This window comes from Corticium candelabrum, chromosome 5 (assembly GCF_963422355.1).
Source record: "Corticium candelabrum chromosome 5, ooCorCand1.1, whole genome shotgun sequence".
NCBI lineage: Eukaryota > Metazoa > Porifera > Homoscleromorpha > Homosclerophorida > Plakinidae > Corticium > Corticium candelabrum.
In genome coordinates this window covers 1321118-1392857 of record NC_085089.1, presented here as the reverse complement: position 1 = coordinate 1392857, position 71740 = coordinate 1321118, and the positions used below count along the sequence as shown (strand labels likewise).

Below are 71740 nucleotides of genomic sequence, written 5' to 3'. Positions count from 1 at the left end.
TCGAAGAGAGATCGCAAAGCAGCTGCGAGTTCCCGTGACATCGTGAATACGGTAAGTTGCAAATTGATTTTGTAGAAATGCATGAACAGGCAACAGCGATTATTCAGGAAATGGGCCGGATATGGTAGCTATGAAATATATTGTGTGTTTTTGTAACTTAGTTCTCCGTTGTTGTTTTCTGGAAAAACTATTGAACGGCTACCGTATTTTATAATATGCTAAATTCTTATAATAAAAGTATTTAAATTATAAATAAAAAGTTATGATAAAGAAGAAAAAGCTGAAAAATAAAAATTAACTAGCTAGTACAAAACAGAATGTTGTCTTTCAACACATGGCGTAACTGTCTTCATTGCAGACATTGATCATAATCTGCATTATGAAAGTGACAATGAACTAGAAAAACGCAAGTTCTGTTGTGCCATCAGATATTGATCTCCACAATGCATGCACATCACTGATCATACAAATGCATACTTTATGGCATTACCATCTGTATATTAGACTAGCTGTTACTGTAGCTTGCAGGGATGTAAAATGTTCTGTCATCTTAGTGAATTCAGAGTATGACAATGACATCATTCAACAAACACCACCAGAACATAGCAGAAGTGAATACATTTGTGGCATGCGCTCTAATATCGCTGCGAATGTGTGACTAATATTTGCATGCATGTCTATGAGTTATAACTTAATTTGTATTTGACGTTCATAATAACAAGCAAACTGAATGTGCCATGACTCTAAGAAACACATGTGTGCTAACTTAATTAATTGTATGGTGGTGTGACACGTGGTGGAATGATTATACAGTGAATATTGATAACGTTAACTCCATTGTTTTAGCACAAACAAAGAAGACTCTAACAAGACTTAGCAATCAATCCTCAGGTGGTGTAAAATAGCACTTACCATACATCTTGTATTTTATAATGTACAGTAGCTCGTGGTGATATACATATATCTTTTTTATGTCGATAACGTCAGATGATGAGCTGCAACAGCTATTGCCACCTACACCACCAGATGGTTTTGATACTTTTCTGAAATCCACACATAGCCAAAGTGAGAATTATTTAGATGAGACTTTTTCAAATGTGTACCTAAGTACTCAGTTAGGCTATATATTAAAAGTGTTTGTAGACTCCTTCAGGTACTGGTTTGTGATGTGATGTATACGAGGTGTGAGTGATACTTACAGTTATTGGCATGGTGTCGTTCCAATCTCAAATCTTAATTAATTGTTTGTAGGATTGGCAGAACGTCTACTATACAAGCACCCATCTTCTCATGAGAGAAAGCAAATGGTTTCTAAGTGTAAAGATTGCGACAGGCTACAAGAAAAGGGAACATGCAGTTGGCTAAAGACTGTCAGTGATGGAGAACACAACAGAATTCAAAATTCCTAGTCTTCTCCAGGATTAATCAATCATGATCGAGACGCAGGGACATATACAACCATGATACATATGTTGCTTTTATGTTTTGGGGCGTGGCTGCACAATCTGGTTTTGCGCTATTTATACTGTAATATCTATCTAGCTATCTCAGGGGCGTACGCAGGATTTCTCTAGAGGGGGTTCGTAACTAAGTTGCCGAAAAGTTAAGTGCTGTACTACTTTATAGATTTATATTATTTTTTACAGATAATTTCAATGTATCCAAAATCGGGAGTCTCGTTGTGTCTTCTGCTGTCCCCATATGTAATGGTGCTGTGTAGTTGCGCTCATGCGGCATTGCCTAATTCGAATTCCGCCATTACCTACCGCCTAGAGGGGGTTCGTCCGAACCCCCTCGAACCCCCTCTGCGTACGCCCCTGTATCTAGCTATCTATATGTATATATATTAGATTTATTACACACACACACACACACACACACACACACACACACACACACACACACACACACACACACACACACACACACACACACACACACACACACACACACACACACACACACACACACACTTATTTGGCAAGCTTTCAATATACTCAGCTGCAGCGCGTGTTAGAACGTACAATACACGCGTCTTATTGCTTTAGTCAAGTTATAATCTGACTGCAGCGAGCGCATCTTGCAGTGACAGCAAGCACTCTAGTGTACAGGATGGCGTGACGGGCGAGCCCACATCACATCGCCCCGCCTTATGGGCGGTAGCAATTTATCTTCGCGCGTTTACAATAGTAAGCATTTAACTTTAGTTAATTAATCTGCATGAGATCGCCTACGAAATTTACGAAAGTTAGATGCTTACGAAATTTTGTTGATTTACAGTACTCTATGCATCTTACACACTCCAGAGATAACAGCGCAGTTTGGATTCCCCATCTCAGACTCTTCCCACATAAAACGTCATGAGCTATTCGTGGAGAATAACGCCACTTCCGCAATGAAGACGCACCTTCCATGACATATATATATATATAAAGGAGAGCCGTCTGATGTGTGTGTGTGTGTGTGTGTGTGTGTGTGTGTGTGTGTGTGTGCGTGTGTGTGCGTGCGTGTGTGTGGTGTGTGTGTGCGCGTGCGTGCGTGCGTGCGTGCGAGCGTGTGTGTGTGTGTGTGTGTGTGTGTGTGTGTGTGTGTGTGTGTGTGTGTGTGTGTGTGTGTGTGTGTGTGTGTGTGTGTATCTGTGTGAAATCAGGATAAAAGAAGGGCGAGTCAGCGATCACCGCCGAATTTGGCTCGCGCACGCCGAATCCATAGAGGTCGAAAGTGAAGCTGTCGTCGTCTACGGCAGTTGTCCCGCGACGGAGCGATTTCCAGCCGACGGAACACGCCTCCTCTCGCGTGCAAATATCTCCGTAACGGCGTTTCGGATCTGCACCGAATTTAAACTGGCCGTTCCCGACGTCAGACGGTACGTGCGGAGCGTGTTATTTCTTGCGCATGACGTCAGGAAAGAAAAATATCCGGGTCCTGAAAAAACGCCCACAGTCGTTTGCCCGTCTACGCCCGTCGAAGAGCTGCCGCGTTCGATACACCTGTTCTCCGCAACGCCAGCAACGTCTTCGAAGTGACGACGTTCAGCGAGACCGTGGAAATGACGAGAGTCTGCACGAGTCGTGACTTTGTTATGTACGGGGAACGGATTATCCGGGCGATTGCTGCACGTGACTTTTAGTTCTGCTGCTCGAATATATTTCCGAACGGGATCCGATTCGTGTCGAATAGATGCCAAGTTCGATACACCTGTTCCTCGCAACGGCAGCAATGTCTTTGAAGTAACGCGGCTTCCAAGTCGAAATGGCTTCAACTAATCAATAATCCAATCAACGGGATTTTTGGAAACGGGACACTTCGTTACATTTTCTTTGTCTTCAACGGGATACTAGCTATATAACAATCAGAACGGGATACTATTGCCCGGGATAGAACTCTGATCGAAATTCTTCATGAGAATTCTGTCAGGCTGATAATTCTTCAGAGATACACTTCATAATAAATTAGAACGGGATACTTATGTGCAACAACATATAAATTTGTATACATTGGGATACTCAATTCTTGCTCATTTCTCAGAACATGATATAATTGAACTGGATATCACTCTAATGAGAATTCTATCTGACTGCTAATTTTTCAGAACGGAGTAAAAACTCGTGTGAACTCATGCAACAACAGAAATTTGCATACAACGTTATTCGTCACACTAGTTAACTTTATGAGAATTCTGTCAGGGGCTGCTAATTCTGTGATCATTCACAAAACAATGTGCCTGATTCCAGAAACTTACTATCCACTAGTACTAATATTTAGTCCGCCCGTGCGAAGAACGGGACAGTGAGCTTAAAAACTGTAACTAAAATTATATACACTAGCGAATCTAGAGGGGGTTCCCACGCCCCCCCTAAAATTTTATGTGACGTCATCACGCGGCGATGATCGCGTACCAGCAGTCGGACAGTACGAGTGAGTCGTAGGATACTCCTCTTTTTGTAGCCTACTAGGCGCGAACATCGGACACAATGCGTCCGTTCAGCACATGGAAGAGCGTGCTGAACGGCCTCACATCGTCAGTTGACATCTTTGTTTGGCTGCCCTAGAAAGCCGCCGCTTGAAAGAAGCTAGCCCTTTCAGACTTCAAGTTGCCAAGACATTCAAAAAACGTTGCGAAGGCTTCTTTCTGTAAGATCAAGACATTTCAGACTTGCAGCCAGGAAAAAAGGTGTGGCGGATACGGCTATGTGTGAGCCGCGCCCCCACATCTTCCGGGACGTGAAGGCTGAAAGGGCTAGTTGAAATCAAACCGTAGCTTTTTGGTCCAGCTCGAACACCACCACTTCGTTACTTCCTTGCAATGATAATGTTTCAAAGTAGTTATTTTCCATCTCATAAAAATATATTTTGATGGTCACAACATTCACAATTTCATGAAACCATATATGTATAAGCTTTTTTCGAAAGAAAAGAAAGAGCGGTAACATTTGTCTGTCTAGCGAAAGACATGTAGGCTTGCAAAATCAATTCAAATTGTCCGGTACTGTAGATTCATTAATTAACGCATACTTCCGTTCTATGCTAGAGATGATTAAATAGCTAATTTATATCTGGAGGCGTAGCTGATCCTTAACCTTTGTGACATCACGGAACCTCCATCCAAAAATCCTGAATCCGCCCCTGATATGTACGATTATGTAACTTTCATGGTAATTCCTCCTAAGTTAAATGCGTCTGGGCGAAGCCGAGCAATGTAGCTAGTACATCTATCTTTACATGGTAGCTACAAGAGCTGGCTAGAGTTTAGGACTAGACCGCGGCCCCGTTACTCGGACACCATCATATTCCGGACACGAGTTCTCACTCATCCATTTTTGAACGCAGTCCCTACCACGTCATAAATGTAGGTATCCAAGTTGTGATTGTGCACACGAAAAGAGATCATTGTACCTCTTCTCTGCTTAGAGTGAGATTGAAAACTGTGCGGAGCCTTGCATACCCCGTTCATCGGACAAACGCATCGTCACCGGACAAACGCATCGTTCACCGAAACAGTAGAGTTTAAATTGCACACACGCATCCTTCAGCCTAGTGCAAAATTGCAGAATTGCCGTTGCGTTTTCATGGGGAAGGTCGTGTCTGATGAATGATGGTGGTGTCCGATGAACGGGGTCGCAGAGAAGGATCACGTTTACCCTAGCCTAGCCGTTTCAAGCCTTTGGAAGTCCCACGTGTGGAATCACAGTCTTTACTAATCCTTGTTACTGTGGGCTCTAACAAAGCTCAGTCTTACTTCGTTTACTTCTTGTACGGCTGTCCGATATTGGATGGTGTCCGATAACAGGGATGCCGCTCTAGCATGGACCCGTAGCGACAGACGATGCACCGGTAGCGGTGTTTCTTCTACAGAAATTCAACAACTGCAAGTCAGATGTATGCGTTGGTACACTGATAAGCTAGTCTACAACTTCATACATGGTAGATGCAGCGCCGAATCCAGGAATTTTTGAAAGAGGGGGTTCACCGTTAGCAGTTATTTATAGCATTACTAATTTTCTCTTTTCTAATGAAATTATATGAAATTATTGAACCAGGCCTATTGGAAAAGAGGGGTTTAAACCCCCTTAACTCCCTCTTGATCCGGCCCTGTAGATGTCTGTCTGGATGCAATCGCGCTAGTGCGCGCTCTGTGCTCCACCCATTTTTAGGTTACGTGCAACAAGGAAAAACCCCAAATCGCTTTGTCGTTCAACAGCAGGCTATTTCAAATTGGTAAATGGATAAATGTATGCATAAACGCACGATTTCAAGTTTGCGTGGGTTTGTCTGCGCGTGCGTGGTGAATCGTGAACGGACACCTCTAACCTAGGCTACATACGCTTCTGCGTTGAACCTGGTACGATTCACTGATGGCGCCCAAGCGCGTCCAACAAGGAAGAAGCAGAAGATTCTAATTGCGACAAAGTCATGCAGGTCAACTTTCAAGACAAAGCTCTAGCCTCGCTTTATATCAACAGGTTAGTACCAGACTGCTATGTATGGTGTGGTGTGATGTTGTCCGCCGAAGTACAGGCAGACGAGCCTGTGTAGTTCAGGAGGAAATCTCTAAGTTCCGCCAGTAACGAAATGAACACGGTCAGTCTGGTCAGTGTGCACTCTAGACTAGGAGTCGCGACTCGGTCGAGCGCGACTTCCGGTGAGACGACCTACTAGCTAGAGAACCTTCGCTACACCTAGGGTTAATAAACAAGAGGAACGACTCAAGAACGGCAATACTGTGATGTTATCAGTACTGTATTATACGTTCAGCTTACGCTCACTAGACTCTGGTACTGAAGACTACTAATCAACAGCTGTTCTAGACACATACAAGCCTAATTGTATTATCTAATTAACCAGACACACCTGTGTCTGTTACATCTCCCTCCTTCAAATTTTTAGCAACATTGTCTTAAACATAGTTATCCAGTTTCTTTGGCCTTCTAACTTCTCGCCCGCTGGAGGTCCTGTAGGTTTCCAGGGTTGGTTGTTCTCCCTTGTCGTCGATTGTGCTAGGTCTCCGTTTGTCAGTTTGGCTGCTTGTGTTCACTCTGGGTAAATAATCGTTCAACGCTGGTTCCTGACTTTGATTGAGTGGTGCTCCCGGTGTCGGATGAATATTTCGGCGATTTCTTCTGAGGCTGCGCCCGTTTTGAGTGACAATGTATGATCTGGGTGCAGTGTGCTTCTGAGTTACCACAACGGGTTCCCACTGCTTGTAGCGTTGTATATGAACTACCTCTCCTGCTTCCAGCTCACGCATCGGCTGCGCTTGTCTATCGTAGTAATACTTTTGACGATGTTGTCGTGCCCTTAGATTCTCGGAGATGTTGGTGATATTTCAGGTTGCGACCCATATGAAGTTGGGCTGGAGTCGCTTTTAACTCAGGTATTGGTGTAATCCGGTAATTGAGCAGTGCTAAATATGGGTCCGACCCTTCGTAGTGACATTTGCGCACGAGCTGCTTTTTGGTCTGCACATTCCTTTCCGCTAAACCATTGGTCTGGGGATACTCCGGGCTGGAGGTGGTTATCTTGAAACCCCACTCTTTGAAAAACAAATGTACCTGACGGCTGGCAAATGGCATGTTGTCACAAATGAGTCTGTCCGGTATACCGTGTTGAGCAAATATAGATTTTAGCGCCGTGATGACTGATTTTGCTGTTTTATCAGGTAGGAGTGGTACCTCCACGTTCTTGGAGTAGTAGTCCACTACCATGAGATAATCTCGCCGTTTGAATGTCATAATGTCCGCAGCTATCATTTGCCACGGTCTCTCTGTCAGGTCGTGTTGCTTGAGTGGTTCTTTAGTATTCGACCGCCTAAATCGCAGACAGGTGGTGCACTTGCTGACGTAATCCTCAATCTCCTTGTTCATGTTCGGCCAGTACATTACTGCTCGTGCCCGTTCTTTAGATTTCTTTGCCCCTTGATGACCTTCGAGAATTCTCCTGAGCATTTCTGATCGAAAGATGGTTGGGATTATAACTTTTGTTCCTTTGAATAACATCTGGTCAGCCTCGTGCAACTTTTCTCTGATGGTCCAAAACTGTCTGACTATAGATGGGACTGCCTTGATATTATCCGGCCATCCTAAAAAGATAACGTTTCTGAGAGCTTGCAATTCTTCATCTTGAGCTGTTGCTCTTTGTAGTTCATCTCTTTGAGTTTCACTCATTGGAAGTGAGCTAGTGATTGCGTGAACCATGAATTCTATGTCTGAATTCATCCTGTCATCCGCGTCCGCAGTTGTCGGGAGTTGTGCTCGAGACTGTGCATCTGCTACTGGTATTGCCGTTCCCGATGTATAGCGCACGTCAAACTCATATCGCTGCAGCTGCAGCATCATGCGCTGAAGGCGACCCAAGAGGTTTCTTCATTATTGACTCCAGGGGCTTGTGGTCCGATTCTACCTGAGTCAACTTCCCATAAATGTAGGGATGAAATTTCCTACAAGCAAATGTAATAGCAAGCATTTCCTTTTCTATCTGTGCATAAGCACGTTCAGCTGATTTTAGAGTTCTTGACGCATAGGCTATAGGCTTGTCATTCTGGATGAGGCATGCTCCCAGACCGGACTGTGATGCGTGTGCTTGAATCTTGATCGGCTGAGCCACATTATAGTACGCTAGTAACGGCTGATTGGTAAGAATTGTCTTTACCTTGTCCAGTGCTTTGTTATGCTGCTCTGACCATTGCCAAATGACGTCTTCCTTGAGCAGCTCTCTTAGAGATGCAGTGATATTCGACTCTCCGGGAATGTATGGCGCCAGATACTTGATCATGCCCAGTAGTCGTTGCACACCTTTGCGTTCTTTTGGGGTAGGCATTGCGTTGATAGCTTCCATCTTTGCCGGATCCGGTTGTTGCCCATTTTCTCCAATGAGGTGCCCATATATTTTACTTGCTTGATCTTGTACTGCAGCTTGTCCCGACTGAACTTTACGTTCTTGACTCTTGCCCTCTCCATGACTGCTAGAAGAGCCGTGTCGTGTTCTTGCTCATCTTTTCCTGCAATAATCAAATCATCTGCGATGACGTGGACATTGTCAATATCCCCAAATGTATCGTCATTTCGTTGCTGCAATATCTCGCTGGCCAAAGACAGGCTAAACGGCATGCGTAGAAAGCGCTTCCGCCCCCATGGGGTGCTAAATGTACACAGGTAGCTTGATGGTTCTGACAACTTAACATGCCAGAACGCGTCTCCCATATCCACCACAGTAAATATCTTCTTGCCTGCCAGCTGTGCTTGCACATCTCCAGCTGTGTGGATCGCGTGATGCTCACGTTTGATTGCCTTATTAAGTGGTCTTGGATCTAGACACAGCCTTAATGAGCCATTCTTCCTTTCTGTGACAACTACATTGTGTACCCATTCTGTCGGTCCCTCTACGTCTGCTATTACGCCTTGACTTAGCAATCGACGTATGGCTTGTTCCAGTCTCTGTCTCTTTGCGTAGGGATACTTCCTGGCTGGCTGTATCACGGGTACTGCGTCCTCCTTCAGTTGAATGTGGTAAGATCTTTTGTAGGATCCTAACCCCTTGAAAACATCGTGGTACCTGTTGATCAGACCCTCCTTGCTGCTTGTGCTAGGGTCTTCTTTCTGTCCGTGTGCTGGCTTGAGGCTGCCTATCTTTTTCACTAAGTTCATTTCCTGACACGCCTGACTGCCAACAACAGCGATATTTTCGTCTGTTACGTAGAAAGAAAGACAGTTCGTAGCCTGGATTTGTCGTGACTTGACGGTACACTTTATTGTAGTGATTCCTCTAGGACGAGTCTTGCCACCTCCTATACCCACTAACACTCTCTTTGTCGGTGTCAGCGGTTTCTTAATTGCCTTTGAGCCGCCTGTCGTTCGCAGGATTCTCTGGTAACTTCGATAAGGCAGAACATTTGCCTTGGCTCCGGTATCTAACTTGAAGTTTATTGTAGTCGGCCGTAGTGACAGCTTCTCCGTCCAGTCGTCGTTGACCGCGACTGTCCCAATGGATAAAACATCCATAAGCAAACTGTCATCCGAATCGTCAGTGTCAATTTGGGTATCCGCAGCTTCGCTCAAGCTGTTGACCGCTTTTGACCGCTTGTAGCTGGATTTGGCCCCCTGCTGGCAAACCTTTGACAAGTGATTGCGCTTATGACAATTAGCACAAGTCTTACCATATGCCGGACATTGTCGAGGCGCGTGATAGCCGCCACAGTACTTGCATGGTGCGGTCTTTTTCGCCTTCCATGCCTTTTCTGCTGCTTTGGCAGATATTGGCCGACTAGTACGTTGCGAACTTCTTGACATAGAGTTGATCTCTACTTGCGTGGCGTCTTTAGTCATCATTTTGGCTTGGTAAGTGCTTGTCTCTGCGGCCCTGCAGATGTCCAATGCAGACTGCAACGTCAGATTTGCTTCTCTTAAAAGTCGTTCCTTGACTTGACCGTCTCTGACTCCAAATACAATCTTGTCGCGACTAAGCTCATCCTTCTGGTCACCGAAACCGCATGTGGCCGCCTTTGTGCGAAGTTCGGTGAGCCACTGATCTACCGTCTCGTCTTCATGCTGATCTCAGCTCCAGAACTGGTGTCGCTCGAATACCTCGTTCTTGCGCTGATTGCAGTAGTCGTCGAATTTGTTCAAGACATCTCCGACCGCCGGTCTTTCGTCGCCTGCTGTGAAGACGAACGCATCATAGATTTCCTGCGCTTCGGTTCCTGCCACGTTAAGTAGGATTGCGACTTGTGTCGCTTTAGCCTTCTTCGAGAGTTCAGCCGCTTGAAAGTATATCTCAATTGCTTACTCTATTTTCTCCACTTGTGTGCGAGATTGGCTGCTTCGAAGGAAATAGCTTGAGGCGCGCGTAGTTTCTCCATCCCACTCCTGACACCATGTGATGTTATCAGTACTATATTATACGTTTAGCTTACGCTCACTAGACTCTGCTACTGAAGACTACTAATCAACAACTGTTCTAGTCACGTATACAAGCCTAATTGTATTATCTAATTAGCCAGACACGCCTGTGTCTGTTACAAATACTAAACTCCTTTGGTGATCCATGCAGAGAATTGTCACGATGCTGCATGTTGGCGTGAAGCAGACTTTTTCTGTCAATTCCCGTAAGTGTGAACTCGAAAGTGAGTAATAAAGTAGAGGTCACACCAGGTGTGCTCATTAGAGCACTAAAAAATGCTCCAGTTGGACCATGTTACACCAATTATCTTAAATGGTTCCAGTTGCTGATCCGTTGGGAGGGAGGAGGTGAGGGAGGAGAGGAGGAAAAAGGGGGAGGGAAAAGGGGAGGGAGGAGGGGAGGGAGGAGGGGAGGGAGGAGGGGAGGGAGGAGGGGAGGGAGGAGGGGAGGGAGGAGGGGAGGGAGGAGGGGAGGGAGGAGGGGAGGGAGGAGGGGAGGGAGGAGGGGAGGGAGGAGGGGAGGGAGGAGGGGAGGGAGGAGGGGAGGGAGGAGGGGAGGGAGGAGGGGAGGGAGGAGGGGAGGGAGGAGGGGAGGGAGGAGGGGAGGGAGGAGGGGAGGGAGGAGGAGGAGGGAGGAGGGGGAGGGAGGAGGAGGAGGGAGAAGGGGAGGGAGAAGGGGGAGGGAGGAGGGGAAAGGGAGGAGGGGAGAGGGAGGAATCAACTGGATATACTAATACCATATAACTTATATAACTTATTATATATATATATATATATATATATATATATATATATATATCTTATACTATAATACGCCAACCCAAGCTTCCATCTGTCTGGATGGATGGCTGTCTGTAACGCGCCGATCGACACGAGGCCGGTCTCCCGATCGACGCGAAACGCGGCAGCCCCTTCAAGTTCGGCCGTCGGAGACGAACAGTCGAGTCGGATTTCGCTTACACTGCCTCCGATGGCCAGAAACGAGATTTTGGCGGCCTAAATGAGATGCGCCGGAGTTTGTTTGTTTAATTAATTAATTAACCGAGTATGCGGATGGGACGTGAGCTCGCCATTGTACGCCATCCTCTAATTCCCAGAGTGCAACCGCTGCAGTCGAAGTGAGCCGGCTCACCGGGCCACTTTTGCGTGCTTACATCCGTCCGTGTGTCACGGAAGGTGCGTCTTCTTCGCGGAAGTGGCGTACAACGATAGATTGTCACCGCCCATAGGGCGGGATAGTACTATAGTACACACACACACACACACACACACACACACACACACACACACACACACACACACACACACACACACACACACACACACACACACACACACACAGACACACACACACACACACACACACACACACACACACACACACACACACACACACACACACACACACACACACACAAACACACACAAACACACACACACACACACACACACACACACACACACACACACACACACACACACACACACACACTGCCAAAGACGAACAGATAATTGTTCTAACAAATTACTTTAACGTTTGACTAAATGAAAGTCTATGTCATCGTTTTAGAGGCAATTGTTCTTAGTGTAGCTAAACTAGCAGGTGTCCGAAAACCAACGTTTCAACTATCAAAGAGTAGAAACATCCACCTGCAGCTTCCACGTCTGCCTAGTGATGAGCATGTTTTTCTTCTCCTCCAGCAAATGCAGCATCTCCAGCCAAAGTTGAAGATGGTCTAATGTATACGAAGGGTGCATGGTATTCCAAATGGAAACATCAAAATAAGCAGGCTTGCGTTTGTGAAATTGGAATGATAGACATCCCTGGAAGATTGAAAGAAGCTTGTGCCACTGCAACACTCCTCAAGGCATGAACCAGCATCATCAACAAGTATCGTGTGATAGATGATGTCTCAAAGAGTATTATGACGTATGGATCGTAGAGAACCGTGATCACATCCAAGGAGATGATCTCCAAATGAATCAATTGTATGTCCATACTTACAACGTACAGCCTTTGGGAAAATCTGGAAAGATAGGAATTTTCAGCCAGAGTTTGACTGCAATCACAAATTCATGCGAAGCCATAGCGAAGCCTAACTTTGGGTTCGGAATTGCCCGCGACCAGGCTGCGGCATGAATCGATGATACGGTGTGTTTAGGTAAGAATTATTATCTCGAAGGCTGCGAGATTCCTTGAGATTAGCGAAGATGGAACACTCTATCTGTGACTGTAGAGACTTCTGAGACATAGATGACAAGTCTGTAGTAACCATCTTATGAAAATCAGCAAAACTGTTCTTAAAATGATTGTGAGCTCTATCTTCTCTAGGTATGTATCCAGAATTAAAGTGAGGCATCAGATGTTGTTGTGGTTGTAAAGTAGGTCGATCGTACTAAATGTCTGAACATAGTTGGAGTAACAAAAATGAAATTGTCGGGTAGAATTGCAACTGGGAATGAAAGCTGCTGGTGCAGTTGTTTTTGCTTGTCTGAACAAGACCTCTCAAACGCATGGGTAAAATCGCCTGTTGCCATGCATGATTAGAGGTAAAGAAACATGTATCAATATTTCCAGAGAATGACGAAGGCCTGCATCAAATGCAGTAAAACGAGACACGGTATTGTTAGGATGGACAGTTCGAAGAATGTGGTTGATCTCGCACAGACCAAGACACGATCGAAGAAGATGGAACTCAATTTGTGAATTGTTGAGATCAGGGAAACGACTTTGCATTTGAAGAACGCTGTTCACACGTTTGCTAATAAATTCATCAAAAAAAGTGATCAGACCCAATTATTGGAGAACTAAGAAGTTCTGCTCCACTTTCGATCAAACAGATTCGAGGTATAGCAGTTGGAAGTTCTGAGAAAATTTGGTCACCTGTTGGCCAAAATATTTCACATTTGTCTAAATTGAGCTTGAGACCAAATGAAGGGCCTTTCTCCAACATCGAGTTCAATAACTGGCAAACCGCGTGACGAGAGCCAACGAGAGCTCCGTCATCAAGGTACCATAGATTCAATTGAATACCAGGGAGATGACCAATATCATCCAAGAGTTGCAGTATAACCAAAGAAAACAGAGGCGGACCCAGAGGGTCACTTTGTTGAACCCCTGCTGTAGACAATATACGATATCATTATATGTGAACCAAATCTGAGTTCCCCTGCAGATGCATAACATCATTGTACTCACGGCACTAGATCAGGCATTTCTTTTTGAAAACGGTTGAGAAATGAAGAGCGGCCACAATTATTAAATGCATTTGCCATGTTACCTTTCACACAACATGGATCTTCGTTATTACCATTTTCTTCAATAAAAGTTTGTAAAGTGTGTATAACAGCTTTCATGCCCCCCCTTTATTCCCACTCCAACTTGTCCATATGGCAAAAAATGATCTGGCAAACGTGATTTTGCAGTTTCACAACAGATACGACTTGCCAAACGCCGTGAAACTCCCCCACCGCAATTGGCCTGTAATTAACCTCCATTCTTCTTGCATAAAGCAGTGAGGGGTGCTCCGATAAGGCATGGAGCAATAAGAGAATTCAAGCTTCCTGAAAGTGTCACACACATGAACTTTGTAAGTTGATCTAGGCAAGTCTGCGAGGCTGGATCTACAGATCCGGCTACTGCATCCAACAAGTGCTGTGCTCTAAGTTGTGAACCCCCCTGGGCTGCATGGTACCTCTGGGAAAAGCCTTCAAAGCATTGAGAACTGAGGTCGAATCACATGCCAAACTTGGAGGCATGTCGTCAGAAACATGGGAGGTCACGTTCTCTAAGAATGCATTTTGAAAAGATAAACGATCTCTCAAAGCCCCAAAATCCATCCGAATATCTATGCTCGAGTTCAATGGTCAGTACTTGGGCAAGTAACGGTCTTACAGATCGAGGAACATGAACAATTGAATACACTGGCAGAGTAACAGCTTCTTTCATCTTCATCACCATCCAGGCAGACAAGTGAAGCAGCTGCATGAATTCCAGTCAATACTAAATCATCTGACAAAGTTGATTCCAATTTGGCATTTGAAGAGTATGGTTTTGACATGACGACAAATCAGTTTTTGATATTTCAGAAAATTTAAGAAATCGTGGGGTTACCTCATTCTGTACATTAGCAATATTATTATCACTTGAGTTAAATGAGCTGGAGTAACAAGAAGCACTGTTAGTCTTGTCTGGTTCAGGAAATCCGTGAGACGAAACAGTCATGTTAGGAAACCACTTGGATTCACTTGGTTCGACCCCTCCATCTGGGCTTTCCTGTTCCTTGCGTACGACGACAGTATTTCCAATGGCGAGAATATATACAAAGCCATACCTAGAGCAGACATTTCGTTTGTGGGCGTGAAGAAAACTGGCATCTGGAAACGACTGTCTTGTAATATGTTCCACATTTATATGTTGCCAAAGAGAAGAATCACTGCTGACTACTTTGTCACAAATAGGACACTTACATGTACTGGATCTGGATCTGACAGGATTCGAAAAGCCGAAGTTCTCGTCATCGTCGTCGTCATCTGAGCACTCGCAGTCGCCATGAGCGGTTGTTGACTGAGACACATGACAGCCATCATAGTTACTGAGACCAAACGATCGGTAACCACTCGATCACTCGTATATAGTCGACGACTCGACGTAACGGTCGTAGAGATTCAAGAATATTATTCCCGCGAAACGTCTAGAACTGCTACAAACAGTAAAGGACATGAAAGGACTAGAGGCAGAGGAAGCGAATAAAGTACTAATACAAACAACACAGTGGAAGTAAAGATATATCTTCGCCAATCTCAAGGAATCTCGCAGCCTTCGAGATAATTCTTACCTAAACACACCGTATCATCGATTCATGCCGCAGCCTGGTTGCGGGCAATTCCGAACCCAAAGTTAGGCCTCTTTATGGCTTTGCATGAATTTGTGATTGCAGTCAAACTCTGGCTGGGAATTCCTATCTTTTCAGATTTTCCCAAAGGCTATACGTTGTATGTGTGGACATACAATAATTATTGATTCATTTGGAGATCATCTCCTTGGATGTGATCACGGTTTTCTACTATCCAGACGTCACCATGCTCTTCGAGACATCATCTATCACACGTTATTTGTTGATGATGCTGGTTCACGCCTTGAGGAGTGTTGCAGTAGCACTTCTTTCAATCTTCCAGGGGATGTCTATCATCCCAATTTCACAATTGGCAAGCTTGCTTATTTTGATGTTTCCATTTGCAGCCTTCGTACATTATATCATCTTCAACTTTGGCTGGAGCTGCTGCATTTGCTGGAGAAGAAGAAAAAGATGCTCATCACCAGGCGGACGTGAAAGCTGCAGGTGGATGTTTCTACTCTTTGATAGCTGAAACGTTTGGCTTTCGGACACCTGCTAGTTTAGCTACACTAAGAATAATTGCCTCTAAAACGATGGCATAGACTTTCATTTAGTCAAACGTTAATTAAAGTAATTTGTTAGAACAATTATCTGTTCGTCTTTGGTAGTTTAATGCTAGAGCAAGATTAGATTTAGCAGTGGATGTAGAGCGGTGAGATTTACCCACTGTATAAATAATATGAATATATATATATATATATATATATATATATATATATATATATACACACACACACACATATATATATATATATATATATATATATATATATATATATATATATATATATATATATATATATATATATATATATATATATATACACGTATATATACACGTATATATAGTACGTACATATAGTACGTATATATAGTACGTATATATGTAAAGCTCAAATTGCTTTCAGCTTCACTTGCATGCTTCTTCACCCTTTCGGCAGCTTCAGTGTTTTGGTACTTTGCTGGGTAGTTACGTAGGCCTACCCTATAGCTAGCGTCCCGGCGACATACTTGTACCGTGTACAGCTGCACCAAAAAACATGTCTACCGCAGCTGGGCAGGTTTTTCTACCAAATCCACTGCGACGAAAACTTGTTTTTCAAATTTCTGGATCCACATCTCTCAATACATTTCATTTTCAGTCTCTCTATGTAGTAAGGTAAACGTTACTTACTGGACATGTCTGCACTCTGAGTGCATCACCTCGGCAGGCGCGTAATAATCTGAGTCTGGTCTGGAACTCAAGGCCAAACATGCATTGTAAGTTGCGGACATGCTATGCGCTTATCGTAGTGAGCACATGTGTATCAAGCTTGATTGGGTTATTTCACCTGTCTCATCTATATCAGCGCTTTTCATCGTGGCGTCTGACTAGACCTCATCGATACTGGTAGGTGATAGATGTGGGAAGTTGTGTGAGCACCTTACCAGCTTGAGGCGTTTGCAATTGTGTTGCGATAGCGGACTTAGTGATATGTCCTTCGATGAATCGGTGGCAGAGAGAGTGAAGACAGCGGCTTTGTTACAATTAGAGAGAGGAAGAGGAGAAGGAGGCAGGAGGTGATGAGGATGAGAAGATTGTTGCTAGTGTTTGTTTGAGCATCGTTTGTTGTTTGGGTAGAATAAGTGCACTGCCTGCCTGTTCGGAGAAATCGAGAGACTTAGGCTTGCAAGGTGTGTGTGTGTGTGTGTGTGTGTGTGTGTGTGTGTGTGTGTGTGTGTGTGTGTGTGTGTGGGTGTGGGTGTGGGTGTGGGTGTGGGTGTGTGTAGGTGTGAGTGTGGGTGTGTGTAGGTGTGAGTGTGTGTGTGTGTGTGTGTAGGTGTGAGTGTGTGTGTGTGTGTGTGTGTGTGTGTGTGTGTGTGTGTGTGTGTGTGTGTGTGTTTAAGATCAAACACTAAACACATAATTAATTACAAGGGTCTATCCCCAGCATGACGAAGTTTCACAAGAGTACCCATGCCTCGGAGCAGGTCGACACTTGCTGACTTCGTCAGTGTAGTGCATGTGCAACCCAGGACATCTAAGGGCATCACAGACCTGTTATGCCTCACATTTTTACCGGTTAGAAACTAATAGTCCCTCTAAGAAGTCGACCAACGTCCCAGGGAGACCGTGTGACTAGTTAGCAGGTTAAGCTAGGTCTTGTTTGTTATCGTGATTAGGCAGACAAACCACTCCAGCACACCTACAGAATCAAGAAAGAGCTCTCGATCTGTCAATCCTTGCTGTGTCTGGATCTGGTGAGTTTTCCCGTGTTAAGTCAAATTAAGCCACAGACTCCACTCCTGGTGGTGCCTTTCCGTCAATTCCTTTAGTTTCAGTCTGACAACAATCTCCCCCCTGAACCCCAAAACTTTGATTTCTTGAAAGGTGCCGAAGGAATCGTATCATAACGTTCTCTGATCCCTAGTCGTAATTGTTTATGGTTGGAACTGTGATGGTATCTAATTGTCTTCGAACCTCTAACTTTCATTCTTGATTAACGAAACATCCTTCGCAAATGCTTTCGCATGCGTTTGTCTTTCATAAATCCAAGAATTTCACCTCTTGCAATTGAATATGAATGCCCCAACCGCCCCTATCAATCATTACCTCGGTCCCAGAAACCAACAAAATAGAAACGATGTCCTAGTCCATTATTCTGTGCTAATGTATACAAGCCGACATGCTTGCTTTGAACATCCAGCTCACTACTCGACAATGCTGGGTTGATGTAGTTCAGAAAGACTAACATCATTGAACTTATCTATTATATAAGATCCACACAATCGCTCAGCTTAGCGATCAATTCTGCAAGGCCTAAACTCATTGTGGGTATGGCTAAAATTCAGATTCAGGTGTGTGGGGGTACGTTGGTCAGCCACTTCCTCGTTGTGTACCCAGTAAACATGTTTTACACGGCTAGGAGCTGATGTAGCAGTTACATTGCCGTGTGGTCCGAGTGACCAGGTTGTAATTGTGACGTATAAACTTCTGGGTGCCCAAAAACCAGAATAAATGTTGAATAAAACAGGATCTCCTCCCCCAGCCGGATCAAAGAAAGTATATTGAAATTTCTATCCGTCAATAACATGGTTATTGCTCCTGCTAATACTGACGTTCCCATTTGGTCTTGCAAACCAAGGTGGTGGTAAACTGCACAAGAGAGAATGTCAGGAAACGATATCAGGAATGAGTATGCACAATATTTTAGTCAGAATCATTCGTCTGTTGTCATCAATATGGTCAGTCTATTCATCGCAAGAGAGGCAATAAGTTCTCAGTTGCTTCTTGGAACATGCAATCACTGGTGGGGAACTCAGGAGATAAATGCATATGTAGAAGAATAATGCAGAGTGACAGAATGAAATCTCTCTAGTAGTAACAACAATGTTGACAGAAAGCTTGATCTTATGATAAGGAATTGAAATGTTTTGGAATTTCAATTGTGGGGATTCAAGAGTCTAAATGGTTTGGAAGTGACATTTGGTCTTCAGGTGGATGTACGTTCTTGCATTCTGGTCGACCGGTACCCTCACATGATGTCCAATGTATACGCAATGAAGGAGTGGGCATATTTTTGGATGAGAAAGCTACAACAGCATGGAAAACAGGAGGGGAAGTGTGGAGTGCCGTGAGTTTATGAATTATCACAGCTAGGTTGAAGGTTGGTGATAATGGCATCGGTTTGCAAGACCGAGGATCTTTATCTGCAGCCTTTTAACAGTTATTTCTGTGTATGCCGCTACCTTCAGAGCAACAAAGAAGTCATTTTATGAACAACTACAAGATACTATAGACAGAACTCCTATTCCAGACTTTCTGCTGATACTAGGAGACTTTAATGCTAGGGTTGGTTAACAAGAAACAAATTGTAGTCTTTGGAAGAGAATACTTGGCTATCATGGTTTAACAGAGAGAAATCAAGCAGGAGAAGATCTATTTCAGTTTTGTGAAATTAATCAACTTGCAATTCTGAACACTTGGTTTGAGAAGAAAGGAAAGAATCTGGGTACTTGGATGCATCCAGCAACAAAAAGTGGTACACCATTGACTACATTTTGACACGTTTTGAGTCAAAGAAGACATTGTATTGATGCTGGTGTAGTAAGAGGTGCAAATTGTTGGACTGATCATTCCTTGGTAAGAGCTGTGATTAGATCTGCCTGTTGCCGTTCAAAGTTTGCAGAATTCATCTATCAGGCAAAAGTATAGCGACGGTCTGATAAGCGCTTTCAATGAACATCCTTATTCACCAGACAAATCAACGGAGCAGAACTGCATCATTACAACTGTAGAAAATTCAATCGGTAGAGGTACTAAGAAACAGCCGGATTGGTTCAGTGAGAGTTCTGATATTTTGGTACCTCTGATCAATATATAGAATTCTGCCTATGACAGACTTTTGCAAAGAAAAACAACTGCAAATCAGAAAAGTTTTTATCTGTGCCAGCAAGATGTTAAAGGGCTGTAGATAAGGCAAAGGAAGAGTGGATAAAGAAACAGCTAAACTTGTTACAGCTGCTGTAAGGGATGGTTGAACTAGGTGGGACTGCATTAGAAAATTACAGATGACTCGTGCTGGAAGAAGATCAACATGCACTAGTGCTGTTTATGATGAAAATGGCATCGTGGTGACAAGTCCAGTGGAAACACACGGACAATGGTTTAGGCACTTCAAGAACTTGCAAAGTAAATTTAGGCAAGATGTTGTAGATCAAATGGTAACCAGTCCAGTGCATATTGAACTGCACAAGGTACCCACAACGAACAAACTAAAATCAGCTCTCAATTGCATGAAATTAGGAAAAGCTTGTGGTAAGACTGGTATTTTATCAGATTTGATAAAGTATGGGAGGCGAGCAGCTGCTAGAATGACTACTGAAAATAATTTCAATGATATGGAGGCAACAAGCTGTTGTTCAGATGGAGAGATGCACAAGTTGTTCTTATTCCAAAAAAGGGAGATTTGCATCATTGTGACCATTGGAGAGGAATTAGCCTATTGGATGTCATTGGCAAAGTATTTGCAAGAATTATTCAGGAGCGATTACAGACAATATCTAATGAGGTACTTTTAGATTCTCAATGTGGATTTAGAAAGGGTCTTGGGTGTGTGGACATGATCTTTGTTGCATGGCAGATCGTGGAGAAATCACGAGAGCACAACACACCCTTATATATATTATTTGTGGACTTGAAAAAGGTGTACGATTCAGTTCCTCGTCTGGCTTTGTGGAAGGTGCTTAAAAACTATGTCATCTCACCATCTCTGCTTAGTATTATCAGATCATTGCATGATGGAATGAAGGCTGAAGTCAGGGTTGGTAGGAAACCACCGATACCATTGATGTCTGCATTGGTTTACGGCAGGGGTGCGTGGTTTGCACCTACGTTGTTCAATCTTTACTTCAATGCAGAAATTCAAGACTGAAAAAGCAGGTGTCCTCTAGCTGGAATCTGTGCAAAATACAAGTGTGGTAGAAGGCTTGTCGGTGACAGACTGTGAAGTCTCATCTGTCAGAATTGTGGGTAGCAGAATCTCAGTTTGCTGATGATGTGTCACTTTACTTCTTTTCCCGTGAAAATTTTGAAGTTATCACAGAATCATTTGTTGAGACAACAAAAGATTGGGGCCTTAGAGTTGGTGTGGATAAAACTAAAGGCATGGTGTTTGGTAAAGACTTTGGTGTTGGAAGGGATTCATTGGAACCCACATCAGTCGGTGGAGGTGTTGTAGAAATGGCAGACAAATTTGTATACCTTGGAAGTTGCATCTCGCGAGATAGTGGAGGAGGTTTCCAATTGTATTGAAAGGCATCTAAGGCTTTTGGGTGTTTACGTCAATCAATTTGTCAAAGTAGATATTTGTCAGTTGATACAAAGAGGGCAGTTTATGAAGCAGTTGTTCTGCCTATTCTCTTGTATGGTTCAGAAACATGGACAGTGAAATCTGGCAGTTTGAGATGTTTACAGTCATTTCACAACCAGTGTGTAAAGGTCTATCTTGGGTGTTACAAGATACAAGCAGTGGAAGAACCATATCAGTTCACAACAGCTAGCAGCTGAGTTTGGAATGACAGATAAGTTATCTGATATTTGTCAAGACATCGTCTGCGTTGGCTCAGTCACGTGACACGTAGGAATGGTAACAGAATGCCAGAGCAGGTGCTTTTTGGCGAGTTTCTTCCAAAGAGACCTTTGTCATGGTACAAAAAGGAGATGGCGAGACTTACTTTTGTTAGATCTCAAGTCTAAGCAAATACCCAGTTCCGGTTGGTATGAGTTGGCATAAGATAGAGCTAAGTGGAAAGATGCTGTTTATAGAAGATCTACATCAACCACTCTGAATCAGAACCCACTCGTATCGGATTCCAGTTCTGTGGGACGTTGCATATTTCCTGTCAAGCTTGTGGCAGATCTTTTCGTCGAAAGGGGACTTGACAAGACATACTCATTTCTGTGGTGTACACCAATAATCACCAGATAGTCATCATTTTTCTGACATTTGTCCATGTCTTTTGGACACCGTTATCATCGAAACAGGCAACTGTTTGTGGACAGCTCAAGGTTCAATGTCCAAGGTGTGTGTGTGGTGCGATAGCTCAGTTGGTTAGAGAGTCATCTTATGGAGTGTTCACATCTGGGACCTTGAAGGTTTGCAAGTTTAAGTCACAGTGATGGCAAGCTATGGCATAGTTTCTTTAAGCAAGAAACTAACACACATTTGCTTCTCTTGACTCAGGAGTATAAATGAGTACCTGGTCATTGACTGGGGTCTTAAGCGGCCATCAGCTGTGACGTGACATCAGCCACTGGGGTCCTGGTGAGACTTTGGGTACTCATACCACAGTTGGCTTCACAAGTGTTTGCTCCTGCGAGAGGCTGGCCAAGCTCCAGGAGTCTGCTAGCGCAGGCCCAGAGTTCCCTGGGTAGTGCACAAGGCCCAGCTTAACAGTTGGGGCGTGACCTCTGAGAGGCAGCTCTTGACATTTAGGTTTTAGGTTTGGGTGTGTGTGTGTGCACATGTGTGTGTGTGTGTGTGTGTGTGTGTGTGTGTGTGTGTGTGTGTGTGTGTGTGTGTGTGTGTTTGTGTGTTTGATGCTTGTGTCTGGTTATGATTATACATCAACTAGTCTCACATAGCCACATTCTCTCCTGCTGTGTCATACTTTCGGGCTGGAAAGGGTCTGGTAAACTTCCTTTGATGTCGCTATGTTGCCGCTTTACCAATAATGGGTGAACTAAATACGGATAAATACAGATTTGATTTCTTGAAAACCAGAATGGTATGCCATGTATTCCAATCAATCCTATCTCATCTAATTTTCTTTTCTGTTCGTCAAGGTAGGCGATTGTTGTTGCCGATAAAGAGAATTACTCGATGTGTTGTTTCACTGATGTTGGTTCCAAGTCTTTCTATATAAATGCCCATTTCTGCTCTGACTTGACTGTGGTCGCTTAGCACAGCAGGGTTGTCCCCAGCATACAATAGGCATGGCACTCTGCCATGCCTTGGCTTCCACTTGGTACAGGCCCGCCATGCTTTGCTGCACGAGTAGGCAGTGATTAGCTATGAAGACAATGGATTTGTATTTGTATTTTGAAAAGTGGGAAGCTGTTTGAGGCTAACAAGTAGTTCTTGGGATGCTTGGGTTTAAGATAAGACCAATTAGGGCAAAGAATAAGTCTCTCCCTTGTTTCAGTGAAAGTGTTGTCTTTCGGCTATGCATCATCGGCAAGGCAAGTTCTTCCCTTACCCTTTACCTAATATACCTAATACAATTCTGGCTCATCAACTGACAATAAAAATTTTTCCCTTTCCACGGACCCAATTGATTACCTGCAGAACTTACTCACCTGCCATGTGGTATGAACTTAATTGTAGACTCAAAGATCAACAGTGGTTGTCACGCACCCGCCCATTATTTAGGTCAGTATCTGATGGTAACAAACGGAATCTGTAGATATCTGGCCCCTAGCCTATGTAGGTTCTCAACTTCTTGAGGTCTGGAAATTTTCCCACTGGCTTTATAAATATAGCTATCATGTGGTCAAGCACAGTGAACTAAGACAGAAAGTTTTTTTAAAGACAAACCACTTTGTTCTTTTTGTGCCTGAACATTCCTTCGAGCAAACCTGTATCAAAGTTTTGCGGGGGTGGGACCTTAAATATTGGAATGGGCGCGACCAAAATTTGGCGTGACATACAGATCTGGTCTTTAATTAAGAAATTTAATCCAGTATTTGGTTCACCCATCATTGGTAATGATGGTAGGTAGGGTATGGCTACGTGAGACTATGACATGGTGGGAGAGGCTCTGGCTATGTGAGACTAGTTATAATTGTTGTTGTTGTTTGGTTGTTTGGAATAGGTCGACGAGTTGTGAATATGTCATTAGAACTTACAATAGAGCAACTGAACGCGAAAGAAACAAGAATGAAGAATGGTGGATACTACAAGCCAACACACTGTCACTCTCAACACAAGGTAGCAGAGGCAACAGACAGACAGACCATGATAATGGATTGACACGTGAACAAAGAATTGAATAGAAAGACAGGCAAGCAGGCAGTGCAGACAAACAGACAGACAGACAGACAGATGACTGACTGACTGACTGACTGACTGACAGACAGATGACTGACTGACTGACTGACTGACTGACTGACAGACAGACACACACACATGCACGCGCACACACACACACACACACACACACACACACACACACACACACACACACACACACACACACACACACAGTTGGAAAGGTATCTTCAAATATAAATGAAAACTTTGAAAACTTTGTTGCATGAAGATGAAGGATTAGTCATGAAATCCAAGTTGGACTTAGAGGATGGTCACTCAGAGTTGGGGACCAACATGGATTGTTTGGTTTGATTTGCTAAGAATCAGACTAAGATTACTGAGAAATCTATACTAGTACTGCTTTGCCTCAAGTAATGTGTTTGGATTTATTTTATTCAAAGTTTACTTTTATTGATATTAACATGTAATTTACATGTCATTTTATTAACCTAGTAGGTATATAAGTATTTGTATGTTTGGCAAGTAATTGTTGGCTGGCTACTCAACAAATGCAGGGTACAGACCAATGCATGGTCACACACACACGCGCGCGCACACACACACACACACACACACACACACACACACACACGCGCGCACAAAAACAAAATCGACAAATTTTTAGCCCTCCATGTCTTTCAACGTTGACCTTGAGGTCTGTTGCGGAGATAGCTCCCCTGCCTCTAGAGACAGGGCCTCCATACGCTACGTGGAGTCTTGGAGCCCGCGCTACAATCCACCTGGAGCTTGGCCAGAGTCATCCAGGGGCACTGACAATGGCGCAGCTCTGGGACTGGACACCAAGGCCCACACGTACCCGTCTGCTGCATGATGTTGCTACCAAGCCAGCGGTCTTGTCCACCCCAGTCAATGACCAGGTACTCATTTATACTCCTGAATCGAGAGAAGCAAGTGTGGGTGAGTTTCTTGCTCAAGGAAACTGCGACAGTGTCGCCTCCAATACTCTACCGTCTGCTCTACTGCACGTGCGTGTGCACACACACACACACACACACACACACACACACACACACACACACACACACACACACACACACACACCAATAGACAGACAGACAAACATTTCTGCTTGGACTAGATCTGTCCAGTGCTGCAGTCGGTGTAAAATGTATCTTATTTCCAGGTTGCCATAATTATTCCTTATAGAGATCGTTATTCACACCTCTTGCTGTTTCTTCATTACATGCTTCCAATTTTCATTCGACAAAACATTGAATTTCGACTTTACATCATTGAACAAGTAATTGATCTAATGACATCTAGCGTATTCTCTCTTTCTAACACTGTCTGCTTTACAAGGCTGGAGACTGTCCATTCAATCGTGGTATGCTGTTCAATGTGGGTGTATTGGAAGCATCTAAAGATGAAACGTGGGACTGCTATTGTTTTCACGATGTTGATTTGATGTTGGAAGATGACAGATGTTTATACACTTGCCCTAAGAAAGGTCCCAGAGCTCTTGCAATTGCGTTAGACAAGTGGAATTATGAGTAGGTTGTGCGTGTCTGTGTGTGTGTGTGTGTGTGTGTGTGTGTGTGTGTGTGTGTGTGTGTGTGTGTGTGTGGTGTGATAGCTCAGTTGGTTAGAGAGTCATCTTACAGAGTGTTTACATTCAGGACCTTGAAGGTTTGCAAGTTCAAGTCACAGTGATGGCAAGCTATGGCATAATTTCCTTAAGCAAGAAACTAACACACATTTGCTTCTCTCGGCTCAGGAGTATAAATGAGTACCTGGTCATTGAAGTGACATCAGCCACTGGGGCCCTGGTGAGACTTCGAGTGTTCACACCACAGTTGGCTTCACAAGTCGGTGCTCCTGCGAGTGCCTGGCCAGCTCCAGGAGTTTGCTAGCGCAGTCCCAGAGTTGCCTGAGTAGCGCACAGGGCCCAACTTAAAACAGCTGGGGCGTGACCTCTGAGAGGCAGCTCCTGACATTTAGGATTTTAGGTGTGTGTGTGTGTGTGTGTGTGTGTGTGTGTGTGTGTGTGTGTGTGTGTGTGTGCGCGCGTGTGCGTGCGTGTGTGTGTGTGTGTGTTTGTGTGTGTGTGTGTGTGTGTGTGTCATGTGAAATGTAGTGCTGTCTAGATTGCATGTGGTAGGAAGTGTTAGTAAATCATCAGTTGTAACACTAGTCAATATACCTGGAAACACTCGACTGTAGGAGTAGGTCTAATAAAGGAGTCATTGCCATTGGTGTAGTTATTAACACTTGTCTTTCTGTATGTCATTATCTGATTTTATTTTTAAATTGTATTACATAAGAGCTGCAATACTCTTTTGTTTCTTTATTTGTTTGTCTTTGTTTTTGCTTCGTTTTATCATTTGTTTATCAGTTAGTCAACATATTTGTCGTATCACATGTACTTGATGACACTTCTTGCTTTAGAATCATACACAAGTATCTCTTTGGTGGAATCGTCATCATGTCCAGACAACAAATTTTGAGCGTCAACGGTTTCTCCAATCTGTATTGGGGATGGGGAGGAGAAGACGATGACTTGCTTGCAAGGTAAGTGCTTTTGCTATTAAATAATAGTTTGCCACTGCAATTACGTGTTGTTGTTAGAGTTGAAATGATGGGCATGAAGGTCGAACGTGAGGACAAATCGGTGGCAAGATATACAACTTCTTCTCAGGATCACATTAGTGCTCCACAAAATCCTGTCAGGTGAGATCTACATTACCCACACATTATTTTAGTATGAAATAGTTGAGAATGAAAGGCATCACGTGGGCTTTAGATTTGATCTATTGTTTGATGCTCGTTATCGGGTGAGCATGGACGGTTTAGATACTACAGTTCACAAAGTGATATCTCGCAAGGAGTTTCCACTCTACACGATCATTACTGTTGCATTGGGAGACACCGGTAATCAGATACCTCGAGCGTATGTTGGACAGTGATGTGGGCATTGTGTATACTTACAACAGATCCGACCTCAAGATGATTTTTGTCTGCGTAATTTTGTGTGACGGTGGCAGCTCTGTCAAAGTTAATTAACGCAGGCGTTGCGTTTACTGGAGATTGTTGATAGTTCTATTTGTACATAATGCTGCATAGTGGCATGATTTTTACTTTACTTTTGCTGTTCTGATGTGTTTTGGCAGCAGCAGTTCTTGGCTGCCTGTAATCTATGTTATTTATGCAAGAGAAAGCAAGTTTTGTACATAATTTGGTTCAGCAGAACAACACAGATAAACTGGACTGGAAAGTTAAGCCCAGTTCACAGTATTGACGCTGACGCTCAGCTGAGCGTTAAAAACACCGCCTTGACGCAAGCGGCATCCTTTGATATTGACGCTGACGCTGACGCTGGCATAGAAATGAGTTCTATTCCAGCGTCAACGTCGGCGTCAGCGTCATACTGTGAACTGGGCTTTCAGCTTGTTTTTTTGCAATTTTTGGGTGTCGGTGAAAGTACAGTAGTATCTAAAGTCTAGAACATTCAACCATATAACCAGGCAGGATGAAGTCAGAATACATGAAGAGGATAGCGAGTACAGTAAGGATGCCAGGACAGTAACGATATCATGCAGTTGTCTAGCTGTCAGAACAGACGCTTTGTTTCTCTGCTTTTGAGCGAGTGAATATTTTGCAGTGCCAAGTTGCGATGCTTTACTGTACAATAGATGGTTATCAGAGTTGCATGAGTTGACGGTATACCGTGCTGTTCCCGCTTGCTTGTGAAAGTTGTCTTAATTAAATTGGGGAGATTTCCAAACGTTAGAAGCTGAAGCAGACGTCGAGTTTTCCTTACTCGTAGCTCACAATGGCTTGGAACTTCTGGCTGTGCGCAGCCAGCGTTTCTTAGTTTGTAATGAAAAGTGCTTGGATTATATGCAGTGTGGTTGAGGAGGTTTGGTGGGAGTGATCGACACACACACACACACACACACACACACACACACACACACACACACACACACACACACACACACACACACACACACACACCACCGGCGTATACTATAGTGGAGGGGCTTGATCAATAGAACTGTAAAGCCACGCCCCATTTTTTACTTTATATGCGCTAGGGTTGCGCCGTAGTAGTGCTGGCTAGACAGAAATCTGGTGTTAGATGGATGAAAATTCTAGACGAGACTCGAACTCAGCGTTGTCTAACAGTTACGACGTTTTGCACACAGATTGTACACCAAAGTATACACGTACCCTGCTAGACAAATGTAGACTACAAACAATTGGAAAGTTTGACACTCTACTTATTCACGTGAGCCTTAACTTAACGTTCTATCCGGGACACATTCAGCACCCACGGTCGGTACACCGTAACACGTGCATTTGTATCGTGGTTATTGGCGTTCATGGCAACTACGGAGGATCAACGTTTAAGTGAGCGTAAGCAGTTTGTTCCAGATGCTGTCACGGTCGGCGAGATCGCGTCAGAGCTTTGCGATTTGGCTCGACGTTTTCCTGACCAAAGGGATTCTCTTCATCGACTAGGCGAATGCTTAAAGATGTGTGGAGACGCCGAAGTGCAGCAAGACGGCTGCTTGCGAATAGCAAAGGTGGCGACGGAAGAGACCATTACTCAACCTAGCGATCATCAAATCGAAGATGCATTTTCCATTGTGCAGATTGCTCATTCGTACATTTACGCCTGCCTAGGATTTATCTATGGAACGGGGCAAGGTGGTTTCACCGACACAAACAAAGCGTTTGAATTCTACCAGCTCGCAGCTAAAGCGGGTGTAGGCGAGGCACAGTGCAGTCTTGGTGAAATGTATTACTATGGCGTTAACGACAATATCTTGAAGAATCTACAAAGTGCCTATGTTTGGTTTGATCGCGCTATGGCGGATGAAGTGAGTTATGAATTAAACTTTGTGAACAGTGCCATGAATTGGCTCAAACGAAAACCAATGATGTACCTCAAGTGTAAACCTCCTTACCAACTTCACGCAACAAAACAGCTTGCACGAATGAGTCTTCATGAAGTAGACGACACTTCAGAGAATCGTAGGGCAGACCTTTACAGTGGTATTCGACTTTTGTCAGTGGCTGCTGTAGGTGGATGTGCTGAGGCGCAGCTGTGGCTTGCATCTTATTTCTTGGTGGGATTGGGAGAGTTCTGTGATCGGCGAAAAGCTCTCTTCTGGTTAAGAAAGTCTCGCAAATCCAACGATACTGCAAAACAGGTTAGTCAAACTGTTGACGTTCAGACGAAAAAATATGAGTTTCTTGCATCTTGCAGAATTTCTAAAATTTCAACTATTGTACAGTTGGGTGATAATTGTTTCTTCTTGTAGATATTGAAATACTGTGTAACAGGACGTGAAGAAGATGCAGCAGATAGAGCTCGTCAAATTCTGAAAGATGCAGACCTTCCTATTGCTTCTACTTTGTCTATAGAGTCGTTTGTAGTACGAGTACTCGGTGAGCTGTCTTACGACTCTCAGCGCTTTTTCAAAGAGCGTTCATCCAGGAGAGCACCGCTGGCCGTCCCGGCGTCAGTACTGTCAAAATTTCCGCAATCGCCGACGTGTCAAAGGTTTCTTGGTGCGTGTGATTTAGTGGGAAAAGGCAATAGTATTCCCGATAGTTCCAACGTAGAGGACAAGCGACGATACCTGCAGTATATTGTCAACGCCTATCTTATGTGTCCTCTTGTCTGGCAGTTTGTACCTATTTACCTCTCTAGGGTTAGTAGTGCTTGTGATGATATTGAAAAGAACTTTCCATCTGTTTGTGAAGATGCACTAATAGGAAGGGAGATTACTAGGCCAACTATAATTAGTCCAGAACACACACAGGAAGGCTATGATTTCTTTTTAGAAGCTATTCGACTGATGAAACTCCGAAACAAGAGCGATAAATCGAGTCAGCTCAAGCTAGCTCGTTTACATTGTCTAGCTGGAAACATGCAATGTTTGAGCGGTCAATATGTTAGCGCTCTAGTCCATTTCAATCAAGCTGAAGAGATGGGAACGGACGACATCGCAACTGTTCTGAGTGGCCAGGCATTTTGTCACAGTGCCATGGTTGGTCAGTTGAAACAAGCCAAACACCTCTACTTAGAGTACTTTAGAAAGGCACCCAAATGCAATGCTGCGTTTGCTCGCAATTGTTATTTTCTTGCTTCAGTATCATACCTATTGCAAAACTATCAGGATTTCTGTTATTATTACGAGCAAGGAATAGAACATGAGATGGACAGATTGCCGTTCCAAGCAGCGGTTCATACTCAGGCTAAACACTGCCTTTTTGGCTTGTATTTAGCATCTGATACAACCAAAATGTCATTTTGTAACAACTGCTTTAGAATCGAAACGTCAAATTTGATATCAACATGTTCCAGTTGCAGTTCAGTTGTCCCTTGTCAGTTGGCCGGTGGTAGCACTTACGAAAAGATCGCAAAACATTTGCTAAAAGTAACATCAAAGCTCCATAATTCTGAAGGAGTAAAAATTTCTCTCGTTGTCGATTCTGTAACAAAAGTAATGAATGTTTTGAAATTCATTGAAGAGAAGTTCTGCAAATTGAAAAAATTAATTGAAATGACTAAAAACGTCTCGGATTATTGTGACCGTGTTTCCGCGAGGTTAAGTCTGAAACAACTTGCAATTTCTGATGCGGTTACAGTCGCAAACAAATTCTCTAACACGGAAAGCGGACAAACTGCGGCGGCGGAAGCTGAAAAAGCTCAACCAGGTTGGTATACTTTCTAAGTTGTAAACGAAATAATGGAGATAAAAACTTATTGCTATGTCTTGTATAGAATTGTCTCGAGGAACTGCAACTTATGCAGTAAAAGAAGGAGCAGCAGCAACTTCAATTGCAGTAAATCTGCGCAATCCTCCGCACTCGGCATTGAAAAAAGTTCTCTCGACAGCAAAAGACATCGTTCTCAGAGACGACCTTTCAAACGCGGTTACTGGTTCTACTACGTTTGCTGAATCAGGAGCAAGTGGCAGAGTGGCCATCTTTGTCACATGTAAATATATAAATATATTATTAATTGTCGTTACATTCTAGTTGAGTCTGTGCATGTTTACTGTAGATGAAAACGAACAAGATGACAAGAATTTGTTTTATGCTCCTGCTCGTAGTAAGTCGTTTACCGGTCGCATTGACATTCTTGAGAAATTGTGGGAATCTCTGCACTCTAAGATAGTGACAGCTGAAGAGTCAAGAAAAAGAGGTGAAGTCGGTTGTGGTTTGTCTGCAATATCAGGTTTGGGTGGGACTGGCAAAACAAGCGTTGCCGTCGAGTATGTATGGATACATAAAGAGTATTACTCTGGCGGTTGTTATTGGTTGTCTGTAGACAATCTAGAAGGAAGTATTAGCGATTTGGCGTGTTACATTAGCGCGCACAAGTCGGTCACCTTTGACGGATCCTCGACCGTAAGATATCAGCTTAGCGGCATTATGTCATATCTTCTTGCTCTTAAACGTTCGTGGTTATTGATATTAGACAACATGGACCTAACAGAATTGAGCTCTCATCCTTTATTGGAGACAATCGTGTTGGGAGCATGGAGACAATCGAACGATTATGGTAATCTTATGGTCACGTCTCGATGCAATGCCGACGTTTTGAGTGAAATTTTCCATATTGACAAACAAACGTCAATACACGTTTTGCATGAATTTATGGAAAGCGAGTCAATAGCGTTTTTAGAACAAAGAACATTGACCGTCAAGAACGAGATCGAATTCTCCAAAGACCAAGCAGCCATTCTGGCTCGTCGAGTCGGTCATTTACCGCTCGCACTCGAACAAGTAGCAGCTTATCTCATCTTTACGCGCTGCTCGCTCGACGACTACGTTTCTACGTATAAAAAGCAACGTTCAAAGTTACTGAAAAGACGAAAGATTGCAAAACCGTCGGGACAGGACAAAGCGTCGAATCACCGTTTAGCTGTTCATACGACTTGGAAGATAAACTTTGATCGCATCAAAAGGCACGAAGAGTTCGGTCAATGTGCCGACTCGTTCGTTCGTATGTGCGCCTTTCTTGCTCCAGACAAGATCCCGTATATCCTTATCAAAGCGACCGACGAGAAACGTTTCCTGACCGACTCGACGGCGTTGCGTTCGATTATCGGTCTCTTGACTGAATTGTCTTTATTTCACGAAGAATATGAGAAAAAAGGATTAAGTGTTCATCGATTAGTACAAGAAGTACTGCAGGAATGTATCAAAGTAAGCGGATGTGAAGAACTTCACGCGACGTTTGAGTCTGCTGTTAATGCCGTTAGTTTGTGTTTGCAACGATGCAAGAAGCCGAACTTAATGGAATATTGTTTGAGAGAAAGAGTAGGGGAAGACGAACAGTGGGGAATTCTATCATCTCACGCCTTCGTTTTACAAGAACATATATTCTCTAACGCTCCATTACTCGGTCCATCATTCCGTCGTCTCGTGTGCTACAACGTAGCAATTTTGTTGGATAACGCTTCTATTTACTGTAACTGCATTGGACGGTTATCCGTTGCTACATTGCTCGATCGTCAGAAGCTTCGTGTGCTCGACACGATGGACGATAGATTGAGTAAAGATGACGTCATAAGGTTGACATCTACTATTATACCGTTACCGTTAAGAGTTCAACAGAACGTAAGACGTGCGATACGCGACGAAACGATGAGTGGAATAAAATTACAAACGGTCGGTGATATATCGTCGAAACGTAAAGATGGCGACGTCACGACGGTCAAGTCTAGTCGCGAGGTCCGGAAAGACTTGATCAAAATTTTACGAACTTGCGATCGTCACGTCGCCGAGGGAGTGGCGAATGAACTGTCGAGCGAATTGTCGCGTCTGTCGTCGACGTGTAGAAAGAACACGATGGAGGAAAGATATTCGCTCGTGAGCTGTAGAGCACGAGCCTATCTGCAGTCTGGCAAGTTGGATGGATGTTATCAAGATGCGACCGAATGCATCAAGTTATTACCCGCTCGTTGCGACGGATACGAGATTTTATCTCAACTGTTTGCGCTGATCCAATGCTCGTCGTTACCTTTAGCTCGTTGTGTGGCGTCAGTGGCAATGCACTTGAATGCCGAATCTTGTCGAATGAAGTGGTTTAAGCAAGCCTACCCGAACGTTCCATCCGTTAAGATAACGACGCAGGAAAACCTTCGCTCGATCTTGAATGATCAAAAACGTTATCGAGGATTTACTGTACTTGTAGATAACAAGCAAATAACAGACAAAGTTATTGTTGTGACGGAGAATATCAACTTTGTTGGTTTGGAGCAATGTAGAATGGATATAGACAAAGGAATATTTATTCAAAGTTATTCGTGTTGGGTAAATTTTCAAATGTTTATGAGAAATGGAGGTTTCACCGTTCCTTTTGAGGCACGTGCTACTCTTCTGCACTGCCGCCTTACCTCTACTCGAGCTGGTTATTCTACTATATCAGTGGATGGATCGGTGTATTTGGACAGATGTCACATTGTTGACAGTGACGCGGGAGGATTGATTGTCTGTTCCAACGGTAGTAGAGCTCCAGGTACAGCTGCCGTGTGTTCTTGTCTTGTGAAAGGCAACAAAGCAGCGGGACTAGAAGCTCGATATGGAGGGTATCTTTTGTCTATAGACAATACAGTATGTGAAAATGGCGGCGGATATTTGTTGGGACCGCTTCCAGGCGATTGTCTCCTTCAGTCTAACATCGTTTTTATGAATGGTCAAGGAATCGAGGTTTCTCACACAAGCAATTCAAATCCATTGGTTAGCAGTGATAAAGTACGCGACTATATTGAGTCAATGCCATGTCAGCCAGAGTCTGTTCCCGGTGTAGTGATCGAAAGAAACGAGTTGTGTGAGAATTCAACGTACGGAATCTATTTGTTGTATGTTACATCTCGATGTGGAGTCGTGTCGGTTAGGAAAAATCTAATTAATGGTAACATGTACTGGGGATTTGGATCGCTTGACTGTTGCGATCCGCATCCCAACGTTGGTGTCGTTGTGACTGAAAACACAATTCGTAGTAATAAGTGTGGGGGAATGAGAATAAGATTTAGTGGCATCTCTTCTCACAGAATTACAGATAATGTAATAGAAAACAACGTATTGGCATTCAACAAATTTGAACTGTCTGAAAGCGTTCTAGAGACTTACAAGAGGGGCAACATTGTCAAGAACAACAAGAAGACACTTCACTATCCTCAGTCTGAAAGTCTGTGGCAGAAGAATAGTTGCTCACATTGCCATACTATACTAAGACAAGGAAAGCAAAGCATTCAATGCCAACGGTGTTATGCTTCCAACTATTGCTGCAGACCTTGTCTTGAGAAACATTTAGAAAGACACACGTTGTTGTGCGAAATTATTAGAAGTCGTTACAGCGATACCACTTCTCCGTCGACGTTGGCACCAAGTGAAACGGTTGTGGTAACAACAAGTATGAACCCTAGACACAAGCGAGGACCTTCGTTCGCTCCAGTACCCCAAATTGGAGGCTCTCGATTTGTTGTGAAGCTACAAACGTGTGAAGAGTCCCAGACGTCTTCGTCATCTATTACTATCTATGATCAAACTCACACTATATCTACTGAGATTGTGAATACTCAGTTGTATGACTTGATTATGAATTGTGGTGTCGTCGGAGAAAGGTGCGGTACATCCAAGAAAGTTTTCTGCTGGGCAGTGTTTGAAGATAAAGACAACATTAGAATTTTTTTCCACGAGCTTGCTCCTTACACAGACGAATGGTAGCCGTCAATGTAAAGACATTTTTAGTCGTAGCGATGGATTGTTGCATTCCGATTTCTGAGTCTGTCTATAGTTAACTTATTGCATGTCAAATTGAGAGTTTAGCTTTGCATATAGCTAACATGCGTAGCCTCGTAGCAAGTTATATGTAGTTGGCGTTACTAGAGGCATTGTCATATTGTTTTCTGTTTTGCTATTGATAGTCCTGAAACAATAACAGACTGACAATAAACGTGGTACTCTCGTTCGAAATACTAACGGGTCGGTCATTATCAAGTGTCCGGGGGGAGCTGGCAAATTTGCTGTGGGGGCCATAAGTTTGAAATTCAGTGATTTGCAAGGATCAGTAAGCACTTGGATCATCTTCTGTTGGGTGGTCATAATTTTTCAGGGTTTGTATCTGTATACTATTCTAAGTGCTTTACACACTTGCATTGCTGAAAGCGGCAATACTTGCTTTGCTTGTGTTGTCAGGGGGTTGAATGGAAATGACCAACTTTAGAAATCATACCAATAGGTTGCACTTGAACCTTGAAACAAACACTACACTTTTTATTGTACGTACCTATTGTGATTATAAAGCTACTAAGGCCGTTTCATGTGTTTGTGCATCAAGGTGGGTAATGACGAGGCACTCCAAATTGGCTGCCATCACCACGCACATGCACCAAAGTCACCACTTGTCTCTGTCTGATGAACACATTTCATACAATATCTTGACCGGCAAACAGATCGCTCTACATGCACACTAGTTTCTCGGCACGACAAACAATTAACAAGGAGATCTCACCATATATAGTATAATACTGTCTACTGTGAATTTCAAAGCCTTGCCAGTTCAACTTTGTCAGTGTGCCATACGAAACACGAAGTCATACGTAGCCCTTTAGCTAGAAATTTGCGATACACCACATCACGCCAACTACTCTATTGAAACTGTTTTTTAACCGTCTGCCCTCCGGCGCAGCGTGCTCCTCAATTTTTGGGGGTCTAAAGTCCGTTCCCGAATAGGAGAATACGTGGGAACTGCGGTTAATAGATAAAGAATTGAAGAGATGAGATGGGCGTAGTTAATTACTTAAATGGTTCCAGTAGATACACGTTTCGCAATGAACTTACGTTCAAAGGTTCAGTCAATGCTTCAACTGCACAAGCTTGCTAGCTACAGCTGTTTTACCTATCAATCCATAATTCGAAGTACATTGCGTCAGCTTTCAAGTAGTGGGCGTTATAGCGGTGACTTTGAAGTTATCAGTAACGTGGTGTAAATGAAGGAGCAGGGCAGGACTAAGCGCGTGTCTTACTGGAAGTTACAAATTCTGTCGTAGTAAAGAACCAATCACAGTATTCATTAACTGATCTGGAACCGCCTCCTTGTGAGCTTTCCAAAGATGTTGGAATCAACTCGCTAGGACGTCCGCTTCAGGAGATACGGTTTTCTCCCACGTATTCTCCTATTTGGGAACTGACTTTAGTAAATTAGACTGCACACCACGCCCATTTTTTATGCAGAGCCACGCCCGTTTTTACTTTTTACAGCCACACTCACAGTTTGTGTAGACATGTATGTATGTAAAGAGTATCGATTTCAATTTACAAATAATCTGCGGGACTGAGTGTCGTCAGTGTGCGTAAACACTGTTATAGTCCGTGCCAAAAAGGTTTTCAAGGCTCGCTGCGTCGTCAAATTAGATGGCATCTCGATGACAATAGAATCTAGAATACAAATTCAGTGCAACCGGTGTCATAGGGAAATTGGCATCCCCTGGAATTTGGCAGTTTACGTCCATAATAATAATAATGGGTTTGGGGTACCAAATTCCCCAAAGGATGCCAAGAGGGGTGCCTCGGACCCTCAGAGAGTATGACTCGGGGATACCTAATTTCCTAGAGAATACGGCTCGGGGATGCAACAAACAGGAGATGTCAAATTCCCTATGACACCTGGCTCAGGATTTTCTTACTTGGTTTATCAAAAAGTTAATGACAACAAGACAAATTCATATCAATGACATAACGCGGTTTGGCTGCCATTCACATAGGAGTCTTAGCTAATTCAAGCCTGTTGCTATTGCATAGCATAAATAATCTAACAATCTTCGTAGAGGTAAAGTTGTAAGTGTTAGAGTTAGAGTTATGAGGGTTAGGGTTAGAGCTATGAGGGTTAGGGTTAGAGTTGTGAGTGTAGAGTTGTGAGGGTTAGGGTTAGAGTTATGATCGAGGGTTAGCTCTCACAACTCTAACCCTAACCCCTACAACTTTAGCCCTAACCCTCACAACTTTAGCCATACACCTCACAACTCTAGCCCTAAACCTCACAACTCTATATAACTCTCACAACTTTAGCCCTAACCCTCACAACTGTAATTTCACAACTCTAAGCCTCACAACTTTATCCCTATGGTTAGACTTCAATCTTGTGAGGACTATAGGGCTAGAGTTGTAAGCTAACAGTGAAAGTGACGCCTACCTCCTGGGGTTTCCGGGCAACCTGGAAACATGTCTGGGTATACGCCACTGTTGTTGATTGCTAGATTGTTAATTCATCTTGCTACGTTCTTATAAATTAAATGGAGTAACTAGAAACGACGGTCTCATTGCCATCAACGCAGTAATGCTCAAGTCAAAACAAAGAAAAAGAAAGACGCTTGGAACCCTTCCAAACGTAAATTATGTCTTAGAAATCGATTAGACGTTCACTATTGTAAATTGCGCCAAACTCGTTCTCCATCTAATATATAAAGCTCAAATTGTGTGTGTGTGTGTGTGTGTGTGTGTGTGTGTGTGTGTGTGTGTGTGTGTGTGTGTGTGTGTATGTTCGCGTTTGGCGGCCACGTCTTTTGTCCGTTCGCAACCGAAATCGGCACGTACACTCGGCACGCACAGAGGAAGGTTTGCGTAAAAACATAAAAAATACTGCACTGGGTCCCCTCTCGAGGGATCGACCCACGCGTAAAATTTCTCGACGACGCAAACGCTACACATTGCAGTTCATTCGAACACACGCCCGCACCAGTCCCGTGTAGACTCTATGCATCGCCGCCCTTCGCAAAGCTTCGAGCAATCGAATATCTCTTGCCGACGAAACTTACTCTTCTATCGCTTGCGTTTCTCTCCAAATTCTCATTGCATTTGCACCGAATCCAACATACACGTTTTCTGCAGCAAGCGCTACACGGGGAGTGTGTCGATTTCGATCGAAACAAGCGCGAAGAGCAAGATTCGAATTCATTCAGCATATCCGGGACCTCGCAACAAAGATTGCACGTGACGTGTCCACAGACCTATCTTTACACTACAGTATCTTGCCCGTACGAAGGACGAGCCATGGATACTAGTAAGCTATATAGGGCTGACGTTACAACTGGTTGAAACAGCAGTCACGACGTATACACAGATTATCTAGCTTCACTACACAAAACCAAATTGATGGCAAACTACATTATGCTGTTACTTTGCAAACGACTATACACTAAACGTAAAGTCTAGCGATTGCAGATGTCGGTGATGTACGTGTACACGGCAAATAATGATGATGCACATTCAAATAAAGCCAATAATTACATGTTGTATAAAAATTGTCTGTAGTGCGCCTGACTAGATATTGTATAAAGTATGCTCACCAGACAGAGACAAATGGCAACTTCAGTGTGTGTGTGGTGATGACAGCCAAAGCATACTAAGATCGGACTATGATTTTAACAAGACAGCAAAAACTTTACGAAGCCCAAGATGTCTAGAATGCTAGATAGATATTCAACATTGGCATCTAATGTTGCCAGGTCCAGTTCATTTTTTTGTCAGCGTGCTATACGCAACACGAATAAAGCCTTTTAGTTAGAAATTTGCGACACACCACATTACACCAACTCTATTACAACTATTTTATAACCGTCTGTTTGCTCTGGGAAATTATGCGTGTCTGCATTATGCAGGCCACCCTCCACTCTCTTTCTTTATCTCCAGACAGACAAGAGTTCTGTCATCCTCATCAACCAAGACTATTCTACCAGAGAATGAGAACTAGAAACAAGTAAAACCAACAAACAACACGCTTTAAGAATGATGTGTTCCAGCCTTAAAGGAATGATTATTACCACTAAGTATTGCTTAAGATCTTGCACGGTTTTAACATATGACCAGTGAATTGTCTCTGAGCACAAAATATGTTGTCAGTACACGCAAAAACTATCGATTAATTTGGATTTATTATGTTAATCTTACTGTTTGCTTGTAGCGGGCAATTGTTTTGGCACGCATTGCCACCGTTGTCAGGTAGACTGATCGTTGTGTTAGTGCCATGATAACCAATCTTGACGTCATGCCATTTGAGTTGGACGTTGGTAATAAACACAACTACAGTATAGACGCAAGACAGTGATAACAATTAATGAGTAACAGAATAGACATATGTGGTGCGTGGGTTGGGAAGGCTTGGCGAGTGTGATCAAAACACACACACACACACACACACACACACACACACACACACACACACACACACACACACACACACACACACACACACACACACTGCGCAGGCGTGTACTGCACGGTACCGTACCGTACCGTACTGTCTGAACACTCACTCTCGCACAGCCTCTGTTTTCAGACCACGTGTAACGCCTATTCAAAGTTGTCTTTACAAGTCCGGAGCGCCCGGTATCCCTATTTGCTATTATTGCACTTTTCCTAGAGTCAGAATTGTAAGCGTGGAGTTTCACACCTGCACCGTTGGCGTATACCTTTCTACAGTTACGGTTGGAACAAACTTTTAATTAATTAAGTTAAGCCACATATGCAGCAATGCGCGTGCGTGCGTGCGTGCGTGCGTGCGTGTGTGCATGCGTGTGTGCGTGCGTGCGTGTGTGCGTGCGTGCGTGTGCGTGTGACGTGCCCTGCAGAGTTCGAGTTACGTTTACTCTAGTTTTGGATAGCCTCGTACCAGACCCTCTTCGTACCAGTACGGAGACACGGAGACAACATCACGTTGTGCAATGCATGTGCAAATAGCACAAAACGTACCGATGGCTAGTCTCGCGTAGCCAGCATGCCGGAATGTTGAGGGCGGGGTAAGGGTCTGGCTACGCGAGACTAACCGATGGCAGGGTCACCACACAGCTACCATTCACGAACTTCACCACTGAAGGCGGTGCTCGCCAGAACCCTGCCCACTCGACAGCACGGAAAATCAAACAAGCAACAGTCACAAACCGCTCCATAACTGATGACCAGCTTTTTTGCTAGACGTGTACCTACTGTAGTAGTAGCTTCATCATTGTCGGTAATGTGGCAACACAGCGACGTCAAAGAAGTTCACCAAACCTTTTTCCATCTGGAAGTATGACATGGTGGGAGAGGGTCTGGCTATGCAAGACTAGGTATAACTGTTGTGGTTTGGTTGTTTGGACTAGGTCGACGAGTTGTGAAGATGTTATTAGAACTTACAATAGAGCAACTGAACGCAAAAGAAACAAGAATGAAGAATGGTGGATACTACAAGCCAACACACTGTCACTCTCAACACAAGTCAGAAGAGGCAACAGACAGACAGACCATGATAATGCATGGTTGACATGTGAATAAACTAAGAGAAAGACAGACAGGCAGCGCAGACAGACAGACACACCCAGAGACAGACAGACAGACAGACAGCTAGACAGACGGACAGACAGACAAACAGACAGGCTTTGCTTGTACACTGTAGCTTTTAAGTGTAGTCCTCATTTTGTTTTACACGAGTTTCAATTTTAGCTTAGTTTAGTTGATGAACACTACTAGTAGTTGGACAGTACATATAGTACCCTGCATTGCAAAATGTATCATAGACAAAAGTTAAAATATATGTGATTGACAGACAGACAGTCAGACAGACAGACAGACAGACAGACAGACAGATTGTTCTATTTGTTGTAAATCCCTTACTTGTACACAATCTGAGCTTTACATTGTATATATATATATATATATATATATATATATATATATATATATATATATATATATATATATACTAGCAGTAAAACCAGTAGCACTGATAGGAAGTAATAGTCAATGTCAGTCGAAAAACCAAAGTTGTTGGAATGTGTGTAATTTTAGTTTCTAAAATATATTTTTAGAAAATAATGTCCAATGTCATGAACTATTTAGATGTGGTTATGATCATATAGATTTGATGTTTGATCAATTTATCACTTGCTTAGCAGCGCGAGCTTTTGCTAACGTGCATAACAACATTTACTGAAATATAGTATATAACTAGTATACATGGCCCGTTCTTCGTACGGGCAAAATACTGTAGTGTAAAGATAGGTCTGTGGACACGTCACGTGCAATTTTTTTTGCGAGGTCCCGGATATGCTGAATGAATTCGAATCTTGCTCTTCGCGCTTGTCTCGATAGAAATCGACACACTCCCCGTGCAGCGCTTGCTGCAGAAAACGTGTAGGTTGGATTCGGTGCAAATGCAATCAGAATTTGGAGAGAAACGCAAGCGATAGAAGAGTAAGTTTCGTCGGCAAGAGATATTCGATTGCTCGAAGCTTTGCGAAGGATGGCGATGCATAGGGTCTACACAGGACTGGTGTGGGTGTGTGTTCGAATGAACTGGAATGTGTAGCGTTAGCGTCATCTGTGGTAGACTGGTACATAGATTGGTGAGCATGCGTACGTTGGGGTGTCATATACTTAGATAATTAGATAAGTGACTGTTAGCACTTGTTGGATTGCTGTTGCGTTAGAGTCTGAGCATAGTATAGACTGATAGGGTGTGATAGCTTGTGCCGATCTGGAACGTAGCTTACGACTGTTATAATATATATATATATATATACTACACTGGCGACGAGGATGGCGGCTCGACACGGGAAACTCTGCGAGTTCAACGCGGGCGTAGATAATGTCGAAGACTACAAAGAACGATTCTTGCTCTATTGCACGGCAAAGGAAATCACGGACGACGACAAGAAGATAGCTGTTCTTCTGACGTCGATGGGCACAACGACGTACACGTTACTAAAGAATTTGGTACGACCGGCGGCTCCTCAAGGCAAATCGTTGGATACGCTCTTCAAGCTATTGCAGGACCACTATGAACCGAGAATTATCGTCATCGCAGAACGTTTTCGCTTATATAAGCGAATGCAGCGGGAAGGCGAGAATATTGCTGTTTACGTTTCGGAGCTGCGACGCCTCGCCAAACATTGTGATTTCGGTGAGCAGCTCAATACTGCATTACGCGATCAATTAGTCTGTGGGTTGCTACACGAGAATATACAGCAGAAGATTTTAGCTGAGGCAGAGCTAACGCTGGAAAAGGCTCTGCGGATTGCACAAGCTGCAGAGACAGCCAGAGCGGAGACACAACACCTCCGTGGGGAGTCGACACGACACGCAGCTAGTGGACATTCCAGGACATTGGAGACGGCATTTGCTGTCAAGAGAGCGACCACAAGCAGCCGCAGCCAATCGGGATCGTTGCGTGCTTTGGATAAGGCATGTTATCGTTGCAATGATCATGGTCATGACCCAACCAAGTGTAGATTCAAAAACTACACGTGTCTGTTCTGCAAGACGAAGGGCCATATCGCTAAAGCATGTCGGAAGAAGCAGCGAGATAACGCGAAAGATAGCACGGAGGGCAATTGGCGTACAAAAAGGAAACCGAAGACTCAGTCTACATATCAAGTAGATGCAGAAGATGTAAGCCTCATTTGTTCTTTGTCTGGTAGAGGCGGGGTCAAGGTGACAATAGAGGTGGCAGGCAGGAATGTGGAGATGGAAGTGGACACTGGAGCTTCAGTGAGTGTTGTACCAACCCAGATATATAGTGAAGTTCTATCCCACGTACAGCTGAAGAAGAGCACTGCCCAACTTCAGTCATATAGTGGTGAACGATTGAAGGTGAAGGGAGAAGCTGTTGTACCAATCAAGTATGGAATACAACAATCCATGGAGCGGTTGATTGTAGTAGATGTGAGTGATAAGCCAGCAGTCTTGGGACGAGATTGGCTGTCAAACCTCAAGCTTGATTGGGCTTCTCTGTTCAAAGTTGATAGTGGAGTTTTTGATGTACCTGAGAAGTTTCCTCAGTTGTTTGCAGAGGGAGTAGGTACTTTGCAAGGCTATCAAGCCAAGATAACTTTGTCTGCAGATGCCAAGCCACAGTTCCATAGGCCACGCCCAGTGCCTTATGCCTTACAACAGAAGGTAGAGGAGGAGCTTAATCGACTTCAGGAAGAGGGCATTATACAGCCAGTGGAAAACAGTGAGTGGGCAGCACCTATCGTCATTGTGAGAAAGGCTGATAATTCTATCAGAATTTGTGGCGATTACAAGGTAACAATTAACCCCTACCTGGAGATGGACAATTATCCAATGCCAAATGCACAGGACTTGTTTGCATCGTTAGCAGGAGGACGGTTCTTTACACGTCTGGATATGAAACAAGCTTACATGCAGATGCGAGTGGATGCAAGCAGCCAAAGGTATTTGACTATCAACACTGCCAAGGGCCTGTTTGCGTACACACGTATGCCCTTTGGTATTTCGACTGCACCCGGAATTTGGCAGCGAGCAATGGACAACGTTCTTACGGGAATGCCAGGAGTGTCCTGTTATTTAGACGACATTCTGATTGTGGGCCAATCCGAAGAACAACATGACGAACGTCTTCATCAAGTCTTGGAAAGACTGAGTCAAGCGGGACTTCGTCTGAAAAGAGAAAAGTGTGAGTTCAAGAAAACTAGAGTTGAGTACCTTGGTTATGTTGTGGATGAGCATGGACTTAGACCGGCTGAGTAAAAGCTGGCAGCAATACGACAAGCTCCAGAGCCAAGTAACACAACCGAGCTAAGGGCATTCTTAGGCCTATTGAATTATTATGGAAGGTTCTTGCCTAACCTCTCAACCATGCTACAACCACTGTATAGTCTGCTGCAGAAGAACACATCGTGGGAATGGGGTGCAAAACAAGCAAAGGCTTTCCGGCAAGCCAAACAGAATTTGTTGGAATCGGATTTCTTGACCCATTATGACTTGAAGAAACCGGTACGTCTTGCTTGCGATGCTTCACCGTATGGAGTGGGAGCCTGTCTCACACATGTAATGTCAGACTGTAGTGAGCAACCAATCGCTTTTGCTTCACGAACCTTGACCACGGCAGAAAGAGGATATGCTCAATTGGAACGAGAAGCGTTAGCACTCATCTTTGGAGTGCGACAATTTCATAAATATTTGGTGGGAAGGTCATTCACACTTGTAACTGACCATCGACCACTGTTGAAGATATTGGGTCCGAAAGAGGGAGTACCTACTCTAGCAGCGGCTCGACTACAGCGTTGGTCACTAATTCTAAGTGCTTATCAATACAACCTCGAATACACATCAGGAGTGAGCAACAAAGAAGCTGATCTACTTTCGAGACTACCCATTTCAGTCAACGTAGTGGATCCTAATGAGAAAATCTATGCTGTTGATCATTGTGAGCAGTTACCTGTTACAGCGCAAGACATTGCTAAGGAACTGCAGCGAGACTCCATACTACGACAAGTTTACGAGTACACTTTGCATGGATGGAAGCCTAATGTAAGTACACAGTTACTGCCGTATGCACGACGAGCGGATGAGCTTACAATTGAAGACGGGTGTCTACTGTGGGGGAATCGTGTAATTATTCCAACCAAGCTTCAAGGCACAGTGTTACAAGAGATTCACGAAGGTCATATTGGCCTCTGTCGAATGAAATCTCTAACACGGAGTTTCGTGTGGTGGCCAAGACTAGACCAAGATCTAGAGGAGGTAGTGAAGACTTGCACAGCATGTCAGAGTATACGGAATAAGCCGGCTCATGTGATGTCACATCCATGGATCTACCCAGATGCGCCCTGGACTCGCCTTCATGTGGATTTTGCAGAGTTCAAGGGAAAGCAATACCTTGTGGTAATTGATGCATTTACCAAGTGGCCGGAAGTCCACGAGCTCGGAATACATGCCACTACGACTCAGACAGTTGAAGCATTGAGGAGGTCATTCAGCTGCCATGGAATCCCTCAAAGGCTAGTTTCAGATAACGGGCCTCAATTCGTGGCAAGAGAGTTTCAAGACTTCGTGAGAGCGAACGGGATTAGACATCAAAGGACACCTCCGTATCACCCTGCTTCGAATGGGCAGGCAGAACGGTTCGTGCAGGAGCTCAAGAAGTCTCTGAAGATGAGGCCACCAGATCGGTCAATTAGTCATCAGATTTCGTTACTGTTGTTGAAATATCGAACAACCCCAAACACTACTACTGGGAAGACACCATCAGAACTACTGATGAAACGTGAGCTGAGAACACGGTTAACATTAGTAAGACCAGAGAGTGGACGACAAATTCGAGACAGGCAGAGTGAGAGATACGAAGAAGCAACAAAATACGTTAGAAATCTTAACCCAGGAGACACAGTGGCAGTCCTCAACACACGTCGAGATAGCCGAGGGAAATGGCTGACAGGAATCATCCTACAGCGCTTGGGACCAACAAATTACATGGTGGACGTGAACAATCACCTCCGATATGTTCATATCGAACATATCAGGAGACGAGATGAAAGGAGTGTGCCTGCTGTCATAGAGACATCAGATGAGGCGGGTACTGAAACAACTACAGATATTACTTCTAATCCACGACCAACACTTGAACAGACAGGACAAACAGAACCTACTAGTCCAGTGAGAGAAGCACAACAAGCGGAAGAACCTGTTACAATAGCCACACCATCTCTTGCTGAGGGAGCTACAGCCGAAGTAAGGGGAACATCAAGTGGAACTGATCGACGTTATCCAGTTCGAGTTAATCGTCAGTTACCCCTCCGATACAGACAAAGCTAAGGAGAGAGGAGTGTGGTAGACTGGTACATAGATTGGTGAGCATGCGTACGTTGGGGTGTCATATACTTAGATAATTAGATAAGTGACTGTTAGCACTTGTTGGATTGCTGTTGCGTTAGAGTCTGAGCATAGTATAGACTGATAGGGTGTGATAGCTTGTGCCGATCTGGAACGTAGCTTACGACTGTTATAATATATATATACTACATCATCGAGAAATTTTACGCGGGGGCCGACCCCTCGAGAGGGGACCTTGTGCATAATTTTTTAATTTTTTTACGCAAACTTTCCTCTGTGCATGCCGAGTGTGCGTACCGATTTCGGTTGCGAACGGACAAAAGACGTGGCCCCCAAAAGCACACACACACACACACACACACACACACACACACACACACACACACACACACACACACAGAGACAATTTTATATAGTATATATATATATATATATATATATATATATATATATATATATATATAAAGAAATTCGAAAAACATTTGGTTTTGGTAAATAACAGACTTGGACAAAATTATAGGGACACCTGGCATTTCTGTGTCTAGTTTAACTTTGGCACTGAATTTTTCTTTACCAAAACCAAATGTTTTTCGAATTTCTTTTTTCATGGATTGCGCCACTGTTAGTATGTAACATAGCTTGTGTTCAAGACTGCAGCTGTACTTACTACCTACTGCGCATCTAGTTTGCTTTGAAGAAGGAAGACGGCCATTCCTACTTTTTTCTTGTCTTTGTACACGTTCATTACTCTTAGATGCTCATTTTTGGCATACAATCTAAGAATGCTCTGTAGTAGAGAGTGAAAGCAATTTTGTGGGTCCTCTTATCAACATTATGAAAAAAAGGAGAATCATCTGTTTTTGCGCATTGATTTCGCGCATGTCATCACAATTTGAATTGTTTTGCCATTTTAATTAATAAACAAACTTCAACGTATTCAAAAATCATGCGACACTAATTAATTACAAAAAATCCTGCTAAGACAAAAACTAAAAAAGCTATAGCAGCAAAAGAACATTGACATGCCACTTCCGGTCCACGTTTTACGTAGCAAAATCTCAAACTGCTACCGCCAAAATGTCAGCTGCACTAAAACCGCTGCCCTTGAGACCGCCAAACGTAGGCGATAAGTTAGCCTGAACGTTCAGCTGCACGCAGTTGCAGAGTCTTGTTCCGTGCGATATTTCACGAGTTACAGCGATGCCTCGAGGCAAACAGTTCAGTCCAAAAACGCGAGGGAAAATTGAAGCCCTTCACTCAGTTGGCCATTCTGTGCGTCAGATCGCAGCTTTTGTCCGCCGCTCCAGGAATTCGGTTCATCAGTGCCTGCAACGACTTTCCCATGGCAGCAGCGATTATGAAAAACGATCTGGACGTGGGAAGGCAACGACAATCCGGGAAGATCATCGACTGAAGAGAATGGCACTGCAGAACCGACGAGCACCATCACGACTGCTCTCGTATCAGCTGGCTGATGAAACCGGCAAGCAGGTGTCAAGTAGAACAGTCCGTCGTCGTCTCAGTGAGACAAAAGTGAACGCTCGGAGGCCTAGAAAAAACCACTGCTAACAGAAAACCATCGGCGTTTGCGACTGGGATGGGCAACCACTCACACACAATGGACTTTGGATGACTGGAAATCTGTTCTTTTTACAGATGAGTCAAGAGTCAGCATAGGAAACGATGGTGCTCTGTACGTTTGGCGTCGCAAAGGTGAGGAATTTCTCCCTGAATGTTGTGATCGTACGGTCCAGCACGCGGCTAGTGTGATGGTGTGGGGATCGATGTGTCGGCATGGTGTGGGGTCTATGGTGAAACTGGAAGGTCGTTTGGACAGCACGGCGTACCAACAGGTTCTGGAGGAGCACATGCTTACAGACGCAGCGGCACTGATGGGAGACGACTTTGTCTTCCAGCAGGACAACGCGCCAATCCACACGTCTCGGTCAACAAGACAATGGCTACGCCAGCATGGCGTCACACTGTTGGACTGGCCGCCAAAATCGCCTGATGCGAATCTAATCGAGAACTTGTGGCATGAACTCAAAACTGCTGCCAACCGTCGCGAACCAAGAACTGCAGCTGAGCTCTGGAATGCTCTACAAGAGGCGTGGCAGAAGATTCCAGCCGCGCGTGTCCGGAACTTGGCAGAAAGTGTTCCGCGACGTCTGGACGCAATCAGGAGGGCGAGAGGCGGGAACACTCGGTACTGAGGAACTGGTGAAGGGCTTCAATTTTCCTTCGCGTTATTAAAACCGGCTTTTTTAAAAGCCACTAGACAAAATCAGAGAGAGTCTAGCTTACGACGCTTATGCAGTCATGACGTCATACACTTTTAGGTCTCGTTTTCCGCAATGCGAAACGTATAGAAAACAATTTAGGGTCTGCAGTATTCTCAAGAAACCTAAAACAATCAACGCGGTAACTATTAAGTTCTTAACAATATTGATAGTTGGTAAATTGTGACCTAATTATTGTGTTACCACATACTCACAGCGGAGTGTCCCTATAATTTTGTCCAAGTCTGTATATACATATATATATATATATATATATATATATATATATATATATATATATGTAAACTTTGCAAAACATTCAGACAGACAGATGACAGACACACACAAACACATACAGCGGGAAAGGTATCTTTAAATATAAATGAAAACTTTAAAAACTTTGTTGCATGAAGACAAAGGATTAGTCGTATGAAATTCAACTTGGACTTAGAGGATGCATAGTCACTTAGAGTTGGGGGAGCAACATGGATTGTTTGGTTTGGTTTGCTAAGAATCAGACTAAGATTACTGAGAAACCTATACTAGTGCTGCTGTGCCTCAAGCAAATTGTTTGGATTTAATTCATTCAAAAAAGTTTACTTTTATTGATATTAACATGTAATTTAAGTGTAATTTTATCAACCTAGTAGGTATATAAGTATTCATATGTTTGGCAAGTAATTGGTGACTGGCTACTCAACAAATGCAGGGAACAGACCAGAACTCTTGTATTTGTATGATCAATGCATGGACAAACACACACACACACACACACACACACACACACACACACACACACACACACACACACACACACACACACACACACACAAATAGACAGACAGACAACGTTTTTGTTTGGATTACATCTGTTCAGTGTTGCAGTCGGTGTAAAATGTATCTTATTTCCAGGTTGCCATAATTATTCCCTATAGAGATCGTTATTCACACCTCTTGCTGTTTCTTCATTACATGCTTTCTATTATCATTTGACAAACACTGTCTGCTTTACAAGGCTGGAGATTGTCCATTCAATCGTATTATGCTGTTCAATGTGGGTGTATTGGAAGCATCTAAAGATGAAAGGTGGGACTGCTATGGTTTTCACGATGTTGATTTGATGTTGGAAGATGACAGATTATTCTCCACTTGCCCTAAGAAAGGTCCCAGAGCTCTTGCAATTGCTTTAGACAAGTGGAATTATGAGTAGGTTGTGTGTGTGTGTGTGTGTGTGTGTGTGTGTGTGTGTGTGTGTGTGTGTGTGTGTGTGTGTGTGTATGTGTGTGCATGACGTGTGAAATGTAGTACTGTCTAGATTGCATGCGGTAGGCAGTGTTAGTAAATCATCAGTTGTAATACTAGTCAATGTACCTGGAAACACTCTAGGATTGAGTCTAATAAAGGAGTCATTGCCATTGCTGTATTTGTTAACACTTATCTTTTGTGCCATTATCTGTTATTATTTTCAAATTTTATTACATAAGAGCTGCAATAGTGTTTTGTTTGTTTACTTATTTATTTATTTGTTTGTTTGTTTATTTATTTGTTTATTTGTTTGTTTGTTTATTTGTTTGTTTATTTGTTTGCTCGTTTGTTTGTTTTTATTTGTTTGTCTTTGTCTTTGCTTCGTTTTATCATTTATTTATCAGTTAATCAAACATATTTGTTTTATCACATGTACTTGACGACACTCCTTGCTTTAGAATCATACACAGATATCTCTTTGGTGCAATTGTCATCATTTCCAGGCAACAATTCTTGAGCGTCAACGGTTTCTCCAATCTCTATTAGGGATGGGGAGGAGAAGACGATGACTTGCTTACAAGGTAAGTGCTTTTACTATTACTAATAGTTTGCCACTGCAATAACGTGTTATTGTTAGAGTTGAAATGATGGGCATGAAGGTTGAACGTGAGGACACATCCGTGGCAAGATATACAACTGCTTCTCAGGATCACATTAGTGCTCCACAAAATCCTGTCAGGTGAGATCTACCATTACCCACACATTATTTTAGTATGAAATAGTTGAGAATGAAAGACGTCACGTGGGCTTTAGATTTGATCTATTGTTTGATGCTCGTTATCCGGTGAGCATGGACGGTTTAGATACTACAGTTCACAAAGTGATATCTCGCAAGGAGTTTTCACTCTACACGATCATTACTGTCGCATTGGGAGACACCAGTAATCAGATACCTCGAGCGTATGTTGGACAGTGATGTGGGCATTGTGTATGCTTACAACAGATCCGACTTCGAGATGATTTTTGTTTGCATAATTTTGTGTGACGGTGGCAGCTCTGTCAAATTTAATTAACGCAGGCGTTGCGTTTACTGGAGATTGTTGATAGTTCTATTTGTGCATAATGCTGCATAGTGGCATGATTTTTACTTTGCTTTTGCTGTTCTGATGTGTTTTGGCAGCAGCAGTTGTTGCCTGCCTGTAATCTATGTTATTTATGCAAGAGAAAGCAAGTTTTGTACATAATTTGGTTCAGCAGAACAACACAGAGAAATTAGCTGGACTAGAAAGTCCAGCTTGTTGGGTTTTGCAATTTTTTTGGTGTAGATTACTAGCAGTACATCATACTACATGTATCTAAATTCTAGAACATTCAATCATGTAACCAGGCAGGATAAAGTCAGAATACGTGCAGTTAGGCGAAGGGACTGCATGTGGATACACTTATAGTTAGTAAGATATCAGATAGTTGCACGTCTAGCTGTCAGAATTACCAGACCCTCTGTTTCTCTGCTTTGAGTGAGTGAATATTTTGCAGTGCAAATTAAGTTACGATGCTTTATTGTACAATAAATAGTTATCTGTTATTGTTACATATTAATATCTTATTGTTACATATTAATATCTTATTGTTACATATTAATATCTTATTGTTAAATATCTTCCTAACAGGACTTACTCTACTATAGCACAATGCTATGCTATTCATGTTAAGGCCTGTCCACACTAGACCAGAATGGATCGCGATCCTGCTGATCGCGATTCGATCGGGATAGCGAGCGTTTACAAGGCAATTTGAAAACGCTACCTCCTCCTCATTTTCAATATCACGTGACTGATAACCGATGTGTACGCAGCGACGTAAGGTGAGAAAGAACAAAGACGAGTGAGGAGTGTTAGATGTTCCGACTACACGCATACGAGCGTATTGGACGTGAGGGTAACGCCTACTATTTCTAATTGGATTCAACCGAACGCGATCGAAACCACATGGCGATGTGGATTGGATTTATCGCGATCCAGTTGCAAGTGTGGACAGCGTTGCGGTTGGATCGCGATCGAATCGCGTTGCCAGTGTGGACAGGCCTATAGTTACACTATCATAGCATGTCCACTTTCTCTAGATTTCCCAAGTTTCCATAGCACAGACATTGTCACACAAACAAATACTGACCATTAATTAAGGAGGAAGCTTGGATCTCATGTCAGTTGATTGTCCAAAGATTACTGAACTCTCACACTAGATTGTAACATAGCTATAGATGACTGTATTCTCTTTCACAATCCTCTCACGTCTAGCTGACAAAGATTGTCCGCCAGTTAGACTGTAGGTGAAATTTAAACTCTAACAAAAATATTTACTATAAATTACCGCGTACATAATTACTACTGAGGTTTCCACAACACTCTAAAGAAAGTGTGCACGAAAAACATCTCAATTCTAGACTGGTTTTATACTACCAAAGATTTGCATCTGCGGACTCTAAACTGCTTGGTTGCTAGTTATGAAGCTCGTCTGAAGGACTAAATAGGAGACAATGTCCAAACTGTAGACAGGAGGAAACGTGGTGTTCTCTAGCAATGGTCTCTCCAACTGCAGTGGATCAACCCCTCCAATCAGTTCTAGCTTGTCTAGCTTGGCTAAATAGCGAGGTTTCGCATCAGATAGCAGATTGTCGGAGTATTTTGATAGTTTCCTGCTGGCAGGAAGTGTAGTAGAGGCGAGGGAGGTCAAAATTTGCTCATGTATACGGACACCCACGCAAGTATCACATGACTCTAAATGGCCGACACTAACGTGCGTTGGAAAAATGTGACGTCAACGAAAACGCTCTATCCAGGACACCTAGAGCAACGCGGTACACACCGTAAACACGTGCATCTGTATCGTGGTTTATGGAAGGTACGGAGGATCAACGTTTAGCTGATCGTAAGCAGTTTGTCCCAGATGCTATCACGGTTGGCGAGATGGCGTCAGAGCTTTGTGATTTGGCTCGGCGTTTTCCAGACCGAAGGGATTCTCTTCATCGACTAGGCGAAAGCTTAAAGATGTATAGAGACGCAGCAGTGCAGCAAGACGACGGCTGCTTGCGAATAGCAAAGGTGTCGATGGAAGAGGCCGTTACTCAACCTAGTGATCATCAAATCGAAGATGCATTTTCGATTGTGCAGCAGATTGCTCGTTCGTACATTTACGCCTGTCTAGGATTTATGTATGGAACGGGACAAGGTGGTTTCACCGACACAAACAAAGCGTTTGAATTCTACCAGCTCGCAGCTAAAACGGGTGTAGGCGAGGCACAGTGCAGTCTTGGTGAAATGTATTACTATGGCGTTAACGACAATATCTTGAAGAATCTACGAAGTGCCCATGTTTGGTTTGATCGCGCTATGGCGGATGAAGTGAGTTATGAATCAAACGTTGTGAACAGTGCCATGAATTGGCTTAAACGAAAACCAATGATGTATCTTAAGTGTAAACCTTCTTACCAACTTCACGCAACAAAACAGCTTGCACGAATGAGTCTTCATGAAGTAGACGACACTTCAGAGAATCATAGGGCAGACCTGTACAGTGGTATTCGACTTTTGTCAGTGGCTGCTGTAGGTGGATGTGCTGAGGCGCAGCTGTGGCTTGCATCTTATTTCTTGGTGGGGTTGGACGATTTCTGTGATCGGCGAAAAGCTCTCTTCTGGTTAAGAAAGTCTTGCAAATCCAACGATACTGCAAAACAGGTTAGTCAAACTGTTGACGTTCAGACGAAGAAATATTTGAGTTTATTGCATCTTGCAGAATTTCTAAAGTTTCAACTATTGTACAGTTGGGTGATAATTGTTTCTTCTTGTAGATACTGAAATACTGTGTAACAGGACGTGAAGAAGATGCAGCAGATAGAGCTCGTCAAATTCTAGAAGATACAGACCTTCCTATTCCTTCTACTTTGTCTATAGAGTCGTTTGTAGTACGAGTACTCGGTGAGCTGTCTTACGACTCTCAGCGCTTTTTCAAAGAGCGTTCATCCAGGATAGCACCGCTGGCCGTCCCGGCGTCGGTACTGTTGGAATTTCCGCAATCGCCGACGTGTCAAAGATTACTTGGTGCGTGTGATTTAGTGGGAAAAGGCAATAGTATTCCCGATAGTTCCAACCTAGAGGACAAGAGACGATACCTGCAGTATATTGTCGACGCCTATCTTATGTGTCCGCTTGTCTTGCAGTTTGTACCTATTTACCTCCCTAGGGTTAGTAGTGCTTGTGATGATATTGAAAAGAACTTTCCATCTGTTTGTGAAGATGCGCTGATAGGAAGAGTCATTACCAGGTCAACTGCAATTAGTTCGGAACACACACAGGAAGGCATTGATCTCTTGTTAGAAGCTATTCGACTGATGAAATTTCGAAACCTGAGCGATGAATCGAGTCAGCTCAAGCTAGCTCGTTTGCATTGTCTAGCTGGAGACAGGCAATGTTTGAGCGGTCACTATGTTAGCGCTCTAGACCATTATAGTCAAGCTGAAGAGATGGGAACGGAAGACATCGCAGCTGTTCTGAATGGCCAGGCATTTTGTCACAGTGCTAGTCGCGATCGGTTGGAACAAGCCAAAAACCTCTACTTACAATACTTTAGAAAGGCGCCCAAATGCGATGCCGCCTTTGCTCGCAATTGTTATTTTATTGCTTCAGTGTCGTACCTATTGCAAAACTATCAGGATTTCTGTTATTATTACGAGCAAGGAATAGAACATGAGATGGACAGATTGCCGTTCCAAGCAGCGGTAAATACTCAGGCTAAACGCTGCCTTTTTGGCTTCTATTTAGCAGCTGATACAACAGAAATGTCATTTTGTAATAACTGTTTTAGAATCGAAACGTCAAATTTGATATCAACATGTTCCAGTTGCAGTTCAGTTGTCCCTTGTCAGTTGGCCGGTGATAGCACTTACGAAAAGATCGCAAAACATTTGCTAAAAGTAACATCAAAGCTCCATAATTCTGAAGGAGTAAAAATTTCTCCCGTTGTCGATTCTGTAAGCAAAGTAATGAATGTTTTGAAATTCATTGAAGAGAAGTTCTGCAGAGTGAACAAATTAATAGAAATGACTAAAAACGTCTCCGATTATTGTGACCGTGCTTCCGCGAGCTTAAGTTTGAAACAACTTGCAATTTCTGATGCGGGTACAATCGCAAACAAATTCTTTGACACGGAAAGCGGACAAACTGCGGTCCCGAAAGCTGAGGAAGCTCAAGCAGGTTCGTATTTGAAGTTGTATGTAGACGAAATAATGGAGATAAAAGAATTTTTATTGCTATGTCTTGTAGAATTGTTTCGAGGAAGCGTAACTCATGCAGTAAAAGAAGGAGCAGCAGCAACTTTATTTGCAGCAAATTTGCGCAATCCTCCGCACAATGCATTGAAAGAAGTTCTCTCGACAGCAAAAGACATCGCCCTCGGAGACGACCTTTCAAACGAGATTATTGGTTCTACTACGTTTGCTGAATCAGGAGCAAGTGGCAGAGTGGCCATTTTTGTCACATGTAAATATATAAATATATTATTAATTGTCGTTACATTCTAGTTGAGTCTGTGCATGTTTACTGTAGATGAAAACGAACAAGATAACAAGGATTTGTTCTATGCTCCTGCTCGTAACAAGTCGTTTACCGGTCGCATTGACATTCTCGAGAAATTGTGGGAATCTCTGCACTCTAAGGAAGGGATCGCTGAGGAGTCAAGAAGAAGAGGTGAAGTCGGTTGTGGTTTGTCTGCAATATCAGGTTTGGGTGGGACTGGCAAAACGAGCGTTGCCGTCGAGTATGTATGGATACATAAAGAGTATTACTCTGGCGGTTGTTATTGGTTGTCTGTAGACGATCTAGAAGGAAGTATTAGCGATTTGGCGTGTTACATTGGCGCGCACAAGTCGGTCACCTTTGACGGATCCTCGACCGTAAGATATCAGCTTAGCGGCATTATGTCATATCTTCTTGCTCTTAAACGTCCGTGGTTATTGATATTAGACAACATGGACCTAACAGAATTGAGCTCTCATCCTTTATTGGAGACAATCGTGTTGGGACCATGGAGACAATCGAACGATTATGGTAATCTTATGGTCACGTCTCGATGCAATGCCGACGTTTTGAGCGAAATTTTCCATATTGACAAACAAACGTCAATACACGTTTTGCATGAATTTATGGAAAGCGAGTCAATAGCGTTTTTAGAACAAAGAACATCGAGCGTCAAGAACGAGATCGAATTCTCCAAAGACCGAGCAGCCATTCTGGCTCGTCAAGTCGGTCATTTACCGCTCGCACTCGAACAAGTAGCAGCTTATCTCATCGTCACGCGCTGCTCGCTCGACGACTACGTTTCTACGTATAAAAAGCAACGTTCAAAGTTACTGAAAAGACGAAAGATTGCAAAACCGTCGGGACAGGACAAAGCGTCGAATTACCGTTTAGCCGTTCATACGACTTGGAAGATAAACTTTGATCGCATCAAGAGGCACGAAGAGTTCGGTCAATGTGCCGACTCGTTCGTTCGTATGTGCGCCTTTCTTGCTCCAGACAAGATCCCGTATATCCTTATCAAAGCGACCGACGAGCAACTTTTCCAGACCGACTCGACGGCGTTGCGTTCGATTATCGGTCTCTTGACTGAATTGTCTTTATTTCGTGAAGAATATGAGAAAAAAGGATTAAGTGTTCATCGATTAGTACAAGAAGTACTGCAGGAATGTATCAAAGTAAGCGGATGTGAAGAACTTCACGCGACGTTTGAGTCTGCTGTTAATGCCGTTAGTTTGTGTTTGCAACGATGCAAGAAACCGAACTTAATGGAATATTGTTTGAGAGAAAGAGTAGGGGAAGACGAACAGTGGGGAATTCTATCATCTCACGCCTTCGTTTTACAAGAACATATATTCTCTAACGCTCCATTACTCGGTCCATCATTCCATCGTCTCGTGTGCTACAACGTAGCAGTTTTGTTGGATAACGCTTCTATTTACTGTAACTGCATTGGACGGTTATCCGTTGCTAAATTGCTCGATCGTCAGAAGCTTCGTCTGCTCGACACGATGGACGATAGATTGAATAAAGATGACGTCATAAGGTTGACATCTACTATTATACCGTTACCGTTAAAAGTTCAACAGAATGTAAGACGAGCGATACGAGACGAAACGATGAGTGGAATAAAATTACAAACGGTCGGTGATATATCGTCGAAACGTAAAGATGGCGACGTCGCGACGGTCAAGTCTAGTCGCGAGGTCCGGAAAGACTTGATCAAAATTTTACGAACTTGCGATCGTCACGTCGCCGAGGAAGTGGCGAATAAACTGTCGAGCGAATTGTCGAGTCTGTCGTCGACGTGTAGAAAGAACACGATGGAGGAAAGATATTCGCTCGTGAGCTGTAGAGCACGAGCCTATCTGCAGTCTGGCAAGTTGGATGGATGTTATCAAGATGCGACCGAATGCATCAAGTTATTACCCGCTCGTTGCGACGGATACGAGATTTTATCTCAACTGTTTGCACTCATCCAATGCTCGTCGTTACCTTTAGCTCGTTGTGTGGCGGCAGTTACAATGCACTTGAATGCCGAATCTTGTCGAATGAAGTGGTTTAAGCAAGCCTACCCGAACGTTCCATCCGTTAAGATAACGACGCAGGAAAACCTTTCCTCGATCTTGAATGATCAAAAACGTTATCGAGGATTTACTGTACTTGTAGATAACAAGCAAATAACCGACAACGTTATTGTTGTAACGGAGAATATCAACTTTGTTGGTTTGCAACAATGTAGAATGGATATAGACAAAGGAATATTTATTCAAAGTTATTCCTGTTGGGTAAATTTTCAAATGTTTATGAGAAACGGATGTTTTGGCGTTCCTTTCGAGGCACATGCTTCTCTTCTGCACTGCCGCCTTACCTCTACTCGAGCTGGTTATTCTACTATATCAGTGGATGGTGGGTCGGTGTATTTGGACAGATGTCACATTGCTGACAGTGACGCGGGAGGATTGAATGTCTGTTGCACCGATCGAAGAGGTCCAGCTACGGCTGCCGTGTGTTCTTGTCTTGTCAAAGGCAACAAAGCAGCGGGACTAGAAGCTAAATATGGAGGTTGTCTTATGTCTATAGGCAACACAGTATGTGAAAATGGCGTCGGATATTTGTTGGGACCGCTTCCAGGCGATTGTCTCCTTCAATCTAACATCGTTTTTATGAATGGTCAAGGAATCGAGGTTTCTCACACAAGCAATTCAAAACCATTAGTTAGTAATGATAAAGTACGAGACTATATTGAGTCAATGCCATGTCAGCCAGAGTCTGTTCCCGGTGTCGTGATCGAAAGAAACGAGTTGTGTGAGAATTCAACGTACGGAATCTATTTGTTATCTGTTACATCTCGATGTGGAGTCGTGTCGGTTAGGAAAAATCTGATTAATGGTAACATGTACTGGGGATTTGGATCACTTGACTGTTGCGATCCGCATCCCAACGTTGGTGCCGTTGTGACCGAAAACACAATTCGTAGTAATAAGTGTGGGGGAGTGAGAATAAGATTTAGTGGCATCTCTTCTCACAGAATTACAGATAATGTAATAGAAAACAACTTATTGGCATTCAACAAATTTGAACTGTCTGAAAGCGTTCTAGGGACTTACAAGAGTGGCAACATTGTCAAGAACAACAAGAAGACACTTCACTATCCTCAGTCTGAAAGTCTGTGGCAGAAGAATAGTTGCTCACATTGCCATACTATACTAAGACAAGGAAAGCGAAGCATTCAATGCCAACGGTGTTATGCTTCCAACTATTGCTGTAGACCTTGTCTTGAGAAACATTTAGAAAGACACACGTTGTTGTGCGAAATTATTAGACGTCGTTACAGCGATACAACTTCTCCGTCGACGTTGGCACCAAGTGAAACGGTTGTGGTGACAACAAGTATGAACCCTAGACACAAGCGAGGACCTTCGTTCGCTCCAGTACCCCAAATTGGAGGCTCTCGATTTGTTGTGAAGCTACAAACGTGCGAAGAGTCCGAGACGTCTTCGTCACCTATTACAATCTATGATCAAACTCACACTATATATACTGAGATTGTGAATACCCAGTTGTATGACTTGATTATGAATTGTGGTGTGGTCGGAGAAATCTGCGGTACATCCAAGAAAGTTTTCAGCTGGGCAGTCTTTGAAGATATAGAAAACGTTCGAATTTTTTTCCACGAACTTGCTCCTTACACAGACGAATGGTAGCCGTCAATGTAAAGACATTTTTAGTCGTAGCGATGGATTGTTGCATTCCAATTTCTGAGCCTGTTTATAGTTAACTTGTGCATGTCAAATTGAGAGTTTAGCTTTACATATAGCTAACATGCGTAGCCTCGTAGCAAGTTATATGTAGTTGGCGTTACTAGAGGTATTGTCATATTGTTTTCTGTTTTGCTATTGATAGTGCTGAAACAATAACAGACTGACAATAAACGTGGTACCCTCGTTCGAAATACTAACGGGTCGGTCATTATCAAGTGTCCGGGGGGAGCTGGCAAATTTGCTGTGGGGGCCATAAGTTTGAAATTCAGTGATTTGCAAGGATCAGTAAGCACTTGGATCATCTTCTGTTGGGTGGTCATAATTTTTCAGGGTTTGTATCTGTATACTATTTCTAAGTGCTTTACACACTTGCATTGCTGAAAGCGGCAATACTTTCTTTGCTTGTGTTGTCAGGGGGTTGAATGGAAATGACCAACTTTAGAAATCATACCAATAGGTTGCACTTGAACCTTGAAACAGACACTACACTTTTTATTGTACATACCTATTGTGATTATAAAGCTACTAAGGCCGTTTCATGTGTTTGTGCATCAAGGTGGGTAATGACGAGGCACTCCAAATTGGCTGCCATCACCACGCACATGCACCAAAGTCACCACTTGTCTCTGTCTGATGAACACATTTCATACAATATCTTGACCGGCAAACAGATCACTGTACATGCACACTAGTTTCTCGGCACGACAAACAATTAACAAGGAGATCTCACCATATATAGTATAATACTGTCTACTGTGAATTTCAAAGCCTTGCCAGTTCAACTTTGTCAGTGTGCCATACGAAACACAAAGTCATACGTAGCCCTTTAGCTAGAAATTTGCGACACACCACATCACGCCAACTACTCTATTGAAACTGTTTTTTAATCGTCTGCCTCCGGCGCAGCGTGCTCCTCAATTTTGGGGGGCTAAAGTCCGTTCCCGAATAGGAGAATACGTGGGAACGGCGGTTAATACATAAAGAATTGAAGAGATGAGATGGGCGTAGTTAATTACTTAAATGGTTTCAGTATATACACGTTTCGCAATGAACTTACGTTCAAAGGTTCAGTCAATGCTTCAACTGCACAAGCTTGCTAGCTACAGCTGTTTTACCTATCAATGCATAATTCGAAGTACGTTCCGTCAGCTTTCAAGTAGTGGGCGTTATAGCGGTGACTTTGAAGTTATCAGTAACATGGTGTAAATGAAGGAGCAGGGCAGGACTAAGCGCGTGTCTTACTGGAAGTTACAAATTCTGTCGTAGTAAAGAACCAATCACAGTATTCATTAACTGATCTGGAACCGCCTCCTTGTGAGCTTTCCAAAGATGTTGGAATCAACTCGCTAGGACGTCCGCTTCAGGAGATACGGTTTTCTCCCACGTATTCTTCTATTTGGGAACTGACTTTAGTAAATTAGACTGCAAACCACGCCCATTTTTCATGCAGAGCCACGCCCGTTTTTACTTTTTACAGCCACACTCACAGTTTGTGTAGACATGTATGTATGTAAGAGTATCGATTTCAATTTACAAATAATCTGCGGGACTGAGTGTCGTCAGTGTGCGTAAACACTGTTATAGTCTGTGCCAAAAAGGTTTTCAAGGCTCGCTGCGTCGTCAAATTAGATGGCATCTCGATGACAATAGAATCTAGAATACAAATTCAGTGCAACCGGTGTCATAGGGAAATTGGCATCCCCCGGGAATTTGGCAGTTTACGTTCATAATAATAATAATGGGTTTGGCGTACCAAATTCCCCAAAGGATGCCAAGAGGGGTGCCTCAGACCCTCAGAGAGTATGACTCGGGGATACCTAATTTCCTAGAGAATACGGCTCGGGGATGCAACAAACAGGGGATGTCAAATTCCCTATGACACCTGGCTCAGGATTTTCTTACTTGGTTTATCAAAAAGTTAATGACAACAAGACAAATTCATATCAATGACATAACGCGGTTTGGCTGCCATTCACATAGGAGTCTTAGCTAATTCAAGCCTGTTGCTATTGCATAGCATAAATAATCTAACAATCTTCGTAGAGGTAAAGTTGTAAGTGTTAGAGTTAGAGTTATGAGGGTTAGGGTTAGAGCTATGAGGGTTAGGGTTAGAGTTGTGAGGGTAGAGTTGTGAGGGTTAGGGTTAGAGTTATGATCGAGGGTTAGCCCTCACAACTCTAACCCTAACCCCTACAACTTTAGCCCTAACCCTCACAACTTTAGTTCTAGCCCTCACAACTTTAGCCATACACCTCACAACTCTAGCCCTAAACCTCACAACTCTAACCCTAACCTTCACAACTCTATATAACCCTCACAACTTTAGCCCTAACCCTCACAACTGTAATTTCACAACTCTAAGCGTCACAACCTTATCCCTATGGTTAGACTTCAATCTTGTGAGGACTATAGGGCTAGAGTTGTAAGCTAACACTGAAAGTGACGCCTACCTCTTGGGGTTTCCGGGCAACCTGGAAACATGTCTGGGTATACGCCACTGTTGTTGATTGCTAGATTGTTTATTCATCTTGCTACTTTCTTATAAATTAAATGGAGTAACTAGAAACGACGGTCTCATTGCCATCAACGCAGTAATCCTCAAGTCAAAACAAACAAAAAAAAGACGCTTGGAACCCTTCCAAACGTAAATTATGTCTTAGAAATCGATTAGACGTTCACTATTGTAAATTGCGCCAAACTCGTTCTCCATCTAATATATAAAGCTCAAATTGTCTGTGTGTGTGTGTGTGTGTGTGTGTGTGTGTGTGTGTGTGTGTGTGTGTGTGTGTGTGTGTGTGTGTGTGTGTGTGTGTGTGTGTGTGTGTATGTAATTCTCATTGCATTTGCACCGAATTCAACATACACGTTTTCTGCAGCAAGCGCTACACGGGGAGTGTGTCGATTTCGATCGAAACAAGCGCGAAGAGCAAGATTCGAATTCATTCAGCATATCCGGGACCTCGCAACAAAGATTGCACGTGACGTGTCCACAGACCTATCTTTACACTACAGTATCTTGCCCGTACGAAGGACGGGCCATGGATACTAGTAAGCTATATAGGGCTGACGTTACAACTGGTTGAAACAGCGGTCACGACGTATACACAGATTATCTAGCTTCACTACACAAAACCAAATTGATGGCAAACTACATTATGCTGTTACTTTGCAAACGACTATACACTAAACGTAAAGTCTAGCGATTGCCGATGTCGGTGATGTACGTGTACACGGCAAATAATGATGATGCACATTCAAATAAAGCCAATAATTACATGTTGTATAAAGATTGTCTGTAGTGCGTCTGACTAGATATTGTATATAGTATGCTCACCAGACAGAGACAAATGGCAACTTCAGTGTGTTTGTGGTGATGGCAGCCAAAGCATACTAAGATCGGACTATGATTTTAACAAGACAGCAAAAACTTTACGAAGCCCAAGATGTCTAGAATGCTACATAGATATTCAACATTGGCATTTAATGTTGCCAGGTCCAGTTCATTTTTTTGTCAGCGTGCTATACGCAACACGAATAAAGCCTTTTAGTTAGAAATTTGCGACACACCACATTACACCAACTCTATTACAACTATTTCATAACCGTCTGTTTGCTCTGGGAGATTATGCGTGTCTGCATTATGCAGGCCACCCTCCACTCTCTTTCTTCATCTCCAGACAGACAAGAGTTCTGTCATCCTCATCAACCAAGACTATTCTACCAGAGAATGAGAACTAGAAACAAGTAAAACCAACAAACAACACGCTTTAAGAATGATGTGTTCCAGCCTTAAAGGAATGATTATTACCACTCTAAGTATTGCTTAAGATCTTGCACGGTTTTAACGTATGACCAGTGAATTGTCTCTGAGCACAAAATATGTTGTCAGTACACGCAAAAACTATCGATTAATTTGGATTTATTATGTTAATCTTACTGTTTGCTTGTAGCGGGCAATTGTTTTGGCACGCATTGCCACCGTTGTCAGATAGACTGATCGTTGTGTTAGTGCCAGGATAACCAATCTTTGACGTCATGTCATTTGAGTTGGACGTTGGTAATAAACACAACTACAGTATAGACGCAAGACAGTGATAACAATTAATGAGTAACAGAATAGATATATGTGGTCCGTGGGTTGGGAGGCTTGGCGAGTGTGATCGAAACACTTACACACACACACACACACACACACACACACACACACACACACACACACACACACACACACACACACACACACACACACACACACACACACACACACACACACACACACACTGCGCAGGCGTGTACTGCACGGTACCGTACCGTACCGTACTGTCTGAACACTCACTCTCGCACAGCCTCTGTTTTCAGACCACGTGTAACGCCTATTCAAAGTTGTCTTTACAAGTCCGGAGCGCCCGGTATCCCTATTTGCTATTATTGCACTTTTCCTAGAGTCAGAATTGTAAGCGTGGAGCTTCACACCTGCACAGTTGGCGTATACCTTTCTACAGTTACGGTTGGAACAAACTTTTAATTAATTAAGTTAAGCCACATATGCAGCAATGCGCGTGCGTGTGTGCATGCGTGTGTGCATGCGTGTGTGTGTGCGTGCGTGTGTGCGTGCGTGCGTGTGCGTGTGATGTGCCCTGCAGAGTCCGAGTTACGTTTCCTCTAGTTTTGGATAGCCTCGTACCAGACCCTCTTCGTACCAGTACGGAGACACGGAGACAACATCATGTTGTGCAATGCATGTGCAAATAGCACAAAACGTACCGATGGCTAGTCTCGCGTAGCCAGCATGCCGGAATGTTGAGGGCGGGGTAAGGGTCTGGCTACGCGAGACTAACCGATGGCAGAGTCACCACACAGCTACCATTCACGAACTTCACCACTGAAGGCGGTGCTCGCCAGAACCCTGCCCACTCGACAGTACGGAAAATCAAACAAGTAACAGTCACAAACCGCTCCATAACTGATGACCAGCTAACTAGGCGTGTACCTAGTAGTAGCTTCACCATTGTCGGTAATGTGGCAACACAGCAACGTCAAAGAAGTTCACCAAACCTTTTTCCACCTTGAAGTATGACATGGTGGGAGAGGGTCTGGCTATGCAAGACTAGGTATAACTTGTTGTGGTTTGGTTGTTTGGACTAGGTCGACGAGTTGTGAAGATGTCATTAGAACTTACAATAGAGCAACTGAACGCGAAAGAAACAAGAGTAAAGAATGGTGGATAGATACTACAAGCCAACACACTGTCACTCTCAACACAAGTCAGAAGAGGCAACAGACAGACAGACTATGATAAATAATGGTTGACATGTGAATAAATTAAGAGTTGAATAGAAAGACAGACAGGCAGCGCAGACAGACAGACAGACAGACACACCCAGGGACAGACAGACAGATAGACAGACAGACAGGCTTTACTTGTACACTGTAGCTTTTAAGTGTAGTCCTCATTTTGTTTTACACAAGTTTCAATTTTAGCTTAGTTTAGTTGATGAACGCTACTAGTAGTTGGACAGTACATATAGTACCCTGCATTGCAAAATGTATTATAGACAAAAGTTAAAATATATGTGATTGACAGACAGACAGACAGACAGACAGACAGACAGATTGTTCTATTTGTTGTAAATCCCTTACCTGTACACAATCTGAGCTTTACATTGTATATATATATATAATTATGTATATATATGTAACTATATATCTATATATCTGTGTGTGTGTGTGTGTGTGTGTGTGTGTGTGTGTGTGTGTGTGTGTGTGTGTGTGTGTGTGTGTGTGTGTGTGTGTGTAAACTTTGCAAAACATTCAGACAGACAGATGACAGACACACACAAACACATACAGCTGGAAAGATATCTTTAAATAAAAATGAAAACTTTAAAAACTTTGTTGTATGAAGACGAAGGATTAGTCGTATGAAATTCAACTTGGACTAGAGGATGCATAGTCACTTAGAGTTGGGGGGCAACATGGATTGTTTGGTTTGGTTTGCTAAGAATCAGACTAAGATTACTGAGAAACCTATACGAGTGCTGCTGTGCCTCAAGCATATTGTTTGGATTTATTTTATTCAGAAAAGTTTACTTTTATTGGTATTAACATGTAATTTAAGTGTAATTTTATCAACCTAGTAGGTATATAAGTATTCATATGTTTGGCAAGTAATTGGTGACTGGCTACTCAACAAATGCATGGAACAGACCAGAACTCTTGTATTTGTATGATCAATGCATGGACAAACACACACACACACACACACACACACACACACACACACACACACACACACACACACACACACACACACACACACACACACAAATAGACAGACAGACAACGTTTCTGCTTGGACTAGATCTGTTCAGTGTTGCAGTCGGTGTAAAATGTATCTTATTTCCAGGTTGCCATAATTATTCCTTATAGAGATCGTTATTCACACCTCTTGCTGTTTCTTCATTACATGCTTTCTATTATCATTTGACAAACACTGTCTGCTTTACAAGGCTGGAGACTGTCCATTCAATCGTATTATGCTGTTCAATGTGGGTGTATTGGAAGCATCTAAAGATGAAAGGTGGGACTGCTATGGTTTTCACGATGTTGATTTGATGTTGGAAGATGACAGATTATTCTCCACTTGCCCTAAGAAAGGTCCCAGAGCTCTTGCAATTGCTTTAGACAAGTGGAATTATGAGTAGGTTGTGTGTGTGTGTGTGTGTGTGTGTGTGTGTGTGTGTGTGTGTGTGTGTGTGTGTGTGTGTGTGTGTGTGTGTATGTGTGTGTGTGTCATGTGAAATGTAGTACTGTCCAGATTGCATGCGGTAGGCAGTGTTAGTAAATCATCAGTTGTAATACTAGTCAATGTACCTGGAAACACTCTAGGATTGAGTCTAATAAAGGAGTCATTGCCATTGCTGTATTTGTTAACACTTTTCTGTCATTATCTGTTCTTATTTCAAATTTTATTACATAAGAGCTGCAAAAGTCTTTTGTTTGTTTACTTATTTGTTTATTTGTTTGTTTATTTGTTTCTTTATTTGTTTCTTTATTTGTTTGTTTATTTGTTTATCTGTCTGTTTGTTTATTTGTTTGTTTATTTGTTTGTTTATTTGTTTGTTTATTTGTTTGTTTATTTGTTTGTTTATTTGTTTGTTTATTTGTTTGCTCGTTTGTTTGTTTTTATTTGTTTGTCTTTGTCTTTGCTTCGTTTTATCATTCATTTATCAGTTAATCAAACATATTTGTTTTATCACATGTACTTGACGACACTCCTTGCTTTAGAATCATACACAGATATCTCTTTGGTGCAATTGTCATCATTTCCAGGCAACAATTCTTGAGCGTCAACGGTTTCTCCAATCTCTATTAGGGATGGGGAGGAGAAGACGATGACTTGCTTACAAGGTAAGTGCTTTTACTGTTACTAATAGTTTGCCACTGCAATTACGTGTTATTGTTAGAGTTGAAATGATGGGCATGAAGGTTGAACGTGAGGACACATCCATGGCAAGATATACAACTGCTTCTCAGGATCACATTAGTGCTCCACAAAATCCTGTCAGGTGAGATCTACCATATTACCCACACATTATTTTAGTATGAAATAGTTGAGAATGAAAGACGTCACGTGGGCTTTAGATTTGATCTATTGTTTGATGCTCGTTATCCGGTGAGCATGGACGGTTTAGATACTACAGTTCACAAAGTGATATCTCGCAAGGAGTTTCCACTCTACACGATCATTACTGTCGCATTGGGAGACACCAGTAATCAGATACCTCGAGCGTATGTTGGACAGTGATGTGGGCATTGTGTATGCTTACAACAGATCCGACTTCGAGATGATTTTTGTTTGCATAATTTTGTGTGACGGTGGCAGCTCTGTCAAATTTAATTAACGCAGGCGTTGCGTTTACTGGAGATTGTTGATAGTTCTATTTGTGCATAATGCTGCATAGTGGCATGATTTTTACTTTGCTTTTGCTGTTCTGATGTGTTTTGGCAGCAGCAGTTGTTGCCTGCCTGTAATCTATGTTATTTATGCAAGAGAAAGCAAGTTTTGTACAAAATTTGGTTCAGCAGAACAACACAGAGAAACTAGCTGGACTAGGAAGTCCAGCTTGTTGGGTTTTGCAATTTTTTTGGTGTAGATTACTAGCAGTACATCATACTACATGTATCTAAATTCTAGAACATTCAATCATGTAACCAGGCAGGATAAAGTCAGAATACGTGCAGTTAGGCGAAGGGACTGCATGTGGATACACTTATAGTTAGTAAGATATCAGATAGTTGCACGTCTAGCTGTCAGAATTACCAGACCCTCTGTTTCTCTGCTTTGAGTGAGTGAATATTTTGCAGTGCAAATTAAGTTACGATGCTTTATTGTACAATAAATAGTTATCTGTTATTGTTACATATTAATATCTTATTGTTACATATTAATATCTTATTGTTACATATTAATATCTTATTGTTAAATATCTTCCTAACAGGACTTACTCTACTATAGCACAATGCTATGCTATTCATGTTAAGGCCTGTCCACACTAGACCAGAATGGATCGCGATCCGATCGGGATAGCGAGCGTTTACAAGGCAATTTGAAAACGCTACCTCCTCCTCATTTTCAATATCACGTGACTAATAACCGATGTGTACGCGTGGCTTCTTTGCTTGTGGAAAGCGTTGATACAGCGACGTAAGGTGAGAAAGAACAAAGACGAGTGAGGAGTGTTAGATGTTCCGACTACACGCGTACGAGCGTATTGGACGTGAGGGTAACGCCTACAATTTCTAATTGGATTCAACCGAACGCGATCGAAACCACATGGCGATGTGGATTGGATTTATCGCGATCCAGTTGCAAGTGTGGACAGCGTTGCGGTTGGATCGCGATCGAATCGCGTTGCCAGTGTGGACAGGCCTATAGTTACACTATCATAGCATGTCCACTTTCTCTAGATTTCCCAAGTTTCCATAGCACAGACATTGTCACACAAACAAATACTGACCATTAATTAAGAAGGAAGCTTGGATCTCATGTCAGTTGATTGTCTACCAAAGATTATTGAACTCTCACACTAAATTGTAACATAGCTATAGATGACTGCATTCTCTTTCACAATCCTCTCACGTCTAGCTGACAAAGATTGTCCGCCAGTTAGACTGTAGGTGAAATTTAAACTCTAACAAAAATATTTACTATAAATTACCGCGTACATAATTACTGCTGAGGTTTCCACAACACTTCTAAAGAAAGTTTGCACGGACATCTCAATTCTAGACTGGTTGTAAACTACCAAAGATTTGCATCTGCGGACTCTAAACTGCTTGGTTGCTAGTTATGAAGCTCGTCTGAAGGACTAAATAGGAGACAATGTCCGAACTGTAGACAGGAGGAAACGTGGTGTTCTCTAGCAATGGTCTCTCCAACTGCAGTGGATCAACCCCTCCAATCAGTTCTAGCTTGTCTAGCTTGGCTAAATAGCGAGGTTTCGCATCAGATAGCAGATTGTCGGAGTATTTTGATAGTTTCCTGCTGGCAGGAAGTGTAGTAGAGGCGAGGGAGGTCAAAATTTGCTCATGTATACGGACACCCACGCAAGTATCACATGAACTCTAAAATGGCCGACACTAACGTGCGTTGGAAAAATGTGACGTCAACGAAAACGCTCTATCCAGGACACTTAGAGCAACGCGGTACCGTGCATCTGTATCGTGGTTCATGGAAGGTACGGAGGATCAACGTTTAGCTGATCGTAAGCAGTTTGTCCCAGATGCTATCACGGTTGGCGAGCTGGCATCAGAGCTTTGTGATTTGGCTCGACGTTTTCCAGACCGAAGGGATTCTCTTCACCGACTAGGCGAAAGCTTAAAGATGTATAGAGACGCAGCAGTGCAGCAAGACGGCTGCTTGCGAATAGCAAAGGTGTCGATGGAAGAGGCCGTTACTCAACCTAGTGATCATCAAATCGAAGATGCATTTTCGATTGTGCAGCAGATTGCTCGTTCGTACATTTACGCCTGTCTAGGATTTATGTATGGAACGGGACAAGGTGGTTTCACCGACACAAACAAAGCGTTTGAATTCTACCAGCTCGCAGCTAAAACGGGTGTAGGCGAGGCACAGTGCAGTCTTGGTGAAATGTATTACTATGGCGTTAACGACAATATCTTGAAGGATCTACAAAGTGCCTATGTTTGGTTTGATCGCGCTATGGCGGATGAAGTGAGTTATGAATCAAACGTTGTGAACAGTGCCATGAATTGGCTTAAACGAAAACCAATGATGTATCTTAAGTGTAAACCTTCTTACCAACTTCACGCAACAAAACAGCTTGCACGAATGAGTCTTCATGAAGTAGTCGACACTTCAGAGAATCATAGGGCAGACCTGTACAGTGGTCTTCAACTTTTGTCGGTGGCTGCTGTTGGTGGATGTGCTGAGGCGCAGCTGTGGCTTGCATCTTATTTCTTGGTGGGGTTGGACGATTTCTGTGATCGGCGAAAAGCTCTCTTCTGGTTAAGAAAGTCTCGCAAATCCAACGATACTGCAAAACAGGTTAGTCAAACTGTTGACGTTCAGGTGAAAAAATATTTGAGTTTATTGCATCTTGCAGAATTTCTAAAGTCTCAATTATTGTACAGTTGGGTGATAATTGTTTCTTCTTGTAGATATTGAAATACTGTGTAACAGGACGTGGAGGAGATGCGGTAGATAGAGCTCGTCAAATTCTAAAAGATGCAGACCTTCCTATTCCTTCTACTTTGTCAATAGGGTCGTTTGTAGTACGAACACTCGGTGAACTGTCTTACGACTCTCAGATCTTTTTCAAAGAGCGTTCAGCCAGGAGAGCACCGCTGGCCGTCCCGGCGTCGGTACTGTCAAAATTTCCGCAATCGCCGACGTGTCAAAGGTTACTTGGTGCGTGTGATTTAGTGAAAGAAGCCAATAGTATTCCAGATAGTTGCAACGTAGAGGACAAGAGACGATACCTGCAGTATATTGTCAACGCCTATCTTATGTGTCCGCTTGTCTTGCAGTTTGTACCTATTGACCTCTCTAGGGTTAGCAGTACTTGTGATGATATTGAAAAGAACTTTCCATCTGTTTGTGAAGATGCGCTGATAGGAAGAGTCATTACCAAGTCAACTATAATTAATCCTGAACACATACAGGAAGGGATTGATCACGAGTTAGAAGCTATTCGACTGATAGAGTCTCGGAACATGAGCGATAAATTGAGTCAGCTCAAGATATCTCGCTTGCATTGTCTAGCTGGAAACAGGCAATGTTTGAGAGGTCAATATGTTAGCGCTCTAGACCATTATAATCAAGCTGAAGAGATGGGAACGGACGACATCGCAGCTGTTCTGAGTGGCCAGGCATTTTGTCACAGTGCCATGGTTGGTCAGTTGGAACAAGCCAAAAACCTCTACTTAGAGTACTTTAGAAAGGCACCCAAGTGCGATGGTGCCTTCGCTCGCAATTGTTATTTTCTTGCTTCAGTATCGCTGGAAATGAGAAAGTGGCAGGATTTCTGTTATTATTACGAGCAAGGAATAGAACATGAGATGGACAGATTGCCGTTCCAAGCAGTGGTTGATACTCAGGCTAAACGCTGTTTTTTTGGCGTGTATTTAGCAGCTGATACGACAGAAATGTCATTTTGCGTCAAGTGCTTTAGAATCGAAACGTCAAATTTGATATCAACATGTTCCAGTTGCAGTTCAGTTGTCCCTTGTCAGTTGGCCAGTGGTAGCACTTACAAAAAGATCGCAAAACATTTGCTAAAAGTAAGATCAAAGGTCCTTAATTCTGAAGGAATAACAATTTCTCCCGGTGTCGATTCTGTAAAAAAAGTAATGAATGTTTTGAAATTCATTGAAGAGAAGTTCTGCAAAGTGAAAAAATTAATAGAAATGACTAAAAACGTCTCGGATTATTGTGACCGTGTTTCCACGGGGTTAAGTCTGAAACAACTTGCAATTTCTGATGCGGTTACAGTCACAAACAAATTCTCTGACACGGAAAGCGGACAAACTGCGGCGGCGGAAGCTGATAAAGCTCAAGCAAGTTCGTATACTTTCTAAGTTGTAAACGAAATAGTGGAGATATAAATTTATTGCTATGCCTTGTATAGAATCGTTTCGAGGAACTGCAACTTATGCAGTGAAAGAAGGAGCAGCAGCAACTTTATTTGCAGCAAATTTGCGCAATCCTCCGCACTCTGCATTGAAAGAAGTTCTCTCGACAGCAAAGGACATTGTTCTCAGAGACGACCTTTCAAACGCGGTTACTGGTTCTACTACGTTTGCTGAATCAGGAGCAAGTGGCAGAGTGGCCATCTCTGTCACATGTAAATATATAAATATATTATTAATTGTCGTTACATTCTAGTTTAGTTTGTGCATGTTTACTGTAGATGAAAACGAAGAAGATAACAAGGATTTGTTCTATGCTCCTGCTCGTAGTAAGTCGTTTACCGGTCGTATTGACATTCTCGAGAAATTGTGGGAATCTCTGCACTCTAAGGAAGGGATCGCTGAGGAGTCAAGAAAAAGAGGTGATGTCGGTCGTGGTTTGTCTGCAATATCAGGTTTGGGTGGGACTGGCAAAACGAGCGTTGCCGTCGAGTATGTATGGATACATAAAGAGTATTACTCTGGCGGTTGTTATTGGTTGTCTGTGGACGATCTAGAAGGAAGTATTAGCGATTTGGCGTGTTACATTGGCGCGCACAAGTCGGTCACCTTTGACGGATCCTCGACCGTAAGATATCAGCTTAGCGGCATTATGTCATATCTTCTTGCTCTTAAACGTCCGTGGTTATTGATATTAGACAACATGGACCTAACAGAATTGAGCTCTCATCCTTTATTGGAGACAATCGTGTTGGGACCATGGAGACAATCGAACGATTATGGTAATCTTATGGTCACGTCTCGATGCAATGCCGACGTTTTGAGCGAAATTTTCCATATTGACAAACAAACATCAATACACGTTTTGCATGAATTTATGGAAAGCGAGTCAATAGCGTTTTTAGAACAAAGAACATCGAGCGTCAAGAACGAGATCGAATTCTCCAAAGACCGAGCAGCCATTCTGGCTCGTCAAGTCGGTCATTTACCGCTCGCACTCGAACAAGTAGCAGCTTATCTCATCGTCACGCGCTGCTCGCTCGACGACTACGTTTCTACGTATAAAAAGCAACGTTCAAAGTTACTGAAAAGACGAAAGATTGCAAAACCGTCGGGACAGGACAAAGCGTCGAATCACCGTTTAGCTGTTCATACGACTTGGACGATAAACTTTGATCGCATCGAGAGGCACGAAGAGTTCGGTCAATGTGCCGACTCGTTCGTTCGTATGTGCGCCTTTCTTGCTCCAGAAAAGATCCCGTATATC

At 43.1% G+C, this 71740-nt stretch overlaps 6 protein-coding genes, 1 long non-coding RNA gene and 2 pseudogenes across 8 annotated transcripts in view; all 9 read left to right on the top strand.

Annotated features, from left to right (window-relative positions):
• The first annotated feature begins 16541 nt into the window (after positions 1–16541).
• On the top strand, positions 16542–27043 carry LOC134180060 (beta-1,4-galactosyltransferase 1-like). 2 transcript variants are annotated; one of them, XM_062647140.1, is made up of 10 exons: positions 16542–16682; positions 16754–16852; positions 16914–16966; positions 23648–23763; positions 25010–25126; positions 25186–25376; positions 26272–26394; positions 26452–26553; positions 26627–26754; positions 26817–27043. In XM_062647140.1, exons 1-10 carry the CDS (start codon positions 16546–16548, stop codon positions 26831–26833), a joined length of 1083 nt encoding a protein of 360 aa, XP_062503124.1. In that variant the 5' UTR covers positions 16542–16545; the 3' UTR covers positions 26834–27043. The 2 variants fall into 2 exon arrangements, with proteins under 2 accessions (XP_062503124.1, XP_062503123.1); XM_062647139.1 differs by having other exon boundaries at positions 26627–27043.
• Positions 19844–21341, top strand: LOC134180549 (uncharacterized; annotated as a pseudogene).
• A 1165-nt stretch (positions 27044–28208) lies between the features above and the next one.
• LOC134180628 (uncharacterized) lies at positions 28209–34795 on the top strand. Its single transcript, XM_062647818.1, has 4 exons — positions 28209–29042; positions 29154–30555; positions 30623–30838; positions 30905–34795. Exons 1-4 carry the CDS (start codon positions 28209–28211, stop codon positions 34576–34578), a joined length of 6126 nt encoding a protein of 2041 aa, XP_062503802.1. The 3' UTR covers positions 34579–34795.
• A 5194-nt stretch (positions 34796–39989) lies between these two features.
• LOC134180438 (uncharacterized) lies at positions 39990–50185 on the top strand. The gene is made up of 5 exons (XR_009969999.1): positions 39990–40104; positions 48654–48947; positions 49445–49567; positions 49624–49725; positions 49800–50185. It is a non-coding gene; the product is annotated as an uncharacterized LOC134180438 (long non-coding RNA).
• LOC134180547 (uncharacterized protein K02A2.6-like) lies at positions 41425–43377 on the top strand. The gene has a single exon (XM_062647725.1). It carries the CDS (start codon positions 41425–41427, stop codon positions 43375–43377), a length of 1953 nt encoding a protein of 650 aa, XP_062503709.1.
• Positions 43419–45648, top strand: LOC134180546 (uncharacterized protein K02A2.6-like). Its single transcript, XM_062647724.1, has one exon. It carries the CDS (start codon positions 43486–43488, stop codon positions 45442–45444), a length of 1959 nt encoding a protein of 652 aa, XP_062503708.1. The 5' UTR covers positions 43419–43485; the 3' UTR covers positions 45445–45648.
• A 1582-nt stretch (positions 50186–51767) lies between the features above and the next one.
• LOC134180627 (uncharacterized) lies at positions 51768–58490 on the top strand. The gene is made up of 5 exons (XM_062647817.1): positions 51768–51843; positions 51888–52720; positions 52834–54235; positions 54305–54520; positions 54587–58490. Exons 1-5 carry the CDS (start codon positions 51768–51770, stop codon positions 58261–58263), a joined length of 6204 nt encoding a protein of 2067 aa, XP_062503801.1. The 3' UTR covers positions 58264–58490.
• A 4682-nt stretch (positions 58491–63172) lies between these two features.
• LOC134180129 (beta-1,4-galactosyltransferase 3-like) lies at positions 63173–66377 on the top strand (annotated as a pseudogene).
• Positions 66378–68053: 1676 nt separating this feature from the next.
• Positions 68054–71740, top strand: part of LOC134180626 (uncharacterized) — a 6571-nt gene continuing 2884 nt past the window's right edge. Inside the window, exons 1-4 of the mRNA XM_062647816.1 lie at positions 68054–68890; positions 69004–70405; positions 70473–70688; positions 70755–71740. The exon at positions 70755–71740 is cut by the window's right edge and continues 2884 nt beyond it. Coding sequence (XP_062503800.1) covers positions 68054–68890; positions 69004–70405; positions 70473–70688; positions 70755–71740 — 3441 coding nt within the window. The remainder of the gene's footprint in view (positions 68891–69003; positions 70406–70472; positions 70689–70754) is intronic.

Coding starts and splice junctions, on each gene's coding strand:
- LOC134180628 (XM_062647818.1), top strand. CDS start 28,209: ATGGCAACTACGGAGGATCAACGTTTAAGTGAGCGTAAGCAGTTTGTT. Junction 29,043..29,153: donor CCAACGATACTGCAAAACAG/GTTAGTCAAACT, acceptor TTCTTCTTGTAG/ATATTGAAATACTGTGTAAC. Junction 30,556..30,622: donor AGCTGAAAAAGCTCAACCAG/GTTGGTATACTT, acceptor TGTCTTGTATAG/AATTGTCTCGAGGAACTGCA.
- LOC134180547 (XM_062647725.1), top strand. CDS start 41,425: ATGGCGGCTCGACACGGGAAACTCTGCGAGTTCAACGCGGGCGTAGAT.
- LOC134180627 (XM_062647817.1), top strand. CDS start 51,768: ATGGCCGACACTAACGTGCGTTGGAAAAATGTGACGTCAACGAAAACG. Junction 52,721..52,833: donor CCAACGATACTGCAAAACAG/GTTAGTCAAACT, acceptor TTCTTCTTGTAG/ATACTGAAATACTGTGTAAC. Junction 54,236..54,304: donor AGCTGAGGAAGCTCAAGCAG/GTTCGTATTTGA, acceptor TATGTCTTGTAG/AATTGTTTCGAGGAAGCGTA.
- LOC134180546 (XM_062647724.1), top strand. CDS start 43,486: ATGCTACAACCACTGTATAGTCTGCTGCAGAAGAACACATCGTGGGAA.
- LOC134180060 (XM_062647139.1), top strand. CDS start 16,546: ATGCATTGTAAGTTGCGGACATGCTATGCGCTTATCGTAGTGAGCACA. Junction 16,683..16,753: donor ACTAGACCTCATCGATACTG/GTAGGTGATAGA, acceptor GTGTTGCGATAG/CGGACTTAGTGATATGTCCT. Junction 16,853..16,913: donor AGAGGAGAAGGAGGCAGGAG/GTGATGAGGATG, acceptor TTGTTTGGGTAG/AATAAGTGCACTGCCTGCCT.